The 71479-nt window shown below is 42.7% G+C and overlaps 2 protein-coding genes and 6 non-coding genes across 8 annotated transcripts; 6 read left to right on the top strand and 2 right to left on the bottom strand.

Annotated features, from left to right (window-relative positions):
- Positions 1-17822: 17822 nt before the first annotated feature.
- Positions 17823-51459, bottom strand: LOC133883728 (BEACH domain-containing protein B-like). Its single transcript, XM_062323145.1, has 40 exons — positions 51049-51459; positions 50064-50127; positions 49038-49242; positions 47604-47780; positions 45848-46168; positions 45266-45485; positions 44423-44476; positions 43820-44224; positions 42810-43128; positions 42240-42686; positions 41994-42152; positions 41728-41877; positions 41494-41649; positions 41325-41366; positions 40890-41234; positions 40263-40436; positions 38920-39080; positions 35029-35317; positions 34359-34776; positions 33901-34237; positions 33186-33374; positions 26227-26491; positions 25928-26131; positions 25638-25859; positions 25359-25535; positions 25162-25274; positions 23851-24309; positions 23544-23754; positions 23145-23366; positions 22596-23054; positions 22225-22515; positions 21703-22155; positions 21575-21621; positions 21373-21466; positions 21009-21215; positions 20355-20480; positions 19907-20278; positions 19583-19814; positions 18289-19037; positions 17823-18198 (listed from the first exon to the last, which is right to left on the bottom strand). Exons 1-39 carry the CDS (start codon positions 51201-51203, stop codon positions 18343-18345), a joined length of 9636 nt encoding a protein of 3211 aa, XP_062179129.1. The 5' UTR covers positions 51204-51459; the 3' UTR covers positions 17823-18198; positions 18289-18342.
- Positions 51460-51759: 300 nt separating this feature from the next.
- On the bottom strand, positions 51760-59844 carry LOC133883604 (L-ascorbate oxidase homolog). The gene is made up of 8 exons (XM_062322980.1): positions 59354-59844; positions 59110-59219; positions 54141-54411; positions 53952-54054; positions 53513-53861; positions 52704-53069; positions 52546-52624; positions 51760-52365 (listed from the first exon to the last, which is right to left on the bottom strand). The coding sequence occupies exons 1-8, from the start codon at positions 59519-59521 to the stop codon at positions 52153-52155; spliced, it is 1659 nt and encodes a 552-aa protein (XP_062178964.1). The 5' UTR covers positions 59522-59844; the 3' UTR covers positions 51760-52152.
- A 9853-nt stretch (positions 59845-69697) lies between these two features.
- On the top strand, positions 69698-69824 carry LOC133883806 (small nucleolar RNA snoR111). Its single transcript, XR_009903010.1, has one exon. It is a non-coding gene; the product is annotated as a small nucleolar RNA snoR111 (small nucleolar RNA).
- A 52-nt stretch (positions 69825-69876) lies between these two features.
- LOC133883810 (small nucleolar RNA snoR134) lies at positions 69877-70021 on the top strand. The gene has a single exon (XR_009903014.1). It is a non-coding gene; the product is annotated as a small nucleolar RNA snoR134 (small nucleolar RNA).
- Positions 70022-70072: 51 nt separating this feature from the next.
- Positions 70073-70158, top strand: LOC133883807 (small nucleolar RNA U36a). The gene has a single exon (XR_009903011.1). It is a non-coding gene; the product is annotated as a small nucleolar RNA U36a (small nucleolar RNA).
- Positions 70159-70239: 81 nt separating this feature from the next.
- Positions 70240-70333, top strand: LOC133883772 (small nucleolar RNA Z223). The gene has a single exon (XR_009902981.1). It is a non-coding gene; the product is annotated as a small nucleolar RNA Z223 (small nucleolar RNA).
- An 86-nt stretch (positions 70334-70419) lies between these two features.
- Positions 70420-70534, top strand: LOC133883773 (small nucleolar RNA Z278). The gene has a single exon (XR_009902982.1). It is a non-coding gene; the product is annotated as a small nucleolar RNA Z278 (small nucleolar RNA).
- Positions 70535-70688: 154 nt separating this feature from the next.
- On the top strand, positions 70689-70793 carry LOC133883804 (small nucleolar RNA snoR97). The gene has a single exon (XR_009903008.1). It is a non-coding gene; the product is annotated as a small nucleolar RNA snoR97 (small nucleolar RNA).
- The last annotated feature ends 686 nt before the right edge of the window (positions 70794-71479 follow it).

The following is a 71479-nucleotide window of genomic DNA, read 5'->3' as shown; positions in this document are numbered from 1 at the left end:
GTCAGTCACCGGGTCGGTTCGGGCACGATTGTGGCCCGACAACACGATCTGTTTGGCGGCACGGTGAGATCTGGCGGGCATGGTGGAGGCATGAATGGGCACAGCCGGTCTGGCAACACTCTAAAATTTGAAAAAAAAAAATAGCTACAGAGTTCTAAAAAATAAAAAATATAGAAAATAAATAATAATAAGCTTTATTGATTGGTTGCGTCGGTAAAAACATTCATATTAGAAGGAAAAAAAGAGTACAATCTATAGCTATGTTTAAAAAATTACATGATTTTATTAGAAACCCCCGAATTTTTTTTGAAATATTTAATATGCCTCCTCAAGTGCTCTAACCTGTCACCTAATTTATGGTTGCATATATTACACTTAACAAATCTTACTTGCTACCCATTAATTTCTCTAAATACTTTTTTAAAATGTTGCCACACCCATGACCATACACGTGAGTTCTCGACATCCTGATCCATGAATGAAAATATAGAATTGATTTATTGAAGTGGGTAAATGGCTTTGACTAGCAAGTAGAAAAAGAGAGATAGGTGGCCGATGAGAATGGGATATTGGAATCACTAGGAATTTGGCATGGACGAATGGTGGCTATTTATAGGCTAATATGAGAGGTGGGTGACGGATCCGGGTTGCTTTTGAAAAAAATAAAAAAATCATAAAAATAGAAATAATAGGGAGACATAATTAATTCTAAAAAATGAGCTTTATTGATATGTTGCATCATTAAAAACCTTTCTAAAAAAAGAGTACAAGCTAGCTTAGAAAATTGAAAATTACATGTTCTCTTCAACATCTAGATACAAATTTTCGAATGAAACTTGAAGCTCAGTGTTCTCTGCAGTGTGTTGCATTCACGCTTCAGCTTGATCCCAGTCTTTTATTATAGTGAGTAATTTCACCATCTCACTTGTGAGATTTATTCTTCTTTTTTTGATTATCCTTTCAGTAAGACTAAAGACAGTCTTAGAAGAAAATATAGATACAAGAAGTATTAACAAATCTCATGCTAACAATGAATTCCATCTTGTTGAGAAGCTCTTGTATACTCTCTGGCCTCTTTCTTGTAAGCTTTCCTACCAGAAGTCCCCCGCTGATGCTCTGTATGGCGGCATCGATGATTGTGTCTTTGGTCAGCCCTTTCGCCTGACAGCGGATGTGTACGAAGCAACGCATATAGCTCTCTAATGTCTCTGTTGGCTGCTACTTCAGTGCGAAGAGGTTGCTTGCAGTAATCTTATCTGCTCGATTTCCTTGGAAATTGCTGTATAGGACGTTGCGCAGTTGCTCCCACGAATAAATGGATCCCGGAGGCAACACGGAGTACCACGACCTTGCTATCCCTTTTACAGCCAATACAAAGGCCTTCGCTAGTGTTGCATCGTCTCCTCCAGCGGATTTGACTGTCGCCTCGAAACTCATTACAAATTCTCTTGGATCTGACTCTCTGTCAAACATTACTACTCTAGGCATCTTGAAGCCCGAAGGCCACGGCTAGTTCTGCATGCCAATGGAGAGCGGGGACTCTGGGTCGCCTGCGGATGACCGTCGCCGAAGGTCCTGCGCCGGTCGTGCTGTGATTTCTGACGGCGTCATGTGGCGAGCTATTTCCTCCGCGCGATGCAGCATATCAATCTCTTCTTGCATTTTCTCCAGTGTTTTCCTGGCTTCCTCCGCTCGCTTGTGATATTTCACGGCTTTTTGACTTGCCGCCAGGCTATCCAACATGCGCTTTTTCTGCGCAATCTGCCTCTCCAGTTCTTCGGCTTCCAACTTGGCTGTTCATTCCTCCTGTGTCTCGTCTTCATCTTCGTATTCTGCGAAGTCATCTAGGTCTTCCCACTCTTCATCTTGCGCTTTGCCTCGCTCTTCTGCCGAAGCCTCCAAGCGGGCGCAATCGCTAGTTTCTATGACCCGCACTGCTGCTGCGTTTTCCTGGACGGTCGCTCCGTGCCTGTCTCCATTGTCTCCTGGTGGCGTGACATCAACACCGTAGTGCTGTTCGTGCCCACCGGAAGCTCCTCCGGCCAAAGCATTGCTTGAGCCTGGTAGCACCAAAGGGGGCCTTTCGGTCGAAGCTCCGGCTGCAGCCGAAGGCTCCAGCAATGTCTCCGATGTATCAAGTGGCTTTGTCTTCTTTTTGGGTGGCATAGCTTCGGTCCGTTCGATCCCCACGGTCGGCGCCAACTGTTGGAACCGCTAACCCCAACCAAAGACGACCTTCGTTCTATGGGAAGACCGAAAGCTCCTGAGTGTGACACGTGTTATGAGTAAATGATCTTGATTTCTCTCATCACTTCATGTACAGTATGACCCTATTTATAGTCCATACCCAACTACCCAACACTTGGATTTACAATTTAACCCCCTCAACTGCCACATTCCCGGCATATTTGGGGGTATTATGGTACAATCAAGTACATTTGCATAATTACAATTATGCCCTGGGCAGTTAAGTGGGCCTCAGCGTCCATTTGTGGTCTTCAGGCAGTTTCATGGCTGAGCTGAGGGCCCCTCTCTAGCTTCCAACCGAAGGTTTCGTCACGACCTTCGCTCCTACTGAAAGTGCATCTAGGCCCCCTAAGTGGGTTTTGGCTTATTGATGACAAAACGATTAAAGAACTAACATGCTTTGTGAGTATTGAACAGGTATGAGCATTAGTTGTGAAGGTAAATGACGTTTGACGCCCGTCGAAACAATTGAAGAATCAACGAAGGATACAAGATAGGGCTTAAATTCTTTTTACTTTTGAAATTGAGTCTAGGATAGATTTTTTCTTAGATGGATGAATTCATTTGCTTGTTTAGTGTCTCAATGCTCAAGAGATCCTTTAGAATCACCCAATTGAGAGACACATTCACTCACGGACACGAAACTCTTTCTGAAAAATCTTCAGAGTCCGGAGTCTCCGGTGTTCACCGGATACTCCGGTACTTAGCGTTCAGCCGGAGTCTCCGAGCTAGCCTCCGGTAGAGAGTCTCGGTTACGGTTTAATCTTTTCAAGAAAAAGACCGGAGTCTCCGGTGTTCACCGGATACTCCGGTAAAATGTTTTGTGTGCAGTCGGAGTCTCCGAGGTAGACTCCGGCAGAGGCTCTCGGTTAGCTTTTAATCTTTTTGATAAAAAGTAGTAAAGACCGGAGTCTCCGGTGTTCACCGGATACTCCGGTACCTGGAGATGCCGGAGGATCCGGCTAGTCTCCGGACTTAGTCTGTTTTGGAAAATCTGTCAGGACCGGAGACTCCGGTGTTCACCGAAGACTCCGGTAATTAAACAGAACTGTAACGGCTAGTTCTGACACGTTCGTGACCGTTCTGACGCCGTTTTTGGAAATAGGACCGGAGACTCCGGTGTACACCGGATACTCCGGTAAGCTCTGACAAAAACAGTAACGGCTAGTCTGTGAGAGAGGGCTATAAATGCCCCCTCTCTCCATAGCATTTAGAGCTTGCTGTGGCTGGTTTCCTTGAGACCTCTTGAGCACTTTAAGAGCATTCAAAGCCTCTCCAATCATCCCTAGAGCCAAATTTGCACAAATTTGAGAGTGTGTGTTTGGAGAGGGTTCAAGCCACTTGAGCATTGATTTCTTCATCGAGCATTCACTGCGATCATCTCCTTTGAAGCTTTGGGTTTCTAGAAGGAAAGGAGTCGCCCGAAGAGCAACCAAAACTTGTGGTGTGCCTCAGGAAGTTTGTAAGCATCTTCATATTGAGTAAGAATTTCTAGCTTGATCTTTGTGGTCGCTAGAAGAGGATAGGGTTGGAGAAGATCCGGCTCTTTGTGAGCTCCTCAACGGAGACGTAGGCACTTCTTTGTGAGGTGGCCGAACTCCGGGATATATTCTCGTGTTCTTACTTGTGAAACTTACTTGATCGTGTGCATTTGGTAATTTGTCATTTAAATTGCTATAGTATCAATCTTGCTAGTTTTAATTGTTATTCTAGCTTAGTAATATCTACTTGACCTAGTGCAACTCTTAGAATCTAGCTGTGGCCTTTAGTTCAAATTTATTCTGAAATTTCCTGTCAGGCCGGAGACTCCGGACTAGACCGGATACTCCGGACCATACCGGAGTATCCGGACTTCACCGGAGTATCCGAGAGTTTAATCCGCTGTTTTTAGTTTTAATTTTCAGAAAAGCCTATTCACCCCCTCTCTAGGCACTTTCAATTGGTATCAGAGCCTAACCTCCTACAAGGCTTCACCGCTTGGAGGGAATCATTATGTCGACATCCGGAAGTCCGAGGGGTCCCAAAGATGATCCATCAAGAAGTGATGATGGTAATGGTAAAGGAAAGGGAAGTGAGATTACTTTCAATTATGATCGTTTGAATTCTTCTAGCAATTACATTTCCGTGCCTTCCGGACGTGCACCATTCTTCGATGGTATACATTATGCCGCTTGGAGGCACAAAATGAAAATGCACTTAATTTCTCTTCATCCAAGTATTTGGAAGATTGTTTGCACAGGTTTTGAGTTGCTGGAGGAAGACCAAGAGCTCACCTCAAGTGAAGAACAAAATATGCATCGCAATGCTCAAGCTACAAGTGTGTTGCTTAGTGCCTTGAGTCCGGAGGAATTCAACAAAGTGGATGGACTTGAGGAAGCTAAGTAAATTTGGGACACACTTCAAGTTGCTCATGAAGGGACTACAAGTGTGAGAGAATCCAAAATAGAATTGCTTGAGGGAAAGCTAGGAAGATTTGTGATGGAGGATCATGAAACTCCTCAAGCAATGTATGATCGGATGATGGTGCTTGTGAACAAGCTAAGAGGACTTGGAAGCGAGGACATTGATGATCACAAAGTGGTCAAGAGACTACTTCGAGCATTTGCTCCCAGAAATCCCACTTTGGTGACGCTCCTCCGTGAGAGAAGAGATTACAAGAGGCTCACACCAAGTGATGTGCTTGGAAGGATTCTTGCTCATGAGCTTATGGAAGAAGAAGCTAATGAAGTGAAGATTCATGCTAAACAAAGCTCAACCTCAAGGCATAAAGAAATTGCACTCAAGGCAAGCAAAAGCAAGCAAGTCCAAGAATCAAGCACAAGTGATGATGAAAGCTCCGAAGATGAAGAAATGGCGTTCTTTGTGAAAAGGTTCAAGAAATTCATGAGAAAAGGAGGCTATTCAAAGTACAAGAGAGACATGCCCAAGAAGAGAACATCAAGAAGGGCATGCTATGAATGTGGCGAAATTGGTCACTTTATAGCCAATTGTCCAAACAAGAAGAAGGGAAAGGACAAAGAAGACAATAAAGTCAAGTCATACAAGAAAGACAAGAACAAGATGTACAAGAAGAAATATTCGGGTCAAGCACATATTGGAGAAGAGTGGGATTCCAACTCCGACTCGGACTCCGATAATGAAGGAGTCGCCACCATTGCTATTCATGAGCTTACACCAAAAAAATCACTCTTAATGAGTGATGATGATGATGATGATGATGATGGAGACTCCCCAAAATGCTTCATGGCCAAGAACCGCAAGGTAAAATCTCAATCCAAGCTCCTAGATAGTGATAGTGAGTATGATAGTGATTGTGATAATTTGTTCAAAGGTTTGAATAAAAATGTCATGGCTAAAATAAAGGAGCTAATGGATACAATAGATAGTCATGAAGAGACCCTTGAGAGACAAGAAGACTTGCTCATCCTTGAAAAGGAAAGAAACCTTGAACTCGAGGAGCTCTTTGCTAAAGAGAAAGAAAAAGTTGAGAAATTGTCTAAAGATTGTGATTTAGCCAATTCCTCAATTGCCGATCTTAAGAGTAACAATTTCTTGCTTCAAGAGAAATTATCTTGTTTAGATGAAAATTATAGAACTCTTGAAACATAAATTGATATTCTTAAGAAAGGCTCTTCTAACTCTAGTGAAGCAAATTTACTATCTAATGCATCTACTAGCAATGGATGTTCTCGTTGTTCTAACCTTGAAATGAATGCTTGTACAACTAATATTGAATCCTTGCAAGCATTACAAAAGGAAAATGAGAGGCTAAATGCTTTGGTCAAATATGGGTGCATCAAAACTTATAAGTCAAAGGACGCACTTTACAAGACTATTCAAGCCAAAGACAATAAGCAAAAGAGAGGTCTTGGTTTTGACCAATATACAAGCAAGTCAAATGATCGTGTGGTATTGAATGGAGTGGAATGCCTCAAGTTTGTCAAAGGAGGCAAACAAGTTGATCACCCTACTCAAACAAGGCAACCGAAGGCTCATGCCCCCCAATGTTCCTTTTATGCTTCATACATGCTAAAGAGAGACCACCGTGGTAAAGTGGTTGCTCTCTATGTTGGTCCCCGCACAAGAGATAGAATTGTAAAAGGGAATGTGTGGGTGCCAAAAGTGCTTGTGACTAACGCTAAAGGACCCAAACAAATTTAGGTACCAAAAATAAAGGCATAACTTTGTTTTGTAGGCATACTCCTCCGGTGGATCAAGTTGGGTCATTGATAGCGGATGTACCAATCATATGATCGGAGAAAAGAGTATGTTCTCCTCCTTTGAAGAAAATGGAGGACCTCATGAAAACATCATCTTTGGCGATAATGGAAAAGGAGAGGTAATGGGACTAGGTAAAATTGCCATCTCAAATGATATTTCCATTTCAAATGTCTTGTTAGTAAAGTCACTCAATTACAACTTATTATCCGTATCTCAATTATGTGAAATTGGTTATAATTGTCTTTTTACAAATGAGAGTGTGGTCGTCTCTAGAAGGGAGGACGCCTCTATAGTCTTCACCGGCAAGTTGAAGGGTAAACTCTATCTTGTTGATTTTTCAACGGATGGAGTGATGCCTAAAACTTGCTTGATGGCTAAGTCTAGCATGAGTTGGCTTTGGCATCGCCGACTTGCTCATGTTGGCATGAGGAATTTGTCCAAACTTCAAAAGGGTGAACATATTCTAGGACTAACGAATGTGACTTTTGAGAAAAATAGAGTTTGTAGTGCATGCCAAGCGGGAAAGCAAGTTGGATCATCTCATCCCTTGAAGAATGTGATGACCACTTCAAGACCATTGTAACTTCTTCACATGGATTTATTTGGGCCAATCACTTATATAAGTATCGGAGGTAACAAATATGGTTTAGTTATTGTTGATGATTTTTCACGTTTCACTTGGGTATTCTTCTTGCATGATAAAAGCGAAACTCAAGCCATTCTCAAGAAGTTTGTGAGAAGAGCACAAAATGAATTCGAAGTAAAGATCAAGAGAGTTAGAAGCGACAATGGAAGCGAATTCAAGAACATACAAGTTAAAGAGTTTCTTGATGAAGAAGGAATCAAGCATGAGTTCTCGGCTCCATACTCCCCTCAACAAAATGGAGTGGTCGAAAGAAAGAATAGGACTCTAATTGAATCCGCAAGAACAATGCTTGATGAATACAAAGTATCAGATCAATTTTGGGCGGAAGCAATCAACACCGCATGCCATGCCATCAACCGGTTATATTTACACAAGTTGTTGAACAAAACTTCATATGAGCTTCTAACCGGTAACAAGCCAAATGTTTCCTATTTTAAAGTCTTTGGTAGCAAATGCTTTATTTTAAACAAGAAATCTAGAAGTTCTAAATTTGCTCCAAAGGTAGATGAAGGTTTTATGCTTGGTTATGGTTCAAATGCCTACGCCTACCGCATTTTCAACAAAACCACCGGATGTGTTGAAATTGCGAGAGATGTAACATTTGATGAATCTAATGGCTCCCAAGTGGAGCAAGTGGATACAAATGTTTTAGGTGATGAAGAAATACCAAGCGAAGCAATCAAGAAGATGGCAATTGGCGAAATCAAACCCTTAGAACAAGAAAAGACTCAAGAAGCTCAAATCGATAGGGATCAACCATCTTCATCAATGCAAGTTGAACCATCAACGTCAACCCAAGATCAAGACGACAAGAGATCACAAGATCAACATCAAGACCATGAAGATCCGAACAATTTCTTGAATAATGAAGTGGAAGACATCCAACATCAATCACAAGTGCCACATCCACGTGTTCATCAAAGTATCCAAAGAGATCACCCCGTGGACAACATCATTGGTGATATACAAAAGGGGGTAACTACTCATTCAAGAATTGTAAATTTTTGTGAATTTTACTCTTTTGTTTCCTCTTTGGAACCTTTGAAGGTAGAAGAAGCGCTTGATGATCCGGATTGGATAATGGCTATGCAAGAAGAATTGAACAACTTTAAAAGAAATGAAGTTTGGTCTTTGGTGGAAAGGCCAAAACAAAATGTGATTGGGACAAAATGGGTCTTCCGCAACAAACAAGATGAAAATGGGATAGTAACAAGGAACAAAGCTCGTTTGGTTGCTCAAGGATTCACTCAAATCGAAGGTTTGGATTTTGGTGAGACATACGCTCCCGTAGCTAGGCTAGAGTCAATTCGTATTTTATTAGCCTATGCTACTCACCATGATTTCAAGTTATATCAAATGGACGTGAAGAGCGCATTTCTAAATGGACCAATCTCCGAATTGGTGTATGTGGAGCAACCGCTCGGCTTTGAAGATCCCAAACATCCCGAGCATGTTTTTAAACTCCATAAGACGCTCTATGGGCTAAAATAAGCTCCTAGAGCATGGTATGAATGCCTTAGGGATTTTCTTGTCAAAAAGGGCTTTGAAATAGGCAAAGCCGACTCTACTCTCTTTACTAAGAATGTTGATAATGATTTATTTGTTTGCCAAATATATGTCGATGACATTATATTTGGTTCTACTAATCAACAATTTTGTGAAGATTTTAGTAGGATCATGACAAGGAGGTTTGAGATGTCCATGATGGGAGAATTGAAGTTTTTTCTCGGATTTCAAATCAAGCAACTCAAGGAAGGAACCTTCATTTGTCAAACCAAGTACATCAAAGATATGCTCAAGAAATTTGATATGGAGAATGCCAAACCAATCAAAACGCCTATGCAAGCTAATGGACATCTTGATCTCAATGGAGAAGGCAAAAGTGTGGATCAAAAGGTATATCGTTCCATGATTGGATCTTTGCTTTACTTATGTGCATTTAGGCCCGATATCATGCTTAGTGTGTGCATGTGTGCAAGATTTCAAGCCGCTCCCAAAGAGTGCCATTTAATGGCCGTTAAGAAGATTCTTCGATATTTAGTTCATACTCCATACCTTGGGCTTTGGTATCCAAAAGGGTCATCCTTCGACCTTATCGGCTATTCGGACTCCGATTATGCCGGTTGTAAGGTGGATAGAAAAAGCACTTCGGGAACTTGCCAATTCTTGGGTAGGTCCTTAGTGTCATGGTCATCCAAGAAACAAAACTCCGTAGCTCTATCCACTGCCGAAGCTGAATATGTTGCCGCGGGAGCATGTTGTGCTCAACTCCTATGGATGAAGCAAACTCTAAGAGACTATGGCGACAAAACTCCCAAAATTCCACTTTTATGTGATAATGAGAGTGCCATCAAAATAGCCAACAATCTCGTACAACACTCAAGAACCAAGCACATAGATATTAGACACCATTTCTTGAGAGATCATGCAACAAAATGGGATATTGACATTCGCCATGTGAGAATCGAAAAACAATTAGCCGATATCCTCACTAAACCACTAGATGAGCAAAGGTTTTGCGAGTTGAGAAGTGAATTAAATATCCTAAATTCTCGGAACGTGGCTTGAACTGTTGCATACACTTGATTGTTGTAGATTTATAGCTTTTCTAGTTAAGAGTTTGCGAAAACTGCATTTTGAGTGTTTTTCTCAAAAAAATTTGGATTTTTTTTTTATCTCTCGATCATAATTTGTAACTTATGATCATAGTTATGTAATGATGCTTGATTGGCTGATCACATTTGACAAATTAATCCTCTTGTCCAACATCTTCCTTCCAGAAAATCTTTTTCCCAATTCTTCAGCTCTAAATCTTGCTGTGACAGTTCCAGGTCCCGGAATGTCCGGTGTTCACCGGAGTATCCAGACCTGACACTGTTCACAGCCTCAGCTGTATTCCGTTCTGTTTCCAGTTACCGGATAGTCCGGTATTCACCGGAGTCTCCGGTACAAGTGTCAGGACCGGAGTCTCCGGTCTCCATCGGAGTATCCGGTAAAAGTGTCAGGACCGGACTCTCCGGTCTACACCGGAGTTTCCGGTGTCTCCAGAATTCTATATATTCCCCCAGCCCGAACAGTTATCTTTTCCCATCTATTCTCTTGTCCTCTCTCCAAACAACCTTCTCTCCGGCGATTTTGAGAGGAACCCAAGAATCTTCAAGTCTTGCTACGTTTCTCTCTTGGATTAAAGGTCGGAATCTCCGGAGATCCCTATTCTCAAAAATCCCCGGAGGATTTGAGCTCAAAGGTACCGTTTTCAACAATCTTCCCGATCTCTCAATGCTCTCGTCTAGAGTTGTTTTCCTTTGGTAGAATAGTTCCTAGTACCCTCTAGAACCCATTCCCAAACTTGTTTCATCTCTAGTTGGCCATATCTTCCAAACCCTAGATGGTTAGGTTTTCTGTCGGGGCCGACCGGAGTATCCGGTGTACACCGGATACTCCGGTATCAGCCTGAAATTTCAGCTTTTCCTGTCCAATCCTTTTTTTCTCAAAATTCTTTGTTCATTCCATTTCTTCTAGGTGTTCTTGCAATGGCTGGAGACCGTTTTGAGAAGGGTCGCACTTTCGAGAGGAAGAAGAAACAAAGAAGTGACCCCCGTGCTCAAGAATCAAGTGCTCTTGCCCAATCAGAAGATAGTGGAAGTGGCCATGCTAGCGGTGAAAGAGTCCGCAAAATAGCCGCAAGTGGTGGTATTCACATTGAGGAAGGCGGAGTTGCTGGAAGTTGTGACAGGGACCTTGTGACCATCTGCCGAACCAAATCTCAAGCTATGTGAGGCCGAGAGTCTGCAAGGGGAAAGGGGCCAGCCAAAGTAACTGCAGGAAGAGGTCGAGGAAGAATGCCCTCTACTGAAGAAAGAGGCAAAGGTGTTGCACAAGATAACTCATCTGAATCCGAGGATAATGAAGAAGAACAAGCTGATGAAGTCATTGGACCCTTAAAGCTTCACAGACCCCGGAGAACTGCTTCTGTTGTTGATGCTCCAAAAAGGACAGTAAACTACATGAAGAATGTATCAAGGGTTGTTAGTGAAAGGTTGAATAACCCATATGATTTTGAGAAGAATGTTGCCGATTATCGTTTCTGGAATGACTTTCAGGCAGACTTCTATGAGACAGTAATTTTGGCCAAGAAGAAGCCTATTACTCCCATGCAATGGATTGATTGGGATTATATGGCTAGGAAGAACGACCCAGTGTTCACTGAAGTGATTGCAGCTTGTGAGAGCAAAATGGTAAAAAATATTATGGCTTTCAGGTATGATTGGTGCGAGGAGGTTATCGCACAATTCTATGCCATAGTGTGGTTTGAGGGATGTGAAAATCCCATTATGCACTGGATGACAGAGGGAGTCAAATACAGGATCAGTTTCAGAGGCTTCGCTCACTACTTCCATCTAGATGCCAGTGATACTTCCAAGGATCAAATTCACAATGAGAATCAACTGACATTGGAAGAAATTGGGTTCATGTATCTAAATCATGGACGAGTTGAGTTCGGAAAACTCACAGGGATGAGGCCTTTCTATCGATGTTTGAACTCCCTATTCCGGCTCACCTTGGCGCCCAAGAGTGGAGATGCAACAACAGTTCAAAGTATCTCCAGAAATCTCCTTGCAGCCATGTCAAATGATCATGCTCCTTTCAGCGTGGCTCACTTTCTTTGGGAGGAAATTGTTTTTACATCCAAGTCGCCCATAAAAAGTTGTGGATATGCCCCTTATCTCATGTTTATCATTGAAAGGATATTCAAGAAAACTTTTGTAAAGGAGATTAAGCATGAACCATACAGAATGAGGCCTTTGAACATTCGAGCTCCCTCCGCATCTCCATCACCTCCTCATGCTCCTCCTAGCTCAAGACCGTTTGCCTCGAGACGCGCTCCTCCTCGAGGGTCTTCTTTCATCAAGAGTGCTCTCAAAGCAATTTTCAAGATTTGCACCCACAATGCCACTCAAATCAAGGATCAAGGTGCTCGCTTAAAGAAAATGGAGAATCGTCAGAAACAAATGTACACATCCATGAATCTCCAACCTCCTTGCTCTCCTATTGAGTCAGATGAAGCGGAGAGTGCACCTTTTGAGGTTGAGAACCCTTGGGCATGGTATGATGAAGCTCAAGCAGCAGCCGAGAGTTCTCAACAACAAGCTCAAGACGATTCCTCTGACGGCAACGAAGGAAGTGAAGACGAGGAAGAAGATGATGAGGAAGATGGTAGCAGCGAGTAGGCTCTCTTTTTTTTGTGCTTGATGCCAAAGGGGGAGAGATAGTTATCCTTTCTCTTAGTTTCCTTAGTTTTAGTCTCCTTTAATCTCTTTCGCCGTTGGACAATTGGATTCTTGTTTGTGATGAACCTTGTGTTATTTAAATTCATAAGACCTTTTATGTTAGTATGATGATTGTTGTACTTTCATTAGTTTTGTGTGCTCTATGTCTTATCATAAACTTTTGCATCCCACGGATTCTAGGATATAGGGGGAGCTCTTGTGGATTCAAATTCCTAAATAAATGCATTGTTGTTTAACTTCGCTTAAAACAATGCACACATTTAGGGGGAGCTTACCATATCTTCTAGAATTCAAAACCTTTTTCATATATCCTTGTGTATCCTTTAATCGGGTTGTCATCAATCACCAAAAAGGGGGAGATTCAAAGTGCATCTAGGCCCCCTAAGTGGGTTTTGGCTTATTGATGACAAAACGATTAAAGAACTAACATGCTTTGTGAGTATTGAACAGGTATGAGCATTAGTTGTGAAGGTAAATGACGTTTGACGCCCGTCGAAACAATTGAAGAATCAACGAAGGATACAAGATAGGGCTTAAATTCTTTTTACTTTTGAAATTGAGTCTAGGATAGATTTTTTCTTAGATGGATGAATTCATTTGCTTGTTTAGTGTCTCAATGCTCAAGAGATCCTTTAGAATCACCCAATTGAGAGACACATTCACTCACGGACACGAAACTCTTTCTGAAAAATCTTCAGAGTCCGGAGTCTCCGGTGTTCACCGGATACTCTGGTACTTAGCGTTCAGCCGGAGTCTCCGAGCTAGCCTCCGGTAGAGAGTCTCGGTTACGGTTTAATCTTTTCAAGAAAAAGACCGGAGTCTCCGGTGTTCACCGGATACTCCGGTAAAATGTTTTGTGTGCAGTCGGAGTCTCCGAGGTAGACTCCGGCAGAGGCTCTCGGTTAGCTTTTAATCTTTTTGATAAAAAGTAGTAAAGACCGGAGTCTCCGGTGTTCACCGGATACTCCGGTACCTGGAGATGCCGGAGGATCCGGCTAGTCTCCGGACTTAGTCTGTTTTGGAAAATCTGTCAGGACCGGAGACTCCGGTGTTCACCGAAGACTCCGGTAATTAAACAGAACTGTAACGGCTAGTTCTGACACGTTCGTGACCGTTCTAACGCCGTTTTTGGAAATAGGACCGGAGACTCCGGTGTACACCGGATACTCTGGTAAGCTCTGACAAAAACAGTAACAGCTAGTCTGTGAGAGAGGGCTATAAATGCCCCTCTCTCCATAGCATTTAGAGCTTGCTGTGGCTGGTTTCCTTGAGACCTCTTGAGCACTTTAAGAGCATTCAAAGCCTCTCCAATCATCCCTAGAGCCAAATTTGCACAAATTTGAGAGTGTGTGTTTGGAGAGGGTTCAAGCCACTTGAGCATTGATTTCTTCATCGAGCATTCACTGCGATCATCTCCTTTGAAGCTTTGGGTTTCTAGAAGGAAAGGAGTCACCCGAAGAGCAACCAAAACTTGTGGTGTGCCTCGGAAAGTTTGTAAGCATCTTCATATTGAGTAAGAATTTCTAGCTTGATCTTTGTGGTCGCTAGAAGAGGATAGGGTTGGAGAAGATTCGGCTCTTTGTGAGCTCCTCAACGGAGACGTAGGCACTTCTTTGTGAGGTGGCCAAACTCCGGGATATATTATCGTGTTCTTACTTGTGAAACTTACTTGATCGTGTGCATTTGGTAATTTGTCATTTAAATTGCTATAGTATCAATCTTGCTAGTTTTAATTGTTATTCTAGCTTAGTAATATCTACTTGACCTAGTGCAACTCTTAGAATCTAGCTGTGGCCTTTAGTTCAAATTTATTCTGAAATTTCCTATCAGGCCGGAGACTCCGGACTAGACCGGATACTCCGGACCATACCGGAGTATCCGGACTTCACCGGAGTATCCGAGAGTTTAATCCGCTGTTTTTAGTTTTAATTTTCAGAAAAGCCTATTCACCCCCCCCCCCTCTAGGCACTTTCACCTACCCTCTGACGTCGTGAGGCTGAAGGTACGCCAGTACCTTCACACCCTTCGTTAAGCGGAATCACCAGTCAACCTTCGGCTTCCGACCGAAGGTCTGCCACATCCTTCGCCTACGCGGGCGGCAGGAGTCGCAGACGTGCCTTCGGGCTTCGACCGAAGGTCCGTTGTGGCCTTCACCCGCACAAATGAGGGTTGTGGGCCAATCTTCAGGCTTCGACCGAAGGTCCTCTATGGTCTTCGCTTGCATTTCCTGAAACACCACTGCAACACCTATCAGTGTTTAGTCACCGGTAGACTTCGACTTACCATACGAAAGGGGGTGAGAAATCATCCCCAACACTACCTACGGTGTTTCTGTACCCGGTAATAATCCCCGTAATCCCTCTATCCATACCAAGACTGGCTGGTAAAATTGTGTGCCTATGACCCTATGTTCAATGGATGTACAAGTGTGACCCAATCGCACCCTATCATGACCCCGCACTCTCTTTTCTACATGAACAATAGTGGAGCCATGAGTGAGTAGAAGGTAGCTAGGGTGAACGTCTAGTGCCCATGTATCTAGATTTTGAGCATGGACAACAATGGTAAATAGCTGTATGTGACAACCGGCATAAACTTCTCCCATACATTGCTCGGGCTGCCAAACCTTGCCAATGACGAGCTCTAAACGATCGGTAACGGAGACGTGTTGAAGTGAAAGCATCGTACATTATTTTGAACATAAATATGAGTCACGAACCCATGCAAACAGAAATGCTACGCGATACCTTATTTTACTTCTTGTTCATGGCCATGCAATGACACGTACCGGAACTTCTGTTCCCACGTGCATGCGCTTGTTGTGCCGCTCGCACCACTCGTTACGTCCTTCCCACCTCTCTCTCTCACACACACATCGGCCCCACACTAGTCGTTGTCTTATGTTCTTCCCTGTCACCCCTCTCCCTATCTCACTCTCTCTCCCCCATCAATGGAAGATGAAGGCGCAAAGTCACCGAGCGCGGTTGCCGGCGGTGAGGGATTCACCGCCAGTCATGCCTTTCTTGTCCCCTTCCCCTTTCTCTCACTCTCTCTCTCCCTTTCTGATGGGAGAAGTGAGAAGCGCTATTAGGGGTGGGTGAGTACGCCAGAGCATGGCCTCAGTGTTTGGCGGTGGCCGTCGGTGAGGGATCCACCGCCAGTCATGCCTCTCGATTTGTTTCTCTATCTTTAATTTTTTTACTTATTTAAGAAAACTTTTTGTGCTAATTTCTAAAAAAAATATGAAAATTGTCTATGTCCTCTCTTATGTTTTTTTTATCTTTTTAGGTGAAAGTTTTTGCAAAAACATTTTTAGAAAGATTTTTGTGAATATATTTCACAATTTTGTTTTGAATCTTTTCAATGTTGCCGAAGAGATGTTAGATTTGGGATGCATAGGGAATGCGATTCGTTGCCAAGAGACCGGAGGATTTGTGTTGCCATTCTGCTTTGCTCCAGAAAAGAAAACAAGTGAGGTGTTGCACTTTACCTAAAAAGGAAGGTTGGATCGTGCATTTGCGCGCATGCTAGTTAGCACGCCCCCAATTAGAGCTGGGACTTAGGCTAAGTTTTTTGGGCCAATCCAAGCCCAACACTGTATGACCCAATCCAAGCATAGCACGGCACGAGCACAGATAGGCCGAGCCGGCCTGGCATGATTCTTGGGCCGAGCCGGGCCTTGATATGAGGCACGATGGGCAGCCTGGCTTGACATAAAAAATAGGTCATGGCTGGGTCGACCTAGCATGAAAAAGGCTCGAGGCTAGCCTACACTTCCTTTCTTTCTTTTCTCTCGGAGCCCATCATGGCCTGGACCGGCTCAGGCCACTTCCTCTCTTTCTCTCCTTCATTGGGCCAAGTTCAATCGGCCATCCGACCCTTCTTTCTCCCTTTTCGCTCCTCACCAGAGCCATCCTGGTGTGCTTGTTCCTCTTCTCCCTTGGGCGAGCACCACCATACCTGGAGACCAAGCCCTCTCCATCTCTATTCCCAATCGCGTTATCTCCCCCTCCTCCGTCGTCATGCTGGCGATATTTCATCAAGCACCGTAGTCCCCCGCCATGGCTAAGCTCGCCTTGGGCGTCCTCCTACTCCTCGCTGTGGCGGCATCTACCTCCACCACAACGTTCCTTAGTGTCGGTGTCGGGGACCACTTGGACCTGGGCTTCCTCTCTGGCACAGCGGCAGGAGGGAGTGCAGGGGCACCATGGCCGAGTGCCTGACTGAGGAGGAGGAAGAGCTTGGATCTGCAACAGATCCGGTACAAGGGAAAGTGGGTAGCAGAGATCCAGCTTTCGTGGAACCGCACGCGACTGTGGCTCGGCACCTTCGACACCGTCGGGGCTAGCTGGAGGGATTGGAGCTTGAAGGGGTCAGGTGGGTGGCCGAGCTTGACCTAGCAGGGGGCGATGAGGAGGCAGTTGCGGAGAGCAACCTCGGCATGGTTGTGGTACTGACCTTGCGTGCAGCGATGAAAGTGAGCGCAGAGGAGGTCGAGGTGCTTGGCTACGTCCCTCGAGAGTCGTGCCAACCTAGCACGGTACGCACAGCTCCTCATACCGTTCTGGCATGACCCGAAGCCCGAAGGGTGTCGGGCCAGGCCAGCCCGGCCCAAGTCCCAGCTTTACCCCATAACGCCTCGAGGTTGCCGTTTTCGACCGTACTTTTGGGCTAACCTCACCTTGTCCGAAAAAGGCAAGTTCCAATCATTACTTTTCCCAGCTTGGTCCCTGCAAAAAGGACAAGACGTGGCAGCAGGGGCGGAGCGTCGTGTAGACCATACTGGGGGCTCAGGATCCGCCCTCGGAGCATAGCGTCAGGAGCTCATTAGCCAAAAGCGTCAAGGGCTCATTAAACCCGAGCATTGCGTATTTGCGTCCATGGAGGATCGGTCAATCGACGCTAGCTCCGAGAGATCATTAGCCCAGAGCGTCAGTACCGTCACGCGGAGCAGAGCGGCGGCAGGAGTCTGGGTCGTCAGGAGCTCGCCCTGCTCGCGTCCTCCGCCCTGGGCGCCCCGTGCCCAGCCTCCTCCCCTCTTGCGGCGCATGCCGGCCACCTTGTTAACCACGGAGCTCGCCGGTGAGCTGGCGCCCTCCGCTCGACAGCCCAGCGCTAGATCCGTCGCGTCTCCGAGTGCGATACTTGCTGGATGACTCGTCATCTGTGGCGGTCGCCGGCGAGCGGGCTCCCTCCGCCCGGGGCCGTAGCGCCCAGCCTCGTCGCCTCTTCGTGGCCATGGACAAGTTGGTCCGTTCCCTATTTGCCCCCTGAGATTGGGTCACGCACCGCCACTGCAGGGCAGGTGGGGCGCTGGACAGAATCAACAGATTCACGACCAGCTGGCTTGTTTTCCATGTGCACGATGATAAAGTAAACCTCGACACGCAAATCTACTTTCTTAATCTTTGTACACAAGTCTAAAACAACCTACATTTGTAATACATAGAAATGCATACTGTTGGAGGGAATAGTATTACTCCACAAAACAACAGCAGAAATGGTATGCTACACCTCAGTAAAATTGTGATATATGTCAGTTCCTACCGAGCGGAGACTGAAGATGCTTGCGCCTACCTTGAAGTCAACCATGGATCTAGTGCTAATCAATGTTCAGCATATTAGTTCACTACTATCAGATTGACTGCTCATGGGATCATCATCAGCTGTTGAGGATCCTCATTCCTGAATCTCAGCTTTTATGTAATGTTCTCGAACGACAAAACTGGGCTTTATGTACAGACTAAATGAGCATGGAAACATTTCTGTGCGTTTTTTTTTTCTGTTAATGACCTGCATAGAGTTTCAAGGAAATTCATGAGAAAAGCAACTCAATGGTTTAGAAAAACATGAGAAAAGCAACTCAATCCAAACTTGACGTACCTCATGCTTATAGCTTGAAGGGAGGATTTTTTGGAGCCAGAAGTTCATCACGACTTAACCAGTTGTGGACGGCTTGATTCTATTCCGTGGCAAGCTCCCCCTTCGAAGGAGAGGAGTTTCTATTGAAAATACAAGCAAGCAACCGTCCTTGGTTCCTGCTAGGAAGCACTCCTCAGGGGTCACAGTTAGAGAAGTAATTGCCTTCCCAGCTCCATCATACCTCCAAACAATATCAAGAGAATGCATAGAACGTAGAACTATTTGCCCATGCTCACCGGCGCAAACCATGAACTCTCCACAACGACTAAGTTCCATGCAATTGAGACGTCCACTTGATGCTGAAGAAGCAATATGTTTCCCATTGATGGAGTACATGTGCAAGGAGAGGTCACTCACAGAATATAATACCACCCTCCCATGCTGTGATGCCACCAATTTCGACAAACCCATGTCTGAAGGATTGCGAATGGACCGAACGTATCTCCCTTCACGCAGTGTATGAAAAATACAGGTTCCATCTTTTGAACCACTAATAACAATGTCCAGTTCCGTGCTAACAAATAAACATGTTATAATGTCATCATGACCACATAAGATATGAACAGGCCTTTCCATTATAACATGGTCCTCCGAAAGTTCAAAATTTGCGTTCCTTAATTTTTTATCACTCGGTCTTCCTCGAAACACATGCCAGATCATAACAGTTGTGTCATAACTACCAGTTGCAACCACGTTTCCGTCAGATGAAACTGCAGCGCAAAAAAAAAATGCTTTATGTTATCGACAAAAAGGAAAAAAGAATAAGGGCAGGGACTTTTATAGGATGAAGCAATATGGGATAGGGAGTAACATTGACATTTTCAAAATGCAGGAATACAGAAGAAAGGAGCAACCTTACCCAGGAAATATCTAATTAGATAGGTTCCAATTAGATATGATCGCAGAATAAAAAGTGTAAGCGGTCTTGCTGCGCTTATTATTATCCAAATTACTGAGCCCAAAACAAGGATATGTAGTGGTCAACAGAGAATAATGTAAGTTCCTATTATATTATTGCATACATACATGCAAGAAACATAATAAGAAGAGATGCGTCAACTGACTATTGTCCGTTTTGAGGGGCTTGAGCCTAAAAGACAATACACAGGTTCTGTATCTTATTGATTGCAAGCCCTTTACAGAGTATTTTGCACATTAGCTGTTATTTCTGCTAACTACCAAGATCTAATAGCTTAATTCTGGAAACATTGAAAGAAAATGGAAAAGCATAAACTCACGAAAATGACTCTGGTACCTGCAACACAGCCAACAACATCCTTATGTTGCCTGATGCTCTGCACAATTCTTCCATCACTAAGAGAAATTATCTGGAAGCTGTTCTCCCAATTTCCACATAAAATCAAATAATTATCGCCATTATTTTGCATTGTTGCTAAACACTGTCTTCCAAACTCAACATTTTCAGCTAAGAAAGTGCCAATTTTACGGGGAGAGATAACATCTGAACCGACTCCAAAGAAATGTTCCTACAAAAATAAAGAATAAATGCAATAAGCAAAAGTAGATACCAGTATGCCAATACTTCTAACGGTTATTGGTGCCTTTAGTCAGGAAGAACCTGTGGTCCAGAAAATGTGAAATTTCCACCTGACTGCAGCTGTGTTGTCAACCACAGCTTTACTGACAATACAAGTCCCTCATTCATCAATATAATTGTGTTCTCCAACAAACCGACAAATAATACAGCAGACATGTGGCTGATTGTACTAGAAACACTTGAAGTCAGTGTTATTGATTTTGGGGCAAAATACAGTGGATGAGCAACTGGGATAGGAGGCCCTCTTCTTGGATGTTTCATCCGGAAGATCTGGATTGGTGTCTGTCCAAAATTCGCTATCTGATCCTCAATAGCAGACTTCTGCAACATGTCATCCATATTTTCCAGATCAACTGCACCTTCATATGTCACATAGTAAAATATGTTTGCTGCCTATCCAAAACAATACATACAAGTTAAATAATCCACTGCTAAAGTTTCATGATGCAGGCAAAGTTAACAATTGCACCTCAAAGGCAGGCTGTCCACGCTGCTTGTAACCAAACATGAGGTCAATCCAGTGATGGAGGTTTGAGCTCACATATTCACTTTCAAGGGCTTGTCGGTTGATGTGGATGAATTCTTCAGGAGAACCCTACAATTTTGTATTAATTCCTCATATCAGTAAAGTACCATATTAGGATGGAACAATAGATAAAACCATGTATGTGAAAGCTAGCACAGTCTCAGTTTCAAAATTAACAATGTATGTCACATGAACCTGAGCTGACATAATTACACAAAAGTTGCTGTATGCAACATTGCAACTTGATAGGGTTGAATTTGCTAACTGAAGATGGTCAAATTCTGAATGAAAAAGACATTATCTAGAGAGATAATTAGTCTGGGAGTTCTTGCACGAGTAAATCTATTTTATATTGAGAAAACTAGATATATCAGGCTGCATAACTCTAAAGTTCTGTGAAACTGAAAATGGTAATGTAGATAATATGTGAATATTACAAATACGGTGGACCAACATAAAGTCACCGATGATTCGTAGAAATAACAAACTGTCATTAGAATAATAAAAGAACTATCATGGTGGACAAATAATTCATCCTCAAGAAAACAAGTGTGACAACCACATATGTAATTAACATAAAAAAGAACTATCAATTACCTTTGCCCATGGAGGGAGAGCAACATCACCTAAAGCCTCACCATCCTGCTTGACACCAAGATGATATGAATTTGAATTTTCAAGAAATTCGGGCATGTAAAAGAATTCAGGAATAAGCTCTTTCACATCACTTGTATTTGATAAGCTATTTCTGTAAGCACTGTCAATGCTATGGAACAGGCGATCTGCATGGTCAAACTTACCACCCTGCACAAGAAGTGTCAAGCACGGATAATGGTAAAAGATATGACAAGATACTGTATTTTGAACTATGGTGAAATATGGCATGAAAAAAGGTGTATTAACAAATCATGTTTTGATTATAAGAGGACCATATGTTCAGTTTTTAAGAAAATGTGAGAACCTGAAGGCTAAGATGCAGGGCTGTAAAAGGCTCGAGCCTAAGCATGTAATGAAGAACGATCCCCATGCTAGAGTAGTGAGATCCGTAATAAAAACTGCAGGAAGAAAATAAATCATGGTAGTTTAGTGCATATAGTGTGAACTCAAACAGCAAGGAGAGGAAAAAATAAAGAAATGGATGATATTTTGAGTTAAGGTCCAACCTAGGTATATCAGGATCGCAGAAATTAAGATACCTATCTTCAAAAACCTGCCCAAGAACATATTACGTATATGAAGCCATCGTAAGGGATGCCAGCGTACTAATACAAGTACTCAGTAGTAACCACACCTTGAAGCGTTTTTCATCCAAAGCACCAACTGGTTTCGAAAGATCCCTAAAAGTAGATGACTTATTGAAATCAAGTTTTTCTGAGGTGTAATCAGCCAATACCCATGGAAATATAGGATACTGAGTTAAGTCATTGTAAGATCGTCCAGCAAGGGTGTTAATAATCATAAGATACTCAAAGTTACTGATTTCCCTCCTTTTCCATTGTTCCCTGGCATTCTCAGCCATTTCAAGTGTGACTCGCCTGTCAATGAATGAAATGATACTATTTTTGTCTTTGGTACTTCCTTTAGGGAACAAAGCTTCATTCCTAAGAGAAACTAAGAGAGACCCAGCATTTTTAGCATCCTTTTGGGAGGAAAAGTTTAAAAATATAGGAGCACTTGAATCATCACAGAAGATCTCCAATGCCGTATATTGTAGTAGGTAGCGTGTCCAGTGAACTGCTTTTATCTGTAAACACATAAAGGGGATCAAGCGAGCGAGCAAAGTGAGGGGGAGGGAGGAGGGAGAGAGAGATACCTTGGTTATGTTCCACCTTCTGTGACGTTTGATCTTGTTAGATTGGTTTTGCATCAAAACACCGTTGGTTTCAATCAGAATGTCTCGGCATCCATCAAGTCTTTCCACACCTCCCAGCTCTTTCTTGCAGTCTGGATCTTTTTTGTCTTTAAACTTGCTGAAAACAGATGATCCTCCAGTTCCTTCAACCAAAAATTCAAAATAAAAATGCATAACAGTTCGTGTGATATCTAATTGCCCTGCTAGTTTTCTCTTTGGGGTTACAAGAACACAGCAAACTGAACATAACACCTGCAAAATGGTCAATGAACAGAAATCAACAATTGTCCGGTACCTTCAGCTGAAATTTATACTAAATGTTATATTTTTACCTTCGTGTAATCGTTATCTCCATTAGTAGATGATGGTTCTTTCTTATTATGAGTAGCAATGCGATATTCAGAGGAATCTGCAGCGTTATTCAGGTTTTGGTCCTCTGAAGGAGTATTTTGGGAAGATTCATTTGTATCATTTGTGTCTTCGAATGGTTCGTAACCACTGTCCTCTGTGATTCCCCGCACTCCTTTCAGAAGGAACCGCTTTAGTTTATCAGGAATTTTGGTACTAAGAGAAGGTTGGTCAACAGAAAGCACTGAGCTTTCATTCCTTGAGTTTGAAGGATGACAAAGCCGCTCATCGAATTTGTAATTACGCTTGAGCTTGAACCGCCGCCTCCATTTATCCTCTGTCTTGTCAAGTTTCCAGTGAGTCACAACATTATTTGGAAAAGGGTTAGCAGACCATGGTCCCCTCTCATCCATCAGAGCACGGGAAATATGTATCCACTTATTCTGATACAGAAGGCAAATAGTTACTATATGACTACGTGCTCCTAAACAAGCATTTGCCATATTTGGTAGAACTAAGACAGAATCATTTACCGCGACAATTTGCTGATCCTCATCAAAAGCTAGTTGAGAAATTGCTTTTCTACTGTCATCTGCGGAAAGCGCAGCAGTGATAGTAAAATGTATCTCATCTTCAATGGTCTGCAGTAGCTGTGTCTCCTTGGTGGAATACTCATTAAGCTTAGAGTGGAGTTCTTGCAGCTGCTTTAAGCGATCAGCCTCAACAGCCTTCATGTGCTTAACCTCATCAGCAGCCTGAAGAGTAATAAAGCTGATAATCTGTTAGGTGGGGGGGGGGGGGGAGGCAGAATCAACACAATTGATCAAAGGTGCAAAACTTAAAACGCGTCCACTCAATGAAGTGATACATCTTTCTAACACAACAACAAAGCCATTGTTGACAAAGCTAAACACATGGACAAAGGAACAGACCGCGGCAAGAACACGATCCTTCTGTATAAAGCTAAGAATGAACCCAGTCTCTTTATTGTTGTTGATTTCCACGGAATCATCTCTGCCCAAGATATTATTAACAAATATGGACTTTCCAGATATGACAGTTTCAAGAATCAAGTGAGATAAAACATGGAAGCGTGCGCCGTCATCAAGCTGCCCATATTGTGATCTTACAATTAGTAAAGACCTGTACAAAGAAAAGAATTAGGAGGATGTTTTATGCACACTCAGGGACAGCTCAGAGTATTGAACATACCATATCTTTTTTTTAGTAAAAACATACCAAATCAAAAAATGCAGCTTATTTTTGCTTTCGTCATCTTCAGAAACTAGAAGAATGGGAAGCAATGACATGAACTGCATGATACACTTGGATGCATTTTCTAATCCAGCTTTGCAGAGGTACAGAATCACAAGGTGGAAGAAAACTCTTGGAACTATCTCTTTCCTCGAAGTTGTAGCTTTGTCAGCAAATCTATTCATTTTTGCACCTAATGCAGTACCAATACCTCCAGATACAACAACAGCAGCCCTTTCTGCAGCAGGGACATTCAAAGACTCCACCAATCCACGTGCCCTTTGCCCCAAAGACACAACCTCAACATTTGGACCCTTTGGCAGAAATTTGCTTGGTCCTTGGCCATTCAAATTACATATAATATTCCATACCTTGTCAAAGAAGCTCCACCAATCATCACTAACTTTATCTCCATCATAAAATTTGAAAGCTCTCCAAAGCAAGCTGGGAATTGACAAATCAATTAAGGGTGATGCCAATGCTTCAGAGTTCAGCTACTCCGAGTTTACAGACATCACAAAATCCAAAACAAATGAAAGGATATGAAACAGCATTTGTTCATATGACAAAAATAGGTTATCAAGGGATTCTGGAAAACAAAATGACACTGGATGAACCTTAAGAAGCATAGTAATTGAACATATTAGTTAGCACACTTTGTGTATGCACCAAGTGTAAATATTAAATGTTCAACTAACAGTACAGTATGTATTTAAGCTAATACTGCATATACTAGTTGTTCGAGAAAAAAAATACTGCATATACTAGTGATGCCTATTGATTAAAATGTACATCATACGTGGGAACCAACGAATAAATGATATAATAATGAGGCCAGTGTCTGCAAGCACAGGATTATCAACTGTCTGCCAACATCGTAGTATTCCATGTTGTAAGTTGTGGCTAATGATCACGACTGTTGTTGAAAGGCCTTATCTGAATTGAGTTTGCACCACATTTCATGGACTGTTGATCAGAATGACAAATTGAAAGGTCACCCATGTATCATTTATATAAACAGCTATTAAAATGAACATGGCGGGTGGTCTTCATCTTTGTAGCATAAAAACTAGCACAGGCCGTAACTATTGTCTGGCTTAAGTTTCGTACAGACTAATGGACAAAATAGTTGGTCTTCAGATGTGCATTGACTAGAGAAGCTGCAGGCAACAGCACCAGCAGTATCAACTGTAGGTTGGAATTCATTTCACAGGCATCTATTACAAAATATTTGAACACACAACATATGTTTAAAAAATGCATAATACATAGGAAACATAGAGAACGAACTAGTACCTTGTGCATTGACCATTGGTCTCAGCATTTAAATTTTCATTAATTGTCGACTTAATATCTTCTTTCCATATTTTATCCTGTGAAGATTCCTTTGGAAGACTAGGAGATGGAAACTGCAGAAGAAAACAACAGATATATTGCACATGTATGTATAACAAGACCTTTTCTGTTCAATACAGCTATGTTTAGAAGCATACCAAGAGCTTAATTCCAATTTGATTGACAATCAACTCTTGTATAAGCTTCAAAAAATATAATGCATTATCGCAGCATGGCTGCAAAAGGAAAATATTTTCTTCCACAGATGTCAGAAGCAGGCTCCCCGCGATATCATCAAGTATGTCCCGCAGCAAATACAAACTTGATAACTGTCCCTGCAGAGTCACGGATCTCAATAATGTCATTAGTGCCAAATAACATACACTACCAAGTTTGTCATACAAATGTAATAAAGAAAGAATGAGATAACACCCAACCTGGTCAATTTTCAAAAGAAAAAAGTTAACTGTATCGTCAAGCTGATGCCAGCCACCTCTTACAGAGCGCAGGTAGTATGAAAGGACCAAAGAATACAAGTTCCTCACGAGAATTAGTTCATCGGTCTCCACATTGTCAAGCTCACCTTTAGAAACTGATTTGTAGTCCTTAAATACATCAAGCTTTGTAGATGTTTCAAGCCAAGAGATCCAACTGTGCTCCTAATAAAATCGTTTCACGATCAACACACAATAAGAAATGAATATAGAACTAAGGAAATAATAAATACCACTAAGGCCTCGATGTTTGAAGGGTTTAAATCCAATAAACCAAGAATATCATGTAAGATTCTTGTACGTGCAGAAGAATCTTGACAAGAGTGCATATATCTAAAGATGCAGACCAAAATCTGAGGAACGGGAAAAGGTCCCAAGCTTGAAAGGTTGCAAGTTTTATCTTTTGATGGATCAAACTGAGAATTTTCCTGGAGGACCTGTACAGAGAAAACAGCGCATACACGGTTTTCAATTAAAAAATACTCAAAATGTTGGTAAAAAATAATAAAATTAATGAAGTTGGTAAAATAACCTGTTGTGGACTGGTTCCACCAAGAAGAACACTGAAAAGTGCGGCACATAAATTATCTGAGAGCGGAAATTTGAAGAGCCTTTCAGACACTGTATCTAAGAACAATTGAGGTGCAACTGTTATTTCCTTTCTTAAGTTTTCAGCGATGGGTCTACACTGCCCTATGGGTAACGGAAATAGTTCTGTTCCTTTCTTCTCAGATGGAATCCCAGCCAAAAGCTTTCCAAGGAGCTGAAGCCCCAACAGTCGGACTGGTTCATATTCCCTGAAGAAAGAACTAAGGTCAGATATACCAAAAACTTGTTAGATGTACATGTTCCTTTTGTATTTTCCCCTTTGTACAGGGGTTTATTTGCATATCACCATTCTTGTATATCTACCCTTTTAGGGCTTTGGAATATAGTGAGCTGCACATTTGTTACATGGTATCACAGCCGTCGTCGTCGCCCTCTCAATCCACGGCCGCCATCGCCGTGCCACCGGCTAGACGCCGGTGAGCCTCCACCGGCCGGCAGCTATGCAGCTCCATCTACCTTCCCCTCCCTCCCCTGCTTCTGCTCTAGCTCCCGCCGCTGCCACCCCAAGCTCCGTCTCCCGCCGTTGCAGCCGCCTCCCCTACTGGAGTGCCCAAGGCTGCCTTCGCCTCCACCCCCAGCTGAGTGCCCCCCCCCCCCACAGAGCTCTGGCTCCGGCCGCTACCACCCTGAGCTCCGGCTCCTGCCGCTACCACCCTGAGCTCCGGCTCCCACCGTTGCAGCCCCGTGCTTTCCCAGGTGTGAGTGCGTGCGTGAGTAGAAAAGAAAAGAGAAGGAGGAGGAGGTTGTTGTCTTCATGGCGTCCTCCGGGAGGACGAGTGTCATTCCTGTTTCGCGGTGCCCGGTGCTTTTCAATGGTCTCAACTGGGGGGAGTTTGTGTTTCACATGGAGATCCACATGGGTGGTCAGTAGCTGTGGGGCTACCTCACCGGCAAGCGGGTATGTCCGCCTTGTCCCGCTCTTCCGACTTCACCCACTTATCCGCCAGATGCTGATGATGATGCTGCCAAGGCTCCTCTGATTAATGCTTTCGAGGCCGAGATGGAGACTTACCAGTCAAATCTCGCTGTCTATGTGACCTGGTTACGTGAGGAGGCATGTGCCAAGGCCATCCTGTTTGTGAGCATGGAGGTTGATCTCTCGATGTCCTTCAAGGGATTCAACACTACACAGCTGATGTGGGCTCACCTCCGCTGCAGCTACGAGATTCGCAACGAGGTGTTGTGCATTGCTACCGTGACGGAGGCTCAGTCGCTTTCACAGTAGACTCCATTGTGGAGGAGTTCCACCGTCATATGTTAGCAATTTGGCAACATCTGGACAACTTGGGTGCAGAGTTCTGTACTGCTGGCACCTGCAGGTGCTATGACCACCACCGGAGTCAGAGGTCGACTCTTCGTCTTCACAAGTTCCTCTCCCGGCTTCGCCCTGAGTTTGAGTCTATCAGATCGCAGCTGCTGACACGCCATCTGCGCCCATCGCTTGACGAGGCAATGCTTGAGCTACGGGCTAAGGAGAATGCGTCTTCGAGCGGGGGATGTGAGCATGGCTCAGCATTCCACCTCTATCCTGGCTGCACGAGTCCCTTCTTTAGCTTGCACACCTCCCCAGGTGCCTCCGCCTCCTTTGACGACACAACCCTCCCCGGTGGTAGTGGGGACCCCTTCTGGTGTCGTCTGTGACTACTGTGACAAGTCAGGGCACACTGCTCGGGTATGTTTTACAAAGCAGCGTGAAAAAGCACCGAAGAAGAAGGCACGACGCAACAGTCGGTTCTCTCAGAACCCAGGAGGTGATTGTAGTCAGTCGGGCTCTCGTTCTGTGTCTGCCGCAGAGCAGGAGCTCCTTGCTTTGTTCCATTGTCTCACCACTGCAGCTTCTACCTCACACTCAGGACTACTGCTCAACCTTCTGGTTCCACTCCTTCCCACCCAGGTATATCATCCTTATGGTTTCTTGATTCCGGTGCCTCCTTCCATATGACTCTGGATTCGACTCATCTATCTTCTATGTCGCCTCCTAGTTCACCACTTATAGTTCAGACAGCAGATGTCACCTCCATTCTGGTTGCAAGACGGGGCACTCTTTCTACTTCCTCTTTTTATGTCCTTACTATCTCTCATGTTTCTAAACTCACAATGCACCTTTTGTTCACTGGTCAGATAACTGATCATGGATGTCATATCATTCTTGAGATTGACTCTTGTTGTGTTCAGGATCTTCATACTGGGCTTCTGGTGGGGACTGGTCCTAGGCGTCATGACTCAACGCCTCTGGGAGCTTGATTGGCTATATCTTCCTTCAGCCACTTCGCACAGTCAGTCATCCAGTTCTCCTGCCTCCATGTCAGCTGCTTCCTCTACCACCATTTTTGCATAGTGGCATCGTTGTCTAGGCCATCTCTCTGGTTTTAGGCTTTCCACTTTGGTGGGTAGTGGTATCTTAGGTCCTGTCTCTAGTGACGCTGCTCTTCATTGTACGGATTGCAAGCTTGGTAAACAGTTGCAGCTCCCTTATCCTTTTAGTGATTTTGTCTCAGCGTCCCTTTAACCTTGTCCACTCTGATGTATAGGGGTGTGCTCCCTTCATTTCGAAAGGGGGCTCACTCCTATTATGTAATCTTTATCGATGATTATTCGAGATTTACTTGGATTTGCCTTATGTCTTCTCGTGGTTAGTTCCTTTCCAATTACCAACAGTTTGTCACTATGATTCGCGCTCAATTTGACTCTTCCATACGAGTTTTTCGTGTTGATTCTGTCGGTGAGTACTTTCAGATGCACATCGTCGCTATCTAGTTGACTAGGGAACTCTTGCTCAGTTTTCTTGCCCTAGTGTCTATGCTCAGAATGTGTTGCTGAGCGCAAGCATCGTCACATTCTTGAGACTGTTCGTGCTCTTCTAATCTCCTCTAATCTTTCACCTCACTTCTGGGTTGAGGTTGTCTCTACAGCTATCTTCCTCATTAACAGGCAACCATCCTCTGTTCTTCATAGTTGTACTCCCTATGAGCGCCTCTTTAGCAAGCCTCCTGGGTACAGTCACATTCGGTGTTTTGGGTGTGTATGCTATGTCCTTCTTACTCCTCGTGAGCGCACCAAGGTGACTGTTTAGTCTGTTGAGTGTGTTTTCTTGGATACAGTTTGGAGCACAAGGGTTATCGCTGTTATGACCATATTGCTCATCGGATGAGGATTTCTTGAGATATCACCTTTGATGAATCCCATTCCTACTATCCCCATTCTTCCACCAGTACTCCATCCACCACAGCTGAGTCACTCTATTTTCTTATTCTTTCTTATTTGTATTTTCCGCTGCCATCCTCTCCTCTTCCACAACCACCATCATCACCATCTCCATACTCACCATCGCCTTCCGCTCCACCTCCGGTTGCTTCCCCACCTCCTCCGAAGCATCCTCCTCGTGCGATCACTCACTATTACACTCATCGATCGCGCCATATTCCTTCATCTTATTCCTCTTCGTCTCTTCTCGGACCTACTCCGGAGTCTCCACCTTGGTATGATCTTTGTGATCGTCGTACTATTCAAACACCTGAGCGCATTGGCTTCATAGCTGAGGAGATGATCTCTGTGATCGCCGTACTCTTGTCGAGCCCATGACCTACCGAGAAGCTACTGTCCACCAGGAGTACCTGCATGCTATGGCTGAGGAGATTGCTGCTTTGGAGTGTACTAGCACTTAGGATCTTGTTCCTCTGCCAGTCCATGCCACTCCTATCACTTGCAAGTGTGTCTACAAGATCAAAACTCACTCTAATGGCTCTCTTGAGCGTTATAAGGCTCGTCTTGTGGTCCGTGGTTTTCAGCAGGAGCACGGTTGTGACTATGATGAGACTTTTGCTCCAGTTGCTCACATGACCACTGCTTGGATTCTTCTGGTTGTTGCCTCTGTTCGCTAGTGGTCCATCTCTCAGCTAGACGTCAAGAATGTCTTCCTTAATGGCGAGCTACGTGAGGTCTACATGCAGCCACATCCAGGGTACTCTGTCCCTGATGGCATGTTGTGTCGTCTGCGTCACTCTCTTTACGACCTCAAGCAGGCTCCTCAGATCTGGTTTAAGCGTTTTTCTTCGGTTGTTACTAATGCTGGCTTTCAGCCTAGTAACTATGACCCTACTCTCTTTGTTCACACTTTCTCTCGTGGTCGCACGCTTCTTTCTCTCTATGTTGATGACATGATTATCACTGGTGATGATTCTCAGTTCATTGATTTTGTGAAGAAGCACCTTAGTGATAAGTTCTTGATGTCTCACTTGGGTCCTCTTTGGTACTTCCTTGGGATTGAGTTTTTTGCCACGCCTGACGGCATCTATCTCTCCCAAGAGAAGTATATTTAGGATCTTCTTGCTCGAGCCACTCTCACCGATCATCGCACGATTGATACACCCATGGAGCTTGGTGTTCATCTCCGTTCCACTGATGGTGAGCCTCTCGTCGACCCCACTCATTATCGTCATCTTGTTGTGAGTCTTGTCTACCTTGGGATCACTCGTCTGGACATCTCTCACTCTGTTCACATCCTCAGCCAGTTTGTGTCTGCTCCCTCTCAACTCCACTACACACACCTCCTTCGTGTTTTGCGATATCTTCGTGGCACCATTTCTCGTGTCTTTTCTTCCATCGCTCTAGTTCCCTCCAGCTCTAGGCGTATTTTGAAGCGACCTGGGCTAGTGATCACTCTGATCGTCTCTCTCTCTCTCTCTCTCTCTCTCTCTCTCTCTCTCTCTCTCTCTCTCTCTCTCTCTCTCTCTCTACCTATTGTGTTTTCCTTGGATCCTCCCTAATTGCCTGGAAGACTAAGAAGCAGACAGCAGATTCCCAGGGTGTTGAGGCTGAGTTACAGGCTATGGCGACGTTGACATCTGAGGTCATCTGGCTCCAGTGGCTCCTTGCGGATTTTGGTGTGTCGATTACAGCACCCACTCCTCTTTCGTCTGATAGCACTGGTGCGATCAGTATTGCTCGAGACCCAGTGAAGTATGAGCTCACCAAACATATCGGTGTTGATGCTTCCTACATGAGACCGCAGGTGCAGGATCAGGTTGTGGCTCTTCAATATGTGCCTTCTGAGCTCCAATTAGCTAACTTCTTTGCGAATGCACAAACAAGGGCTCAACATAGTTATTTCCTCTCCAAACTCAGTGTAGTTGACCCACCATGAGTTTGAAGGGAGGTGTTAGATGTACATGTTCCTTTTGTATTTTCCCCTTTGTACAGGGGTTTATATGCATATCACCATGCTTGTATATCTACCTTTTTAGGGATTTGGAATACAGTGAGCTGCACATTTTTACAAAACTCACCATCTACTTTAAATAAGTATGATATATGAAGAACTTATGAATTATCAAATCATGTTTTATTCTAATAATAATATGCAAAATCTAGAGATTCAATACATAGAAAATGAAGGCAAACACAGTGATGAAAAAATCGGCCGATTCTCCGATTAATCGGTCGAGTAATCGTTGATCGCTAGGGCAACAAGTAGATTAGGGTGTAATCGGCTCTAAAATCGGCCAGCCAATTAATTGGTCTGACAACCCAATTAATCTGGTTGATCGCCGATTAATCCCCTTGACCACCAATTAATCCCCTCCCTCAAAACGACTCGTCGCAACCTCCAGTAGCGCCAACCCCTCGTGTCGCCGCCCCTCCTTAAGCCGAGCAACAGTCCCGATAGAGGGTCGGGATCGATGTCGGGACGCCGCCGGGACACCCCTGGGATGTCGCCTAGAGAGGAGGGGAAGGGAGGATCGAACTAACCTAAGGGAGTCATGGCCGCCCGCTGCAAGCCGCCCACCACCCACAGACGGGAGATGAGGGAGTCGAGGCCGCAGCCACTATGGAGGATGGGAAGGGCTCCTCCGCCATCGCTGCAAGTCATCGCAAGTCATGGAGTCACCGTCGCCATCTTGGTCGCCATCGCTGCTCCCTTCAGGTCGTGGAGCCGGCGACGGCGGTGGTTGTAAAGGAGTGGCTGCTCGTAGAGGGGCAGAGGGCAAAGAAGAGGAGGTAGGGTAAGTAGTGGGCTGGTTTAGTGGGCTTGGAGGTTTTGTTTGCAAATGGGCTGACTAGTTCTATAATAATGGCCCATCAATATTTTTTTCTTTTTTTGTTTGATATACATGTTCTGATTAGGATTACTCTTGTATAATTATATAAGTCTGACTGTAATATATATTATTTTTGTTCGATATCAAGAATTCATCATCAAAACTACAATATTAAGCCATCAGGGTAACACCTTGCTCTCCTAGTTAGTTCTTAGCATCGTATACATGTTTGCATAAGTACTTTATACTAACCAATTAATGGTCGACCGATTAATTCAATTAATCCCCAATTAACCGATCCCTATCCCCCGGCCGACAAAGCAGCTACCGATCACCGATTTTTTGAACAATGGGCAAACATATTTCACAAGAAGCAGAAAGCCCTTGCAAAACAGTTTACCTGAAAAGAGCATACAGATGAATCTCTGTTTTACAATAGGAAGCACATGAAAAATATGAGACCAATACTCTGGTTTGATTAAACAAATAAAAAATTAACTCTTCTCCCTAAAAGTTTGTTCCTCTCTCTTTCTAGACATCTATCTCCTATATCGCCAACTCTTATGCAACCAATGATCTAAGGTCATTACAGCTTCAAGATTTACCTTTGCCTTAGCTTGATTCACACACACACAATGACACTCATTATCACAACAAAATAATTGAGTCAAAGAGAATCACAACTTAAGGAAATTAATGTACTCTCGTGCAGATTGTCAAGCAGCTCATAAGTCACATTAGCAAGCAACTTAGCTTCAAACCATGGTAATGTATCAGATCTGATTTGCAAGATAACAGCATAGAAGAAATGATCTCTAGGTTGAAACAATTAAGAATATATTACCTCTTAAGAAGATTGATGAAAATGCAACAACCGCCAAGGCAATTTACGTTCTCCAAGAAAGATGACAAAACTGAACTCTGTGAAAGAACACGGATTATTGTGTTCAATATATCCTCGATGCATGCTATGTCTTGACTTCTCTCGAAAAGGGATACAAGTGCTCTTATATCATCTGGAGAAATTTTTAGCCTGTAAACCAATAGTTGCTGTATTATGAATGAAAGTCTACAGGAATGCTTAAAGATTGCTATGAAATTCTGCGAAAATGCATAATGATCGCTACCATGTGATTTGTGGAAAAATATATACAATTTTGTGATATGGGCACAATAGAGCATGAGATCAAGTTAGGAGATAGGTTACCTTATTAATTAGGAGATAAGTTTGATAATTTAGGATTTGATTTGTTTAGAGATAGAATCAGCTAGGAGATAGAGTTGGATTCGGTTTAATAGTTAGTTAGATTAGGATTGAGACTCTTTAGTTGGCCAGCTATATATAGTTGGCAATAGCTATGTATTAGGGCAAGCAAAGAAATAGATAAAGTAAAGATCATATCAGAGCCTGCTAGGCAAGGCGATCTAGTTATCCTAGTTACCGTCCTCAATATTTTGAGATATCTATCATCTATGGAAGCAATCAAAGACAAAACAGAAAAAAGGAAGAACAGTGAAAATAATCTCTAAAAGGCTGAACAGGATGTGGAAATACTTACTTTAAGCTCATTTCTGCTAAACTCAGAAGGAGAAGCCGAAGCTTGCATATTTCTTCTGTCTTAGGTCTCTCTCCAATAACTTGTTTGGTAACTGGATGCAGCAAAGGCTTGGAAGCAACAACATACCTAGAATCTACCTTTTCCCAGTAATATTGGCGCACAATGTCAATAATCTTAGGAAGTCCACATAGTACTGGTAAAAGCCTTCCATCCGTTTCAAAATATTTTACCAGAAACATATAAAGATCACTCTGTACTTCATAGCTTGCATATACCCATATTTGTGGATTTAAATAAATTTGTGAAATAGCATCTTTCAGCAGAACTTTTGACATTCCTGAATGTGCAGAAAAGGTATTAGTAATGTATATCACATCACACACACACACACACACACACACACACACACACACACACACAGAGAGAGAGAGAGAGAGAGAGAGAGAGAGAGAGATTACCGCAGTTCCTTAGAATGTTGAACATATACTTCAGTGAGGAAAGTGTTTTGATGTTTAACAGCTGAGGTGTAGCAGATTGAAGCAAGAAGCCTAGAATAGATAACCCAGAAAGAAGATACATCTGTTGCTGATTTGATACATTTCCATCCAGAACAGTTGCAACTAGCTCAATGACCTCAGCAGCCAATTTATCGTTACTGACATATGTATGGCAAGATTGCACAACATCAGTTGCAGAATCACAAAATTGAGTGAAGAGTGGGAAAAACACGGAGACACCACCAACACAGTAAATAATATCCTGTGGCAAGTGTCGCGAACATAGCTTTGTCCCCCTCATGATTGTAGCTTCGAATGTACTTTTGTCAGCACTATCGAGTGCAGACGACACACTGAACAAACTCCTACCATCAGTAGCCTGGGGAGAAGGGGAAAATGCAAAATATTTTCTTAGTCAATCTGAGGCCCTTAGCTCGTGATGTAAGTATGTAACAACCGTTGCTATGTTATGTCCCTGGGGTTTATACTATGTCCGAACTCACTTAAACTCTCAATGTGAGGCTAATCCCACCACTACGACTACAGAGATGGGCCACCTCTATTTGGCCAGAGTGTTACAAATTTATGAAATAAATTTAATATAATGTACATCACTGAAGAGAATTAGAACCTGTGCATTGAGACCAAAGATTATCTTTGATGAAATGCCGTCTCTTGAATCAAGAATTCCTCTGTAAAGTGAATCATCTCCATGGAAAGAGTACATATAACTTGGTCCTAGAAAATATATGCCTTTTATTTGCTCTGAAGAGAGGGCATCAGAAAACACATAGACTGGGCCCATTTGACCATTAAAGGCAAAGGTTTTTTCGAAACCAATAGAGATAGATTCTTCACCAACAGGCATCAATTCTGTACCAATGGTGCAGTGTGTCATTGCCTCATTGACTTTTGCATACCTTAAAATAGCAATGACAAGTTTCAGTGTACAAGATAAAAATTGTGTTAAATAAAAGTTCACAAAATCATAAAGTATACATAAAACAAGAACTTTTTAATGCAAGAAAATCTAATAAGATAGGAAGAAGCTGGAACTTGAATGGTTAGTTTTCAGCAGGTACCATTGTTGATCAGTGCCCTTTCTCCTTTTTAACAATGGTTATAAAAGTATTCTATTGTTAAATAAGTGTTGATATTGTCACCAATATGCATAATGACATTACTCCATTAACTTAACCAACAACACATTAGTGAAATTACTAAAAATATATTATATAAACAGTTTTGATGATAAACCTAACAATATTATTTTCATGTGGCCCATCTAAATAGCCCTCAAAGCTCCAAAAGTTTGATAGCATTCGTTATAAAACAAGTTAACACTCATTTGGTAACAGAGATAGCAACAAATAGTAGTTCCACGATTACAGCATTACTTTATGAAATTAATGAATTGAATTTCAACTGTCGCACAAATGATTCTCTTGGGATTTTTCTGATGTGATTATGAGAAAGATGAAAAATAGTAGGATTATGGATCTGCAATGTTGGTGCGGCTGTGTTGTGCTAAATAGCGCTAAATAAAATTATGATAACTTAATTTGCGAAACAACCATTTTATGAAAGCGGTTTGCACAACCTAATTCACGCAATTTGTAGTCTATAAACCTAAAATGGAGCACACGTGATTTTCAGACAAAGCTAATGCTATTTGGAATTGTGAATGCTGAAGGTTTATCAAACCCGATATTATGGCAGTATTGCATGAGGTTTATCGAGGTAATGTCAGGAACCTGCGGTTGCTGAACATCGCCTTCTTAATCTTGCTTCCAAAAAAGAGCGATGCCGCACAGATCAAGAACTACAGACCTATTAGTCTTGTTCATAGTTTTGCTAAGTTGATTACAAAGTGTTGGCGAATCGTCTTGCCGGTCAACTGCAACATTTGGTTTCTTGCAATCAAAGCGCCTTTGTGAAGGGGAGATGTATATAAGATAACTTCCTATTAGTCCAGCAGACGGCGAGGCTGCTGTATCAACAAAAGGTGCCTCACATCCTCCTCAAGCTTGATATCTCAAAGGTTTTTGATTCGGTCTCTTGGTCCTTTTTGTTAGAGGTGCTCAATGAACTTGGTTTTGGTATGATATGGCGCAATTTGATGTGCAGCCTGCTGGCAACATCAACAAGGGTAATGCTCAATGGTTTTCCCAGTGAAGAGATTCATCATCGGCGGGGGCTCCAACAAGGAGACCCGTGATCTCCCATGTTGTTTATTCTTGTTACGGATGTGTTGGATGGGATCATCACCAAGGCAAGTATGGAAGGTCTGCTGCAACCTCTTTCTAATCAGAGTATCCAGCACCGGTTGTCTCTTTATGCAAATGACGTGGTCTCATTTTTGAGGCTGGCGGTGGGTGACATTGGTGTGATAAGAGATATCCTGAATGTGTTTGGGGCTGCATCGGGTCTTAGAACAAACATCCAAAAGAGCAGCGTCATGCCGATACAATGCACTGGGAATGAGCTCATGGTGGTGCTTGCTCATCTCCCTGTCAAATCAAGGAGTTCCCATGTTCTTATATCGGTTTGCCTTTATCCATCAAGAAGCTTACAAAGGCACAACTTCAGCCCCTCATTGATAGAATTGCATATCAGCTTCCAGGTTGGAAAGCTGGACTTTTGACCCGGGCTGGGAGGTTGACTTTGGTGCAGGTTGTGCTAACTTCAATCCTGATCTACCACGCCATTGCTTTGGACCTTCCAAAGTGGACTGTTAAAGCCATGGATAAGATTCACAGGGCTTTTATTTGGAGAGGCAGAAAAGATGCTAATGGAGGTCACTATTTGATTGCATGGCCAAAAGTTTGTCGTCCAAGGGAGCTTGGCAGTTTGGGAATTCATGATCTGACAACACTCAGCTGGGCCTTACGCATGAGATGGTTATGGCTGCAAAAGACGCAGCCGGATAAACCTTGGGTCACTCTCCCTATCCAGGTTCACACAAACGTGAAGGCCATGTTCTCTATTGCAGTGGTGTCTATTGTTGGTAATGGGGCATCAACTTTGTTTTGGATTGATAGATGGTTACATGGAAAGTTTGTTGCTGATTTAGCTCCCAACTTGGCTACTCTCGTCTCCAAGAGATTGACCAAGAGGCGTATGGTGCTGGAAGCCTTGACAGACCTCAAATGGGTAAGTAGGGATGGCAATAGGCACATTTACCCGCGTGCCCGTGGGTAAAAACCCTAACAGGTGTGGGTTTGGGTTTCAATTTTTACCCGTGAGTATAGGTGCGGTTTGAAGTTAAACCCAAAGGGTATAGAGAGACGGGTATGAAATAAGTCTACCCATGCCCGCTTCGTCCGTGTACCCGCTCCATACATCTAACATGTGGGCCCATTTTATTTTTAATATATAAAGTCCACACTTGTTTAGGGTTTCTATTTGTTTCTTCTCCTCTCCTTCACTTGTTACCGAGAATAGCTACATTGTGTGTGGTTTCATAAATGTGCATATTATTTGTTTGCATGCTTGATTTTACAATGCTTGTTTATTATATTAACGGGTATATAGTATGCCCGCGGGTATGTGATGCCCGCGGATGGCGGGCACGGGTTTCAATTTTTACCCATGGCGGGTAATGGGTGCGGGTACAGGTTTAGGAATTAGCTCGCAGGTACGGGTTCGTATAGCTTCTACCCGCGGGTATTGTACCCGTTGCCATCCCTATGGGTGAGCGATATATAGGGGGGCCCTCGATCGCTGCCTTTGTGAGATATCTTGAGCTATGGGACCTGTTGACTGAGGTTACGTTGCAACCGAATACTCAAGATGAACATCGTTGGAGATTTCCAGACTCGGGGCTTTACTCGACCAAATCGGCATATAAGGTCTTCTTTCATGGGGCTGTCCATTTTGAGTTTTTTCTTTGGTTGGCAGTCCATAATCGGTGCTGGACAGCTGGCCGCTTGGCCCAGAGAGGTTTGCCACATCCTGCTGCCTGTCCACTTTGCGATCAAGATCAGGAACCGATGCACCACATTCTCGTTTCTTGCGTGTTTGCACAGCAGGTTTGGTTCTCCTTGTTTCGACACCTTGGTCTCCCTGATCTTTCACCACAGCAAGACGAACTCTTCAGTGATTGGTGGGTGAAAACAAGCATAGGGGGAAGGGGTTCAACTCGCTCATTCTCTTGGGAGCGTGGCTTATATGGAAACACCGACATGAGTGTGTGTTCGATGGTGCAAACCCCGATGTACAATAGGTTTCAAGAAGATCTTGGGACGAGGCTCGACTATGGTGTGAGGCAGGGGCCTCCGGTCTAGTGCAACTGGTCAGAGGAGGAATGTAATGCCTCTGGGTCCTGGTAGCTAGTCGTTTACTTAGTTCAGTGTCAAGCCATGTAATCAGTTCAGAAAAGAGTTCGCGTGTGTGGGTGTGAGTTAAGTTTAGTATGTGTGGGTTTTGTTGTTTGTTTGAACTTTTTCTTCTATCTTAATACAATGATACGCAGCTCTCCTGCGTGTTCAAGAAAAAAAAAATACATAAGGCTTTTGCTCACCCACACTTCTCGGATGATACTAGCTCCCCATCTATGTAACACCTCAGTTGACTTCCTCCCGAGAAAGCCCTCCCAATTGTATGAGTAACAGAAAGGAATCTCCATTCCTTCGGTGGGATCTTGAGTGGTAATAGAACACACTGATGTTTTTGGTTGATAGACTGCAAAACAGGGAAAGACCAGAGTTTAAAATGGGACCATAATTCCTGCGAAAGTTCAAATTTTCATTGTGCAGAGTAAGATATTTACAGCTACTATGGCAAAAAAAAAACATAAAGTACTTCGTACTTTGGAGGGTCAACTGTCCAGACTTCAGAGCAAAAAACATAATGGTATCTAAGCCCAGCTGTATTGCACATCCACACATTAGTATATAGCTAGAGAATTGTTTGAAAAACTATCTAAATAATCAGTCATAACCCATAAACATCAAATGGAGTTATAAAAAATAGCTGAAATTTCTTCAAACAGAAATCAGTATAACTACATCATAAGTCGAATGCTTATAGCACTCACATCAAAATCGTGTAAACAATAGACATGGATCCATATGGCCAACATTAGCAGTGTGTTTAAAAGATGGTTCAATTGAATTTGATTCATTTCTTCAAATTGCTTATGAAAGTAGTATGTTTCCACTGAGCATTTCTTCAACTTCCACATATTTGTGACGCAAGCTGGAGATTTGATAAATGCTAGAACATAGTCAACTGATCTAAGCAAGATCAATGTTATATGACCTGGCAAAGGTCTTGGATCATTGAATCACTGGTCGACCGATGGGACACAAGTTGAACTGTGGGTTTTATTTAAATATAACAAATAGATATGGAACGAAAATAGGTAACCAAATAATTGTATACACATGTCTGCAGGTCTTATAGACTGCTATTCCCTACGGAACATGTGAGCTTCCCTGTTCAGTTGGCATTGTCCCTGCCACTCCATGGTAAATGTGCCATCTCATGTTTTTTTGCGGATTATACAAGCAGCTATGGGTTGGGTTGGCATGTCATCAATTTCTGTCAAAACCCACCTGCTTCAAACGCTTCAACTACAGAAACAATCCAATAGTGGGAACGGTCCATCCCAGGCTCTGGGTCCAGATTTTTCCGGTCAAACCGCAGGGCGGCCAGATCTGATAACACTAGTCAAGATGTTGGTCGCCGATAAGTTATCGGTCAAAGGGAGTTATAATTTCTATCTATAGACTAGTTAATAAACGGCATGAATCTTCGTTGCAAAAATTAAAAAGCACAAATCCAATGAATTATTTCACAACAATAACCAAACCTTTTGAAGTACTTGATTTGATTCAAAATGGGGAAGAAAATTGCAATTACCTCATATACTAGAGCACTTTTGTTAAGCACAGCTGAGCACCCCTTTCCATCTTCTGTGAAAAAGGAGAAAAGGCCCATCATACCATTGTCTTGGAAGTTTTCAACCCTTAACCAGCAAGAAAAAGATAGCCCTCTATTGTAAGGCCATAGGAAGGGTGATTTTATATCTATGCCCTGTTGAGGGAAAAGAAAGAATGCAAATTAGTCACCAAATCAAATATTCTACGACAAAGTGATGGCGGTTGACGCCATGAAATGAAAACGAAAAAATGATTTTATTGGCGGAACATTGGCATAAAAAACCTTCAAAGGTTAATTCACAAACAGAGAAAAATGAAAGGGTTCTAACAAAAGGAATGTAGATCTAGAAACTTACAAAGAGTAACAAAATATGAGACAAAAAGGTGAACTTTTGAAAAACAAAATATAGGGATAGTCCTACAGATTAGGGACATACTCCAACAGCACCCTCACAACTTTTTCTTTTAAAAAAATAGAGTTCAAAAACTACCCAATTTTGACCTATGCGGACACCACAATGTTCGAAATGTACCTATCTATTGGTATCTAAACAATGAACCAAGCAGATGAAATTTTAAATTGCTCAATAAATGTGACAAGACGCACAGAATCATTGCCACTGAACTCAAAGAAAGCTTCTGGTCCCTTTTCCTTGAGCATGTGACTGAGACTTGTCAAAAGCAAAGAAGTGTGCTTCTGCTTGGCACCAATCTTCTCACAACGCAAGAGGGCAAAGATTTTCCGAATGTCTTTGCCACATATACTGTGTGCACCAATTATCTGTATTAACTCCGCAATTTCGATAACTGTGTCATTCTTTTCCTCTATTGAAAACCAATCAAGAAGATAACTTAGCAATCCTGCTCTGAAACAAGAGGTTCTATTTGCAATGGATTGCTTGAGCAACTGCTGCAAGACAACAAGCCCATAATGCTGAAGTGATGTGCTGCTCTGCCAATCAGAAATTGTTTATGTCACAAAAAAAGCATATGAATGGAAATTATCAGAGGAGATTGTATTGTCATCTGAGAGAGAGAGGACCTTCTGTAAAATATTGAAAAATAACGCAATGGCATCTTCATTCTGAAGAAATAAATTGAAGAAACACTACATTAGCTACAATAATAAAAGAACAAAGCACACCATAATTAAACGAATCCAGCAATGGTAATATTGTGTTAATTTTTTCAAAGTTATGAAATTAACTAGCCTTTATTGTTGTTTTCTCATTTAACTCAAACTTCCCATCAACCAGCATGCTAAGCAATGCATCCAAGAGGCTCTCACTCGGTGACCATTTGTAGAAATCCAGTAGCAAGCTCTGTAACATTTGATAACCCCCACCAACTAGCAATCTAAAGGCACCCTAGACAAGACAAACAAAGACTTTTATCAGCACATCATATGAAGTTATCGCATGAACCACATGCGCCAGTAAGATTACCTTAGATGCATCGTTTCCTTCAAGTAATAAGGTTAACGTCTCAAGGACATTAAGGACCAACCGCTCATCAGTTACCTCATTGAATGTTCCATTCAACAAAGAGACAATATGCAGAAAACACCCTCCATCGCGGAACAGATTTTGATAGTACTGAGCAAAATGGAGTATAGAAGTACATTTGTCAACACATTACGTTATTACTAGTAGGAGGAAAAAATTATTGTCACTTCCAACTACTATATACAAAGCCATATGTGGAAACCTACCATGTGATCTATCATTATGATCTCTCTCATGTTGAACAGCAGATCAATTAACAATTCTGACTCAACCTTTTCTTTTTCATTTGCTCGTGCAAAGTTCTCTAAATATTTGGAGCATAGCTGCAACTTTGCTGCATGATCTTGTGGTGACGAAGAAGGCAACTGGTACAGGAAATCATAACCATATTTTAGCTCCCAAGATTAAAACAAGACTAACAGAGGGATAATCTAAGATAAACATAATCTTACCCTAAATAAGGCAAGAACTTGCTCCAGCACATTCTTTCGAAGGTTTTCTTCTTGGAACAAGTCGAATAAACACTCAATACAGTCAGCATTGTGCAAAACGAGAATTCTTCCAGCCTTCAATATAGTGACATATTCCTTAAAAAGGCTAAAAGCTAACTCTACACATATAAGAGCGTTCTCAGTTCTGCCTTCAATATTTTTAAACTGGGAGCCATCTCCACTGACGATAACATCAAAACAAACCAAGTTGCTGAAGTTTTGTAGTTCTTGTGCCTGACGGCATGCCGCCTTAAGGACTCTTGTAATTATATCCAATGATTTGAATGAAGCTAAAGTTTGTTCTGGGGCAAGTTGTAGAATAACACGGAAACTTTTAAGAACAACACTGACCACCAAAGGATCAGAAATGCAATGTTCAAGTGCATCTAGCAGCGCCGAACATTCTGGCTACAAAGGAAAAAAAGAATAGAAAGTAGAAGACTTTCATAAAGAGTTCAGAACAAAACATAATAACATGTACTATTGATTAGACAATGAACTTACAATGTAACATAAGAGAAAATATTTTACCATGTTATATGTGTTTTCGTTGAGTGTTGCAGCAAACTCCAATAAGGAAATAGCTTCCACTTGAAGAATGTTAACATCAGTAAGATACGAGCTTTCAGAATCAGTTGATATTCTATTATTATTAACATCACCATTTTGAATCTCTGAAACAATATGAAAATGGCCATCTTCTACAGGTGACCCAAAATAGAAAAAAATCTCTGAGAATATCAGGTCCCATACACCTTCCACTCGAAAAGCTGTGAGTAAAGCTGGTGTTGAAATAAGAACCCTTCTGAACATCCGAACCATGTAATATTGAAGGGTTTTTGCTAAAACCCTGGAGAATGAGTCAGCATACACGGAAAAAGTTGTCAGCACAGTGATTACAAAATAAATTATAACAGCTCAAATTTCGAATGTTATCTTCAGTGACTTGAACACGGGAAATAATTATATTTTGTAGATGGCATCCTACTAATCTACTCCCTCTGGTTGCAAATGTAAGTTGTTTTAGCCTCCTCAACTATTCTCTAAATATAAGTCATTCTCGAACTTCTATGTATTTTTTTCTCTTTTGTTCCCGTCTTACCCTTATTTAATAAATACTACCACTCTCATAATTGAATGTGTTATCTTTTTCAATGCAGAATAAATAAAAGGTAACAATATCATTTGATCTACTTTCTTAATCATTGTGCACAAGTCTAAAACGACCTACATTTGCAATCGGAGGGAGTATTGCACAGATAGGAGTTGCAATGCACTTTAGAAGATTAATAGTCACCTGATGATTATTAACTAAATAATATGTCGGAGTTGCCATTGATTGAACGACCGACTATTGTGTATTCGATATTTCAATAAACAGTGATGATGGGCAAATATGTATTGAGCTTCAAAAAGCAAATTTCTGTGAGGCGAAATAAACCATCTTAATAGCACTGAACAAAGTAATAAAGCACTACAGTTAACTATTCTAGTTGAGAAGGATATTTACGGTTATACATAAAATAAATAAGAAAACTTACTTTATATGGTTTGGCAGTTCAGTTTCACTAGTACAAGCTTTGATGCATAGAAAGACGGTCAGAAGAACCCTAATGATCCATCTCACAGATTGCTCCCGGTATGCTGATGGGACGGATACTGAAATTTGGCTGCTGGCAGTTTCATCGGAACAGTATTTCATATCCTTCGAAGGAAGAATAAAAGAACATAGAGCATTGCTCAACTTTACAGAGTAGTCATTCCATTCGGTTATATCAAGAAAATAAATTGGACCAGAGATAGAATCTAGAGCGAGTGAAGCCCCAGTGTTATCGTTTTGCCGATGGAACTCCTGGATCATAAATGCAGGCCAACAGATGCAGTTTGCAAATTTGTGTACACGTCCACTTTCACACAAAAATTGCATACTGTTGACATTGCCAAATCTAAATAGCAGTTAAGGATCCAATAAGGGAAAATACACTATCAATATATGATATATAAGTTCAAATGCATTATTGAATTCTTCAAATTCATTGTAAACCAGTATTAGTAGCTAGTGCATCAGTATGCCTCCATGATATTCTGGAAGTTGCAAAACATAAGCTAAGTACCACTTAAAAATAGTTTAGAGAAAAGGATACACTGCCTCACTCAGAGTTTGCAAGTATTGTATCTGGAGCATGAGTATTTCACCCCTATAAGAGCATGGCAATGTCAGAACATAAAGTGGCAACAGAAAGAAGGTGAAACCTAACATTGTAAAGTTGAATAATTACCCTAGCAGCTTATGATTGTAATACATCATTGCAGAATTTTTTTTATTGAAAAAAGGCAAAATGTCCATTATAAACTAACACGTTATCTTACGGCGCAGCTTGTAAAATGCACAAAGTCAGAAAAACAAATAGGAGGGATAGATTTCTCTGTGACTAATTAAACATCAACCTAAACATAATGACCAGTATATGGTATAGAAGAGAGTAACTGTATGTTGAGTACCAAAATAGTAACATTCCAACTTTCAGCCATTCTGCAACATAAGTTTGTTGAAGAAAATGCAGAATTCAATTTTGCAAATTAAATCGAGATCAATATAATGTTTTGAAAATGAAATCCCAAAATGGAAACGTCAAGCTAAATATTTTAAATGAAGCTATGATGTGCATCTTGAATTTGGATATATAAATTTTAGATTCAAATGATTGTTGGGTATCAAATCTGAATTTAATACTACTTTCAGACTTTCAACTTCAAAGAAAAGATCAAAAACAATTTTTGCTCAAGTGTTGTTGCATTTTGCACTACAATTTTAGCTTTGATATAGAAAATTCTTGGGTCAATAATTACTTTTCAGCTTTCCCTTAAAAATAATAATTATTTTTCAGCTTATCCGGCACATTTGCACTTCTATGCACAATAAGAAGAAGAGGGAACAGAAAGCCTGAAATGATAAATAAAATAATCAATGACCCTGAAATTTGCACCTTTCATCTGTTGAGATAGATGAATGCTTCGAAACCGAAAATTTACTAGAAGGCAGTCCTAGCCCATCCAGTAGAATTTCCAACCCACCAATGCTTCTGAAATGATTCTGCGCACGGGTACCAGAAACAGTTGATCGCAGAGTGCCCAGAGTGATAAAATGAAGTGAGAGATCAGTCCAATGCTCTTTCACATTCAGTCTTTGAATGACCCGTAAGAGTTCTGCAGTATTATTTATAGATTTATAAAGTAACAAAAATGGTAAAAATACAAGAATACTCTACATGATTTTATGTCAAAAAGAATAGCCAATATGGCATCGTTAATTACAGCAACTCTTAATTAGTACTTTCATGACATGTACCCCAGGAACTTTTTGAAAATACACACACACACATGAAATATACTTGGTTTTACTACACACCACAGTGAATCTTTTTCAGTATACAGGACTTATTTGACAATCCAGTAAATACTATGGTATCAACATAACATTGTCAAGAAATGAGTGTCTTAATGATGACTTAAAAACAAATATGCAGAATTGTAGTATCTATTTCTAAAAAACTAAAAGGTAACTTTACCTACTAACCAATTGACACCACCGGCTTCCATCACAAGAACAATAGCCTTCTGCTGCCAATGGCGAAGTGTATCAGAAATGGTGCTTTCTAGAGTACTTGAAGTAACTGTGGCCAAATGGCTGTTTGATGGGGTATACTTAGTGGTCTTGACAAAACAGGGAATCCTTGAAATGATTAGCTCCAACTTCATGAAGTTTGAAATTATTGTGATTATCCAAACAAGTACATTTAGCATCATCCTAGTATTTTCTACTGCTTCATCTGAAGATTGGTCATCTGAAGCAAGCAAACTGTTCAAGCTTTTGAGCTGAGCAACTGCAGCTGAATATTCCAAAAGACGAAGTTAATAAGATTTATTTCATAAAAAAATTCAAAGATGTTAGTTAGAGGGATACGAAACTATGTACAATGATGTAAACTTTATTGATTAGCAAGCAAGTATATATAAAATGAGGTCGTGGGCCTTACGGCCCAATCCAAGATGAATGAGACGAATGGCCAAGTCATTCTATATTACGCATGATAATACACTTAGCAATACCAATCCCAGCCCCCACCCCCATCAAAAGAAAAAGAAAAAAAAATGTGGTGGATCTAAAACATGAAGTTTGAGGAGATGGGAACAAGGTTGCTCTCAAATTTGTGCCTTGGTGAAGATATCAGCAACTTGAAGCTCTAAAAGCACAAACTTGAGAGCAATGGCCGACTCCTGAGGAAGTGAGAGTGAATATAAGATGCACCTATGGGCGTGTTTGGTAGAGCTCCAGACCAACTTTGAAATGGTTGTAGCAAAGTGCTTGTAGCTCTGTCTCAGCACTGTAGCATGACACAAGACTCTATTTCTTAAACTTAATGCAATGAGTATTCCATATACTCACACTTGCTATACCTAAACAATGTTTCTCAGTTGAGGAAGATTTTGAGGACTTCGCAGAGGGTGGTGCATTCTAGGGTGTGTTCTCTGTCGATTGCCTATGGAGTCGCCAAGAAGATTGAAGATTGCGCTTAGTTCCGCTGCATCGTTGGTCCGTTTTTGTTAGAACAAAGAAGTTAAGGATATTGTTTCTGTTATTCACTTATGACGTCACTATATGTATGTAACTTGATCCTGACATGCATATAGTTAACATTCGGTTTGGTCATAAAACCGGGTGTGACAGAGCCGCACAAGATTGTCAAGGAACAACTTCGCTTTGTTTTTACAAAACGCACATCGCACAAATGTTGAAGGAACCAATGGGTTGTGTTGTGCTAGATATCGCTATAGGGACATAGAGGTGCAATAAGGCAGAAAGAGTTTAATCCAAAACTCTCAAAGACAAGAACAAACCCAAGACTAAAACATTTTCCCTCAAAAAAATCCAAGACTAAAACAAGAGCAACAAGTTACATTGGTAGGTAGAGTATATGAGATGTCTCCCAAAGCTAAGGGTTCTCACCTCTACTTGTTGGCTACATGAAACCCTTCATAACTCAACTACATCTGGTAAACATGAAACTATATTAAATACTAAGCTAAATGGGCTATTTTATCACTTAAATATTAAAGAAAACATGACATCATCAAAATTAAGGCCTAAGTCTTCTAGAAGTGTAAAGTTAGGATTAGAAAAAACAGGATTTGCTTCTAATTCTTTTTTGAGGGGACTTTGCTTCTAATTCTTTTTTGTCCTCGTAGAAAAGACAAGAACAAAATCCAATACCCACAGAGAATATGTCTTAGAATGAGCGATCAGCAGCTGAGGAAAGCTCCTACCTTTTAGTAGAGAAGTAACCCTCTGCACACCACCGTAGTAGCTAAATACTCTACAGTTATGCAAGGAGCGAGTCAGAATTGTCAAGCACTCCAAAACTTGTAATCTTTCAGTGCTTAATCCCAGGTTTTTTAGTTGCTCTGAATGATGGCTTGAAGGAGATTCAGGACTGCTGCCACCTAATAATGCAACAACAAGAATATATGTGATCTCAATTATAACAACAGCTGCCAATAGCAAAATCAATGTAACGACAAAACCAACAACAGTTAATTCCTCATTCATAAGTGAGCATTCTGGGCCAGAGATTGTTCATCCAGCAAATAAATTTTGATGCCCTTTTGTGCCGAATTACATTGCTCAACTGGCTTCTCAAAACATAATATTAAGCACTTAGAAAGCATCTTTTGAAAGCTATAATAGCGAAATCTTATTGGAACTGGTAAAGGCTACCATAATCAACTATGTTCCACTACGCAACTCGCCACAGCACAACAACTGCAAAATGGCCTCGAGTGCATTGACTCAACAAAATAAAGCACAGATGCTCAACAAATGGAGGAAACTTTGAGCAAGTGCTAGTTCACTCTAGCTTATCCTTGGACTACATCCTCCTAATCCGACTAGTTTAAACTATAAAGGCATGCGATTAAAACTAAGTAATTTTTTCCCTTCCACTAAGCAAAGCTCTACTCTTTGTTTTGCCATCAAAAGTTGTATAGTATTTTGTCAGACATCAAATTCTGTCTATTAAGGCCTGAAAGGCATAAAAAAAGGCGTAGCTTCTAGACAGCCAAGTTTTGTGGCATTTGCTGTTGGACACCACGAAAACGTGGTTTTGCTCTTAGACACTACAATATTGTGTCAATTTGCAGGTGGATTGGCATTAAAGTAATGCATCCAACTCAGTTAAGAGAGAAAAGGCTTGTGAAATGACTCCATTGCCCCTTGGATCCAAACCGTACTGTAACCAAGCCTCAGGTAGGAGATGCCCTGTTAGCATTTCAGAGGTGAATTATGATATATCAATTGGCAAGCGTAGGTTCAGGAAGGTGTTTCTAGCCTGGAGCTGATGGCAACAGTTCAGGAACAGGAGGTAATTTAGTCACACTAGTCTTCTCTCTACTCCATGAGCTGTATAAATTATTTTAATGCCTGCAGTGTCCACCAGCGAACTGGCACACAACTTTGCAGTATCCAGAAGCAAAACCACATTTTCTGGGTGTCCCGCAGCAAATTTCACAAAACTTTGATGTCCGGAAGCCAAATTTGCCCAGATAGAACATTCGACCCATGTTCAAGAAAATATCTGAAGCTGTTTCCATGGACATAGAATGTAAGGTGGGAACTTACCACAAGCAAAGCACAAACATCAAAATTATGGATTATAAATCACATGAAAGATAATAGCTTGTAATCATAGAGAAGCCACTTACTTTCAGTGATAGTTGACGTAATTAGAGAAATCTCCTGAATCAGAATAAGAATGACCTCAGAAGGATGCCCGCAAGAGCATCCCACAACTGTTCCATCAGATCCAAATTCTTGATCAACCAATTCCTCAGTAGGCTGTGGTCCCCAATCTCTAAATGTCTGTACAAATTGTAACACAAAAAATTGCAAGGATTTCTCCTTTTCGACCTGTAAAGTTATTACAATGAAATACAAGAAGTAATACAACATAACTATATAAAGCTATTGAACAAAGTTCAGGCCGAATTCCTAGAGGAGTAGTAAAATAAACAACTGGTTAGGTTATCATAAAGAACAAAGTGATACTACAACAACAACAACAACAACAAAGCCTTTCAGTCCCAAACAAGTTGGGGTAGGCTAGAGATGAAACCCATAAGATCTTGCAAGTGTAGTCATGGTTCTGGCACGTGGATAGCTAACAAAGTGATACTGTTATGGCTAAATATTAGCATAGATACAATGCTATTTACTATTTAGCAAACATCCTGGTTATCACACTAAAGGCTTTGACTTCTATATTTTTAAAAGACAAGAACTGTATAATGCATCAAAGTAGGTGTATACAGTAGTCACTATGTTAGGACTAGTTTCGGTCAGCTGAACCAGACTTGAAATTTGAGAGAAACATATCTTGCTTTTTTTAAAGATTAAACTTTGTTGTACACAAGCAAACTCTAATCAGTGTACAAAACGCTTACCAAGCATTAGCACAGCCGATTCTAATTATTAAACTTGCTTATTACTTCGAAACGTAGGTTTGTCTGTTCATACAATTTAAGATTTTACACGCTTGGAATCTCCTAAATTATGCTAGGATGGCACATACCTTAGTCATGTAAATTGTATGGCTAGTCCTCTATTCCTCTTAAATTACATCCAAGTATGGAAACATCTAGCAGATTTTTGAGACTGGAAATATGTGTCTAGATCCTAATCGTAAGCAGAATTGTTAAAAGGAAGCTAGAAAGCTTTCAAAGAAGTAGTACCTTATCCAGTGCATTCTCGTACTTCTTCCAAAGTGTATTTAGAACCCCCTCCTCCATGACATCACTAAAACCAGATAGAACGTAATGAGGAGAAACGTTCACGCACTCGCGCTAATGTAGCACAAAGGAAGTCAAGAGATTCGATGAATGATTTATTTATAGACCATTAAACTATCGTAGTACAGAAAATACCATTTACTCATTTAACAATAATATGAAATCCCAAATGTAACACTAGTGATTGGCTAACCAGCATAATTGGCAAATTGACAAGGATTTAGTGTGCTGTTCCATGTGATGTCATTCCATCTACCTATCCGACTCATCAGATAAGAAAGGAGTTGAAACCAAGCAGTGGACCACATTCATATCGTTTTTATGTTAGTTGGTAGGAAATACCCATTGGCCTGCTTACCTTGAAGATATCAAGACACAATTTAATTTAACAGTTTCGAATCATGAACTAACATACAGACTTGCTCCATGACGACCATGGTTGCACTCGTCAGCATAAATTGTTTGTATAACCATTCTGAACTAATGGGACAGGAGTTTGATTACCATGCAAAAAACATTTTAAACCCAGAATGCTACTTGACAGATAGGAGCTCGTAAGTAAAATAGATAGCTGGCCACTTGAAACAAAAAGGTCCGCTGTCCCACTACGCTATGAACCCAGGCTGGTAATAAGTTGCCTAACATACGACGCATCATTCTCCAACTGTGAATACACATTTCTCACTACGCAGTTGCAGTGACGAGAGAGAGAGAGAGAGAGAGAGAGAGAGAGAGAGAGAGAGAGAGAGAGAGAGAGAGAGAGATCGTCTCCACAAGCACGGCATGACATGCATTGGGGATTAGGGCACGGGCGTACGCGCTAACAGACCACACAATTCTCGCGCTACACAAACAAATCGCATTCAAACAAATTGCATTTCGAAATGCGAAGGCGAATAAATCGATGTGATCACTGATGCATGTATACCTGAAGACGACCCGGGGGGTGGGAGCGTCGTCGAGGTCGGCGGCGAGGAAGGACCGGCCGCCGCCGCTGGAGGAGGCGGGTGCGGACGCGGGATCGGAGGCCGCGGGGGGCGGCGACTTGCGGAGGAGATCGGCGACGCCCCGCACGATGTTCATCGCCTCCGATCCGAGCCTAGGATTGGAATCGAATGGAATCCAATCCAATCCAATCCACTCCAATCATCCGAAATGCGGCCTCGATTTTTGGGGACGAGAAACGCGATCGCGCGGGGGGATTCGACAGCAATGGGGAATTCTGTGTGCGCGATCGTACGCGTCGGAGCTCGCCTATGTTTAGCGCGCGAAACGTGGTGAGGGATCCGGAGTGGGAAGCGAGGGCCGAGGGGGTGCGATTTGGAGGAGAGGGGAGAAGTTTAGGGGGCGCTGTGCAAATATTTCCAAGTAATCCGGCCGTTAACAATTTTGAAACCGTCTGCTTCTCCTGCAAGCTGGTGCCGCCACGTGCTTACGCTATACGAGCTTGGAGGCGTATTTCTGCGCTACGTATTGTTCATTCTCAGCGCGCCTTCAGATTTTGGTACGCATTCCAGTGAGCATGCTAGCCTTTTCCTATTAAGAAGCTGTTTAGCATACTCCAGTTCCCCTTTATGTATAGCCATAGCCCATACTTATCAATATATATCATCAACCAATAATGTGAGGAAGCAAAAAGGCTACCCACACAAAGAATTCACGGAAAACATTTCAACTACAATTGCTAAATAACAAGCAGGTGACCCACACAAATAGCACAGCTAAACTCACTATAATATTTTTTTCATGGTTGAACTCACATGATTTTCCGTGGACTTATGTGGTACTATTTGCTGATCTTTCTTTTTTTCACTGATTAACGTGGTAGTTTCATGACTCAAATATTAAAATAATAGATACGAGTGGCACAACGCCACAAATGGAATGCTACAAGCATCTAAAAGTTTGTCAAAAGAATTGGAACTCTGGTCAGCAATATGAGCACCCAATGTATCCTCTTCCCTCATCTGATCCCAAGAAGTTCCAGTCACCCCTTCGTGACTGGAAACAGGATCAGTTCAGAATTTCAGATTCAGAGAGGCCTAGTGCGGCGCCCAGAAGCCCGGCCGCAGAGAAGAGCGTTCTTCGGGATCGGGTTCTCGTCCCGCCACGAGTTCGCCGGCGAGTAGACCCGGAGGTAGAACTGCTGGCCGAGGTACTGCCTGCCCCAGCTCTCCGACCTGACGTTCCACATCCCCACGTTGTCCAGTGGCATGTAGATGGCTGTCCATGACTGAGGGTACACCTGAAAAAATAGGCCATGCAAGAGAAATGAACCGATGATTCCGTTCAGCTATCAGAACAACTGCACACACACAAGAGTTACTCTTGTAGTGACATGGGGACAACGTTGTGATGGTACTTGAATATTCATGAATATTGGTAGATCAAGGTGATCTACAGCGCGTGACTGTGTTAACAATACCTGCAAGGTGTACCGAGCAATGGCATCTCTAAGGTTGTAACCCTGACGACTAGCCGGTGTCCATTGTCCTCCATCCATCCTGTTCATCCAGAATTTTTACTCAGTAGTGAGTATCAGTAATCAATCTGAATCAAGGTGGCCTAGAAAAGATTACACACCCGACGACCCAGAATGCGTAACCATCAATGTGCCATGACTGCACAAAGTTCTCCGCATTCTCAAATATGATCTCCACATATTCCCGCATGTTGGCTGCCATGACGGCTGTCTGGAGATAGGCACCGCCGCCAGTTGGGTTGTCGGGTATGCTCCCCAGTGTGAACACTCCTTGGATGTTGTAGAAATCTGCAACCTTGAGAGGAGTATCAGCTGGGATGAAGGAGATACTGTTGACTGCGTATCTCAGCTTGCCGTTGATGGTAGCCCGTGAGTTGGCGAGTCTGATGGTTCTTGTGGTGTTGACAAGACCGTAGTGGTAAGACCCTTGAGGATTTGGCCTCGGTCCACTCGCAGTTAGATTCCACCTGTTCAGAGAAACCAAATCAAAGAGTCAGGGAAAAGGAAACGTTTGTCTTTCAAAGTGATCTAGGTGGCTTCAGTTTTTCAGTGTTGTTGTTCGAGCATGCAAAGATCATAGGACTGTTGAAGAAATGAACAGAGAAAACCCCACGGCATTGTAGTTACTAGAATGTTCCAACAATATTTTAAGATGAAATGCCCATGCCATCCTTCAGTAGGGCTAGTCCCAGTCTTCTTGTCAAGTTACAATTGTGTAGGTCTCCTAAACCTTTTAGAATGCCAATTTTCTTGTCCATGATAACTAGGATCTAGTGTAGGAAGGTATATTTTTCATGACTTCTCAAAAATTCCAAAAACTTTCCCTTGAGTGTGCAATAACAAAAATTAAGAATGACCCATGCTACTCTAGTGAAACCATGATATACAAATATATCATGGACAATCTTACCGAATTGATCTAGCCTGGTTGAGGGAAAAGTTGATATCGGTTGTAGGCCCCGGGGGAGGTGATGCTGTCACGGCAACCCCATTCGAGTTGCTGTAGTGGAGGATGGCACTGGTGGTGAGCACAGGGTTGGTGAAACGTGTCGAGACAATTATGGAGTAGTCAGCGGGTGGCTGATCAGCTGTAACAAGGAACGAGTAGGACTGGCCTAGATGGATATCTATCGATGTGTATGTGTTCTGCATGCTGTGTGATCCCTCCACCTCAACCAGGAGCATGGAATGGCCTTGAATCCTTATGTTCACTGACGTTGCGATGCCCACATTCGACACCCGAAAACGGTATATTTTCCCTGGCGAGATCACATCAAGCAATTTAGTGCCACTATGTCCATACAAAGATGAACTACTTGTGAGAGTTCTGATTTACACAATGAGATTACCTTGGTCTACAGTGAATCTGTTGCCATTCCAGCCTTGACCATTAATAAGAAGACCATCTGGGAATGGCAGGTCATTGCCACTGTCCAAAATGCCTTTCAAGTCCTGTGCAAAATGACATTTTCAGTTTCAGTACTGCACCGAAGTGACCATTCAAATGCAATGCTAGATACATCAGAATATAAACATACAGTGTGATTGAGTTTGAACCAGTCACCGGCCAATATGGTAAAATCACCGGCAGGGGGGTCAAATGGAACCGGGATCCTCGGACGGCTAAGGACCCTGATGCCACCATACCCCCCGGCTGCCTTGTGGAATGCAAGGGAAGGGAAGTAGTAGTAGCTCCCAATTTGGTCCTTGAATTGCATGTTATACGTGAAATTGCCCCCCGGAGGGATTGGGCAGTTTGTGCCATACACACCGTCTTGCCATGAGCTCCTCCTCTGCTGAATTCCTTGCCTGTAATGTACGAACCATTAAAAAATTAGTATTTGTTTACATGGGCCAAATCTCCTTGTAATAGCATAACCATTAACTCAATCTTATAGTTAACTCAATCTTATAGTGAATTACTAAACCCTCATTCATGATTAACTCTTTAATCACATTAACATGGCTATGTATTTTCTAATCCAACCACATTGAAGGGCTTAGAGATATTTCTCCTGTTATCTAGGAGATGCAAATTTCATCTTGATTGTTTATACTCCACGACATGTTTCATGGCAAATTCAAAAACTACTTTTATGTCTCCTTTGTAAACAAGCACCAGGTGGATCTCCTCATAATAATAAAGAAACAATCTCAGGTCGGTGATGATGAGATGCACCAGCAGACAGCGGCACGCGTGATTGTGCGCGTGGATGGCAGAGCAGATCGAAACTCCACACACGCTGGTTTTCTTTCCCGCGCGAAACCCAGCGACGGATCACGGGTGGATGACCTAGCGGGACTTTTGAGGCTGAGCAGATCAATCCGAGGCGGATCCAGACCGTGCGCAACGTCGGATTGTGCGAAGGAAAAACGGACGGCAACAACTACTGCTGGATCTAGTGGAGAGCGTCGCGAATTCGACGAATCCCAGAGCGACAGCGACGAACCGGACGTCGGAAGAAACCGATCTATTTTTTCTCGTACTCTCATGTATCAATCCAGCTCTGATACTACTTTTAGGGATTTTGGATCTAAAAGACACAAGATTTAACGTGAAAAAACCCTCCAATGCGGAAGTAAAAAATCACGAGACAAATCTGTATTATGATAGTTCATGTTAAAAGTACAAAGGTTAGCTTATATTTATAGGCTTTGTTCGGAGCGTATCCAACTAGAAGTCTATCTATGATTTTGAGGCATAATATCTAATAAACAGATTTAAGGTCAGCCCCCCCTGCTCCCATCCGCCTCCTTCCCCTATCCCCCTCATCTCTTTTTCTTCAGGATTCTTCCCCACTCAGGTCACTCCATTGACCGATTTAAGGTAAGGCTCCCCCTATGCTCCCACCCACCTTCTTCCCTCATCCGCCCTCCCTCAGTTGCTCACTTCCCCAGAATCTCAGATCCAACCCCACCCCTCCCCCCTCGTGAGAGCAGCACCAAAAGGCCACCTCCATTCCCTGATGTTGTTTATTGCTTATTTATTTATCTTTCATTCTTCAATTTATTATATTTTTTGCTAACACTAACAACAAGTGGTCTTCTCATTTCAATATCTAATGTGATAGTTTTTACACATGTATCTCTACTCTTTGAGAAAAGTACTTATTTTTTCTTCCGTGGAAACACACCACTCTTTACTCCAGTAAAACAGCTGACATTTTTTGCGTAATACTTTGTCAGCCTACATCTAACATAGTCTCCTCTGTTTATTCTACCAGAATATACTTTAAGCTTACGCACATCAGCTACATCAACGACTCTACCAGAAACTGATCTGCACATTCAAATGACCAGAGACCTATTTTGTTTGTACATAATGATGACTACTATGATCGATGTTCAGACTTTTACCTCTACTTTAAACTCTATAATGTAATTTCAAAACACTAAATTCTTGCCATTATGTTCTATGCAGTGGCATCGGTTAGCTCTGTAATATAAACACACTATTTTTGCACATGGAAAATTAGATTGACTACTTCTTAACTCATCTACTTAATTTCAGATAATATTACCGTATATGTATTGCCTAGACATTATCTCCTTGCTCTGACCACACGCTAAAGCGTTTGCCCTTTTCATCATGGATCTGGAAGGAAAGCGAAAGCACAAGTAAAGGAACAGAGGGAAAATTTAAAAGAATAAAGATGTGGATGGATATTATAATAGTATCAGATTCCTCTACCTTCTAGGGTAAAAGAAGTGATAAAATTAAATTTATCCTGAAACAACTCACCCTGTGTGACATCGAATAGTAACAGCAAAACAAGCTCTGCAAGACACCTACGATACCAAGATGAAAGAGTACAAGGATTAGTTAATGTGGTCGATATATTGCATTGAGCCTCGAGGACGGAATATATAGAGTACAGATGGCTTGGATGTCAAGCAACCCTAGAAATAGGATGGAATCTAATCCTAACCTACCATAACAAACAAATCCTTTTGTATCATATACCATAAACTCTAACATCCTCCTGCAGTCGTAGCGGGAGCGTCGCAGACGATGAGACTAGAGAGGAAGACGAATGTCATTCCTCCGCATTCGAAACAGCGCGATGTAGATATTGTGATTGGAGAAACCGACGAGTTGCTCATGCAGATGGTAGCCCTTTGTGCTTGATGTCGAGGTAGCCGAGAGTGAGGCGAGTAGCCGTGGTCGAGGATGTCATGCGTGATATAGCCGTAGTCGAGGTTACCGTGGTCAAGGGAGCCGCACATGAAACCACAGGCCCAAGAGGTGCCATGGTGATGAGCGCAAGGAGGCCCAAGGGAAGAAGACGGTGACATGGATGAGGTAGCCGTTAAGGAAGAAGTTGATGCCGAAGTCGACGCAGTCGAGGTCGTCGAGGACGAGTCGTGCACCAGATTTGCCAAAGTCAGGAACGCGACAGGGATGAAGGCACACACCAGTGTTACAAGTACCAGGCGCGCGAAAATAGAGAGCCCAACCATACGCCAATGTCTAAGGGACCAGCAGAGAAGGCATCGACGGTCGCAGTGCACAGAGCGGCGAAGGTGCCTTGCTGCCCGCAGATGCCGATGAAGAGGTCGAGGAGGAGACTGTGACGTTGGCGATGAGGCTGTGCTGCACGAAGACGGTAGAGGTGGAACCAAGGGCCTGGAGCAGCGAAGTTGGTGTCCGAGAGAGCGTGGCGGCAGTGCTCAAAGAAGCCAACGAAGAACACCCGAACAGCATGACAAAGACCAAGGGCATCGACGACTGGGTGATGACGCGCTGACAGAGGCAATGTCGGTCGGCTGAAGCGTCATGGCGCGCAGGACGATGATGTAGGGCGACGGCGGGACCTCCATTCTGTCGGACCGTGCCAGGGAGGGCACTTCGACGGTGCGGAGGCACGGACCACGGGCGGCAGCACTGCGGCCGGAAGGTGGCACAGTTGTAGCCTCTGTTCTCGGGAGGGAGGTAGGCGCATACTCGAGAAGGACGGGAGCCACTACCGATCGACCGGGTGGAATCATACGCAATCGGCTGATCAGAACTAGGGTGCGCAAAGGTAGGCCGAGGCATAGGCATCCCGAGTGAAGGTGATGGCAACGAACCGGCGGCGACGATGTACTAGTCGATGGTGTGGTTGGTGGCGAGTAAACATGGTCAAGCGACGTGTAGCGCTGTGCGACAACGTGGTCGAGGGCGCGCAGTATGGTCGACGGTGATGGGGGTCGACGAGGCCGCGTGGTCGAAGCAGCGGGCACGTGGTCGATGACGTGCGAGAGACAAGGAGCGGTGTGGGTCGGACGGGTGGTCGAGGCGACGTGGGTCGAGCGACTGTGTGCAGACGTGTTGGATGAGGATGAACAGCCAAGCGACACGGTCAATGGACGGAAACGAGTGACGGGTTGTGGAGCCGGGGCAGACCGTGTGGGACGCGTGGAGGAGGCGGTGATGATCCAGCGCAGGCGATGCGAACCGAACGGGATCTGGTCAAGGATAGAGACAGGCGACGCGTCAGGGTTAGGAGACGTCGGTGCAAATCCAGGCGCGTGGTACCGAGACAAGTGGTTGTCATTTGCACTGGGGGGAGCCGTTGCCGTGGACGTACCGCACGCCGCACGGGAGGATCCGTACGGGAGGGGGGACGTGCGAGGGGACGACGCCAATCAAGTGGTTGTCGAGGATGGCGAGCACCGACCGGATGGATATGGGTGCCGGGACTGGCGTGGAGTTGACGAAGAGCAACCAACAGGTGGAGTCGTCGGAGTAGAGGCGCGCGAAGACGACGGGCTACGGGCGATGCAAACCGATCTTGGATCGGTAAAACCAAAGAGGAACACCGATCAACAATCGATGAGAGAGAAAACCCCGATCAACAGATCGGAAAAAGACTCTCTAGGACGACCGATCAACACGATCGGCAGCGCAAACCCTAGGTAAGGCCAGCGCTGCCCCTAGCGGAGATCATAGAAATCGATCTCCCCGGGAGCGCACGGGCGGAAGCTTGTGATAGCTATAGTTTGTAATCTAGGATTAGAACCTAAACTCGTGATACCATGAAAGAGTATGAGGATAGGTTAATGTGATCTATATATTGCATGGAACCTCAAGAGTGAAATACATAGAGTACATATGGCTTATATGCCAAGTAACCTTAGAGGTAGGATGAAATCTAATTCTAACCTACCATACAAACAGATCCTTATGTATCCTATATCATATACTCTAACACAAAATTCATAACTGAGCCCTCTCTATCGAAGGAAATTTTAGCTATCAATTACACTTCAAGGATCCAACATTCACATAGAGAAATAGGAAAGGAGAACAGCCGAGGTAGCCCACACGATTCCAAGATTGACACATGATCGTGCCAATGAATCCACAAATCTACAGCATCAACCAAGCCTAGAAAATGAGCCGACCGGCTCCATCCCGGGACTAATGAAAGCAACATTCAGAGTGAAACATGCCAAGCTTGAACAGGCAAGTTAGGGGAGACAGTAAAAAAACAGAGTGCTAGTAGAGAACTGCTCGTAAATTACCATGAGAGGAGGAAGGGGACAGGCAGGTTGTTGAAGACATTGACGATGATGTTGTCGTTGGTCACGGCGTCGATCTGCGGCCCCGGGAACTGCCCGTTGATCAGTATCCCCTGCATCACATTCAGACGGCCATCAACGAAATGCAGCTAAATCAGTCGCCTCTTCTTGCAGCAAAACCACACGCAGGCCGGAGCAAGAACAGAGCAAGGGTGGTAAAACAAGAACAAGGGCACAATGCGCATACCTCCTGCTTGACACCAAGAGGGTAGATGTCGCCGAAGGTGACGTTCCAGCTGTAGAACCTGTAGGGGTCGTCGCCTCGCACCAGGAGGAGGGAGGAGGGCAGTGAGGCGAGGAGGACGACGAGGAGGCAGAGGAGAGCGGACGGGGAGGGGGCCTCAATTCTCCCCATCTCACGCTACTAGATAGTACACTACAGTACCTCACTTCCACTGACCTCCACTGTTCTCACTCTCTTCAACTCACCTCATTAGCTAGACACGAGCGGCAGAGGTCAAACAAGTGGTAGGCAGGGAGGGAAAGAGGGGGAAAGAGGTTGATCTGGCCAGGGGAGGAGAGAATATTAATGAGGGCTGGGCGGATGCAGAGCGTAGGTGTGCGCGCGGGTGATGGATTCGAGAGTGTGCCATGGTGCAAGACTGCAAATGGTGCTCGTGATTTCGGGGGGCCGGGTGGTAGTGGTGGTGGTATGAGCTGTCATGGGACGTGGCCGCGTGGGGGGAGAGCCGGAGAGGGAAACAGCGGGCCGCTTCGGCCGCCCAGGGCTTTAAATGGTACGCGTACGCGGTCAAGTAGGGGAGAGCTGTCTCCACGTTTCAGCTTGCTACAACTACTATTACTACTCGATTTGCTACAACTACTATTACCCGTGCGTTAGAACGAAACATAAACATGGACCGTGGTAGCATCAATTATGCACTCAAAATATAAAAGTACGGTGGATCCTAACAGCGTTACTAAATAAATACATCAAAAACGATACTGTAAGTTAATTTTAAATGAGATAAAAAGAAGAAAAATATTATCTACTATTTTTTATTATTTATTTTTATTAGTAAGATAGATTTTATATCTATAACTGATAACGAGACAGAAAGCATAGATGATGAGGATAAATAGTAAAAATAAGTAAAATATTTAAATGTTAGTGGTTTTATTGGATAAAATGAGAGTACAAAAAGATGTGACACGAAAATCAACTTATATTTTATATAGTATTGATTTTTACCGTATCAATGGCCAAGTTCATAATGCAACAAAAAAATTAAGAAATCTACATGCACGGTAACCTAGCCAGAGCAAACACAATCCTACTCCACAACCTTTTTCCATTTATTTTGTTTGGCTTGAAGTTGAAACCAATGTAGCATTATATCATCACATGCTTAGTTCAACCTGAATTTTTTAAATAGTATATTTTAATAAAAAATTATAAAAATAGTATCAATTTTAGCGAAATTACAAGAATAAAAACATATCGACATTCTCTACGCCAACTTGAGGTTTCAGTAGAGTAGCGGGATCCTCTGTAGTTATAGCACGCCTACTAACACGTGTGACTGAGTCCGCATATTAGTCGGCATGCAGTACTATAGAAGATTTGTGTCCTTCAGCTTATGAAAAGAGGCTAGCATGCGTGCTAATTAATTTTGCGCATGCTAGATAGAGATGCGGGAAAGAAAAGAACATGCTAATTAATGCTCAGCATGCTAGAGAAATAAAACAGAGGTGAATGCGCATGTGGGAATAAAATGTTGGAGAGAAAATATGCATGCACATACAATATAAGTTATCAACATTAAAAGTAACTATAGTTCTTATCGGTTATGACCATCATATTAATATATCAGTATTCCATATATCGAATCTCTCGAATCGATATATGAAATGCCAACGGTTCTATTCTCATAATTTTATCAAATTCAGTGCTATTTTTACATTTTTTTTATTAAAATAATGCTGTTTAAAAAATCCTCATTCAGCCTAGAGCGTGGTGGCAATATCCACACGCGCGCCACATGCTCACGGAAGGCCCAAAAACGCGTCTCCGAGCAAAACGCTGCGCGCACCCCGCCGAAATGGGGTCCCAGGCTTGCCCGCGCAGCAGAGGCCATGAGGGTATACTCCAACGCAGCCAGCAGCAAAACCAAACGCCATAGCGAATCCAAAGACGCACAACCCCACGAGCAATGCTACAAGCTTCCAGCTCCTGTCCGGAGTCCGAACGTGCCTGCGTGCTTGTCCCAGCCCGGCCGGCGATTCGCGTCATGGTTGGTTGTCCGACGACGGACATTCGAGTCCCCCGTCCAACGACGGAGGTAGCGGCAGAGGCATCAGGCGCATATGCCCGCCCCTGCACCACTTGCCCCGGCGGGCCGGATGCCCCCACGTTCTCGTCTGTCTCCGCTCGTCATGTTACTGCTAGTTGCCGCCGAGTTTTTTTTTTATATATTTTTATTTTTTAACATTTACAAAAATATATTATAATTTTAAACTATTGCACATCTAAGCTATTTTCGCCCGTTGCAAGAGTGATAGTAAGGTGTCGTATATCGCACATTGTATGTACGACAACTTATGTAGTCCACGTGTAATAGGTTAGAAATTAAATGCTTTGATTGACATGGCGTCTACATCAATGTATCACCTAACCAATAGACCACATATTTATTGTCATCAGTGTACGAGTGACATCGCTAGCATTTATGAAAATGTGTCGTCCATTTAAAGGGTAATACTTTTCCTGTGGACCCAGCAGGACAGGTGACAGTAAATATGTCACCTGTTGGTTGAGCAATATGTTGGTATAGTCATCACATCGGACAGCGTATTTAATTTCTGACTGTTATGTTGTGGGTACCACAAGGTGTCGCATGTCCAATAGGTGACACTTTGTTGTCGCCCTTTTAACAAGCGACGGTAGCCTAGATGTGTAATATTTTAAAATATTATTTATTTTTTAGAATATTAAAAAATCAAAAATATATAAATATAAAATCACCAACTGTAACATCATAATTTTTAGCCAAAAATCGAATTTCAAAAAATATTTGCAAAAGAAATCAATTTCAAAACTAATTGCAAAATTGTTTCAAAAGAATTAGTCCAAACTTATTTTAAATATATTCCAAATCAAAAGTTAAGCATTTTTCCCTATCTGAGCTCAATTCAATCCAAAACCCTCGCGGTTCAGCCTATTCTTTTCTTCACTTCTTCCCGTTTTCCTTCTCCCCCGGTTTGCTCTCTCTTCCTTTCCTTTCTCCCCACGGCCCAATCCATCGATCGGCCTAGTCAGCATGTCCTATCTCATTCTTCCTCCTCTCGCCCGCGCTCGCACGCGCAGCATCCCGAGCTCGCCTGGTCACTGGACCTCGCCACCAAGCCACTACACTGCGCACCCGCCAGCTACCAACCATCCGCTTAACTCCGTCGCCCCGTACCTAAGCCAAAGTCACCGCTCACACCACCATTCGTCGCTCCCCTCTCACTGCCACTGCACACGGCCGGCTGAGCACGCGCGAATTAAGGCGTAGTGGCCTCAACTGTCGAGCCCAACCTTCCCGCGCCGCACGAAGTCCAAACCTCTACACTGCTGGCCCTCAGTCACCGTTGACAATGGTATATTGCTAAACTCAGCTTATGAGTAAAGTGTACCACTCTGTAAAGGTAAAACTATTCGAATAGCCGTATTCACGGTCATGGATGAGCTATGATTCGATCACAACAAGTAGCTTGGGTTGCATGTGTTTCCTTGGTGAGTGTGTGGGTATGGTGGGTCTGTTTTTGGAGAATATGTCTGGCTGTGTGCCGTGGGTTACCGTGGATGGAGTGTTCGATTATATTAAAACTTGGATCCTAGCTACTTTCCACCATGGTCGAACCCCCTTCATTTAAGAATATTGATATAACATTTTCATAAAACCGCTTTATGAAAAATACACTATTACATGTGTGAACTTGATATTTCTATAAAGATTAACCTTACAGCTTATTTCTTGCCGATATCATATGCATGTATTTATACATCTGTCGTAGGACAAAGGTTGGGGCTTATTGAGTACGTTTGTACTCACTCTTACTTGTGTTTTTAAAGGACGATCTGAACTTCACCGAAGCAGACGGTGAGACTGACAAGTAGGTCTCAGTCGTGTCCGCACCCGAGTTGCCTATGGAGTGGCGTATCTTTATGTTGTTCCTACTGTGTTCTCTAATAGCATGGATTCTGTTGTTTGCAGGAATCCTTAATATATTCTTAGGATGGTGGATCCTTCTCACCACTTTCCGTGTGTATGATTGTGATATCATCTATTGTAAAACTCTTATTTATTAACGATTGATCTAGTAACTAATATAATAATATTTTAAACAGCGGGGTAACTCGGACGCTTCACCAACCCTCATCAGGCATTGGCTCGATCAACTGCTTAGCCCACCTGGGCCGATGGTCGGCAGATTCCAGTCGCCGCGCATGTACACGCAGGGGTGAAGCCATATTGATCTACGGTTATACACATGCACTAAGGTAATGAAAACTTTATTAGTAACTTGTTCATATACACCATATTAATTTCACATTTTCTGAATTTTAGATCACTGAAATCTCAAACGCCCGGTGTGAACAAACTTCGGAGGAGACATGTCGGACTAACGGAAGAGGCAGAGGACGGGTGGTGGGCCAAGTTGGGGCGGGGGAGCGTGAAAATGAAAGGTTAGCGCAACAGAGGTGATAGACACAGATTTTGCGGTAGGAACGCGATCGGAGGCTGTCGGGGGTGGACGGGAGGCGAGGGCACGACGAAGCGGAGCGTGAGGTTAAAGACAGCTGTGAGCTGTTGGATGTTCACAGTCGTCATCTAATATTTTTTTCAATTTCAGACATCTAAAGAATAAGATTCACCTATTAATGGTTCCCATCACGAAGGGATTTTCAGGTCATTCCCTTCAGGATGAGATTATCTCTATTTTCCCTTCGTGATTTCCCTCGAAGTGAAACTGTTGTAGATGAGAGAAAATAAAAGAAATAGAAACGGGGAAGAGAATCGGGAAGAAAACAAGATGAAGAAAATATGGTTAGAGATGATGTTAAATATAGAGTGAAGTAGCGTTGCTGTCACTTCGCTCAAGCTTTGCCCCTATACACGTTTCGCTTCTCAGTTGTACGCGAGCAAGAAGGTTGCGAGGTGCATCAATCGTCGTCGTGTCGCCCACGTGCGGATGGTGAAAAGGCTCGACGCGATACGATACCTCGCTTGTGCGTGAGGACGCATGCGATGCTGCCTATGCATCGTCTCGGGTACGTCGACCGGCTCGACTAGGAACGGTTGCCTTTTCCGCTGGAGGATTCTTTTTTTGTTTGGCTGTTTCAGGAGCGGCAGCGACCGACCTACCGACGGGGAGCTAACCGGCCGGCAATCTGCACCGACAAAAAATGGTGGAGCATCATCCGCCGACAGGGTTTCAAATGGTTACGTAGGTGCGGAGCTTTAACTTCCCCGCTGTGAAATTTTCTGTCAAAAATGTGCAGCAGCGAGCGGGCCGACACTGGCATTGTACAAAGATATTAATTGCTCCTGTAAAAAATACGTTCAGTGCTACTATACTACTCCTTCCCGTTAAAAATATTGATATTTTAGATATAGTATGGTATTAGGAACGTAGTTTTGACCATTATTTTTTTGACAATAATGTATTTATATAATCTAATAAGCTTATGATATTATGGAAGTATATTTAAAGACAAATCCATATATATAATTTTTATGTTAGGGAACTAAAAATTTTAAAAGTTACTGATAGTCAAAAGTTTTCAAATTTTAATCAGGTCTTTCCGAAACATCATTCATTTGTAACTGGATGGAGCACTATGGTATCGCATCGGCAAGAATAGACCGACTGAAGCTAAAGCAAGCACTATACTATCTGTAGGCCTCGAAAAATAACACTGAAACCGAATAACCGAACCGAATTTGAACCACTAAATTGTCTGTTTTTTAAGTATTTGGTGATCGATTCTCGGTTTGGTTGTCATGTGCCGTAACCGAATAACCCGAATACCGACTAGGTGACCCCAGTCTGGGCATCTGGTTGTCTCTCAATCCCTCGAGCCCCCGACTCGACGACCAGCCCACCCTAGCGACTATGACTTAGCACCTCGAGTCCCCCTGACCCCCAAGCCTCGACTCCAGACTCCCCGAGACGGCGAGATATCTTCCCACCACACCATCCTAACCCTAGTCGCCAGCTCACCACAACGCTGATCCACCACTGCCCAGACACCCACCCACCTCCGCCTATCCCTAGCGCCTACTAGCAGCCCATCGCCAAAGTGTCGAACGCCACCCATCACTGTAGTGCCGAACACCGCCCGCCCGACCCCTGTGCCTAGCCACCGGACACCAACCGCCGACACATCGTCAAACCGCCAAACATCGCTCGCCCTGCAGAGAGCAGACATGCATGATCTGTCGAGCTAGCATGTGCCTGAGCCCCGAGCACGAGCAGATTAGGCGAGCTTTTCCAAGTGGGGGCTGCAATGGCAACGACAACCAAGCACTCCTCTAATGTATGTTCATTCGGTCTTTCATCTATTGATGTGTGTTGCTTCTTGCACTGTTTGTGTTTGGAAATATAGAACCTTAGGCTTCTTGCTCTGTAGCGTGCTAGTTGTTCTTTGTTTTATCTAACAAGAGGAATTTTTGGTCCACAAGAACTATTTAGGTATTCTATTGGAAGATTTAGAGACCCCGATTGTTGTGGTAATGCTCATTATATTGGCCTTAGACTGAATTCATTTATTACTATATATGTGTTTGACATTCTAAAATTTAGTTTGTGATTACTTGTGACTGCCCTCTTGATTCACTGCAAAGTACTTTCTGGACATCTTAGTCTATTTGGCACTCTGAATCTTAGTTTGTGGTTACCTGTGACCACCCTCTTGATTCAGTGCAAAGTACTTTCTGAACATCTTAGCCTATTTGGCACTCTGAATCTTAGTTTGTGGTTACTTGTGACCACTCTCTTGATTCACTGCAAAGTACTTTCTGAACATCTTAGCCTATTTGGCACTCTGAATCTTAGTTTGTAGTTACTTGTGACCACCCTTTTGAATCATTGTTACTTGTGACCGGCACTTTGAACATGTTGCCTTTTTGTCCTAGTTCATGATTATAAGTTTATGCACTATGTCTGCCATATATGAAATATTTATAGTTATTGAACAAATTTTTTAATTATGTCTGGTCTGTTGCTTCTTGCTATGTAGATGGGGGAGAACGATGAAACCCTTGTAAATCGAGATTGAGAGGTCAAGGTAGAGAAAAGGCAACTGGGAGCAACAACCACAATAGCAGCAAAATGAGAAAGAGGAGGTGAAGGCAGGCAAGAAAAGGAAAACTATGTCATTAAGATCAGAAGTATGGGATACCTTCATCAAGATCGGTGATGGAGATGATGTGAAGCAGGCTAGATGCAAGAATTGCTCCAGTGTGTTTCGTTGTAATGTGAAGAAAAATGGTATGTCCTCTATGCTACCTCACCTTAAGATATGAAAAAAAAAACAAAACAAATAGAAATCCAAGCAATCAGGGAACTCTGCAATTACAGCCATCTCAAGGGAATAGTAGTGTTGGTACTGTTTCCACATGGAAGTTTGATTTAGATGACCTGAGGAATAGTTTTGCTGAAATGATAATTGAAGATGAATTACCTTATGTCTTTTCTGAACGTCCTGACCTTAGAAAGTTTCCGGCTAAAGCTTGCCCACGGTTTATTGTGTCTTCTAGAAGAACAACCATTAGAGCTTGTGTGAAAGTTTATGATATTGAGAAAGAAAAGCTGAAGCAATTTTTTAGAGAATCCCGTGAAAGAGCTTGCCTCACAACTGACACATGGACTTCAAACACACAACAAAATTGCATGTGTGTCACAACTCATTTTATTGATAATGGTTATATCAAGAGTTAACCCCTAACAATACTTTCGGAGTATACCAGATGATAAGTGCGTGATCGATGTGTTTGGTGTGCGTATGTGTGTATGAACTAAGAACACCAGCGTTATCTAGATTCAGACCTCCCATGGGATAACAACCTTACGTCTTGTGTATTCTTTTATGGATTGTATCAAACGATTCACAGATGTGTTTCCTCTTCTCTTACAAGCCTGACCCTCTCCTATTTATGTAGTAGGAGTAGTGTACATACAAACAGACCGTGTCAATAATGTGACAGGTCTAGTCCTGATGAAATCAACTACTCCTAGCTAAGGTAGGTATGCAGACCCTACACTGGTTGACCGGCCTACCTTATCCCATCGCCCCAGCCGCATGCCCCCCTATGACACCGTCCCAACTATCGTGCAACGCCACGCCTGTTTGTAACATCATCCTATAGTATTTAATGCTACATGATGGGACACTACCCATCTACGCTGGCCAAGACTTCGTTCGCTGGAGGGATGACTAGGGAAGAAAAATACATGAGTAGATAACATTTAATGACTTGGTAGGTTAAGGGAAAATATCTACCCTGTGACTAGTAAAGTTGGTGTAGGGCTTACCTCTGGGAATAGGTGGCTGGTCACGAGGGTCCCATTTGGTCACGCAATAGGGCTACGATCTTTGAAAAAAATCTACCATCAGCTGGCACTCCCTTGCACGGACTCCCTAACAAGGGACCCCTTATTCTATAGACCGACAGTAGCCCCCAAACCCCCCACGGTTGCGGTCGGTTGTGCAGTTCGCAACGCAGCCATGGTCGGATCTGGCCACAGCACTTGTACCTCAGGTGAATAAGAGTTTATCCTGGGAGTGATCATTGATATAGTCTTTCCTCGTGGTAGGTCTAGAAAACCGTATCCCGAGGGAAGGTTAAAAGTAAAGAGAGAGAGATCGTGGGCGAGAGAAATATCAAGTGCAATACGATGAGTTTCCGAAAATGCAAGTTACTCAAGTTAATTTTCCCTGTGATCCTCGACAACCAAAAGAGCTACAAGAATCACTGATCTGAATATGTGCTTGTCAGTTTGACAGTTTGTGTCATTGTGGATCCGAATATCAGTTTGTGATATCAGTTTCTCAGTTTTGTAGCACTTAATCACTGATGATCTCATCTGAATATCTGAAGTATATATTGTTAGATTGTCAGTTTGTTTGTGACTTTGTGTCATTATGTGATACAGTCTGATATCATAATTCAGATTTTCAGTTTGTTCATTGTTCAAATGTTCATGTTGCATCAATTTATTATTTATCATTTTGTTTGTCTGGTATAAGTATGTTTATCTGTTACTCTTTGTCTCTGTTAGCACTTATTCATAGTTGATGCTGGATCATCACTTATTCACTTGTTCTGTTGTAATGTTATTCACGTTTGGATACTTTAATGTCTGAAACTGAATCAGTGAGACAGTGAAAACAGCCTGTGCAGGAATTTGGTGAAAATCGAACCTTAAAAACCGAAACCAAACTTGGCGGTTTCCCAATATTTTCCATCATCTGCCGTTTGCATATTTCAAAAACTAAATTGTTCATAAACCGAATAAACCAAACTGAAAAACCATAAAAACCGAATGCCCAGCCTAACCATCTGTAGCCGTTTTAGAGCTGACGGGTCCTGGAACTTTATGGCAAAATGGCACGAGGCAATATTTGTTTTTTTAGGCATTTTTTGCTTGGCACAGGATATCACATATTCACACGGCCCAGCACGTTTTGTGTTGTTCAGTGGCATGACCTGCAGGATCAAGCCCAAGTCTTTAACACATTTTCTCCAATCAGAAGAACGCTATTGCCACAAAGGCCAATATCTAGTTCTTGGGTGTCGAGCAGACACAATAGTCCGGCCTTAGGCCACTTGCTTTGTTTTTTTTACGTGATGTCTAAAACGAGAGAAAATAAGAAATTGATATTAAGAAATGAGTTTTTAATGTATTATATGTCTGGTTAGCTTTTATGTCTTCTAAAACAATTTATTACCTCATTATCATCTAGGATTACCCAAATGAAACAAGCTCATTCTTTTTTATCTTTAAATTACTTGTCATAAAATCTTTTTTCATAAATGAACACCTAATTAAAATCTAACAAAACTAGTATTGGGATTTGGGAGTGGTCTTATCTACGGACATGGTTTCTCTGATAATTGCATTGAGCGACGTTTTCGCACATGGATCAACTTTCAGCATCTCTCTGCCTTATCTACCTGCTCAAGCCCAATTTGTAGCTCAACTGAAAAATAAGTTTGTAGAGCCCATAAAGCCCACGGCTTCTAGGTTTTCTCCGATTCTACGCTCCGGATGCGACGCCCATTCCTGGCTTCTTCCCCTCGCCGCCATGGAGGCTATAAAGCGACACCCCACCCATCCTCCTCTTCACCGCCTAGGGTTCCAAAATCCCGCCACCGCCGCCGCCGCCGCCGCCACAGCATCGACGCATCTACTGCGTCTCATCCGCGCCGCGATCTGCTTCTCCCGTTTCCCTTTTCCTTTTCGTTTTAGTTGTTTGCATCGGCTTCGTTTTGCATCTTCCTGGTCCGGTTTGCGAATTTGTGTGTCCTCTCCTGTTCTGTTTCATGGTGGGAGCACGAATACAGCCGTGCTCGCCGCCTTCGCAAGGAGGGGGTAGATCGACGCGTCAAGAAATCGTTTCAGTTGCCATGGGTCCAGTAGGCAATGTGATTGTTGCTTGACCACAGTTTCCTACCCTTTTTTTCCTGTTCCTCGTATGATTTGAGTCTGGATTGGTCTCTGCACGGTGCTAACCCCGGGCTTGTCGGATTACTACTCCTTGAAGAAGGAAGCCCCAATGCCTGTGCTAGATCCAGCACGCCATTCAGTGTTGCAGTCCATGACTCATCTTTGATTGGACTGTGTCAAAGTAATGGATACAAATATTCATAGCTCATCTCTTGGATGTTCTTGTTCTCGCTTTGCGTTTGGTTGGTGGCAGTGATTTGACCTTACCCGCGCTTCTGATCTAACCCGTGAAGCAAAGGGAAGAACAATGGTTGAATTTCTTAATATGAGCTATCCAGTAGCAATCCTTTGCTTTTGTTTCGAAATTTCCCTCCAGTATTATCTTCGTTTTTGTGTTGGAGAAAGTTCCATGTGATTTGGCGGTGATGATACAACTTCTCAGCTTAACATGCCAGTTCTGCTTCTGAGAATTCATGACAGAGAAAGCTGATTTACATCTGAGCCTTGTTCTCATACATTCTTTATACAGCCATCATTGCATGACGCATCGAAATAATACGTTTTCGTTTACAACATTCGCATTGCATCTCATTGGTCGCTGATGAATCGCCCAATATTTGGAGGGTGCAGATGGACCCAAGTTCCTGTTCATCAGGAAGAACCTACTTGAGCCGCTGCACTCACATGACAACAACGGGCATCCTGAGGTCCTTGATTCATTTTGCATTGTTGTCTTCTATGCGTTTGTCAAATTAGCCTTTTTTCTTTTTACTCTAGTCTTGTTTTTAAAGTAATCTGTTAGTTTCATTCTGCTCTCCCTAAAATTCTGAAAAACGTTTCCGAGTTTAACTATCCTAGCGCAAGTTTTCTGATTCGCGCGGATGCTGAAAAACTCGAAGATTGTGTGTTGTCATCAGCTTCGTCTCTCTGTTTCCGTGAGATGGGAGTTAAATAACAGCACGAGATTTGATGTCTGAAGCATCGGCCTTCCTGCACGATGATTCGATTTGGCACACAAATCTGGAGAGTTCGTGGATTGAATTCTGCCTGTTACCCGTGGCTAATCTGAATTTCCTAGGCGCGGTGCAGGATTTGGAGGCGATTAAACTCGTTGACATGAATGGATTGATTAAACACTGCTGGGAAGATCTCATCTATTACGGATTTGTGTAAATTTGTCATTTCAGTGAAACGAAGTAACTAATGGGACTTCTAAAGCTAATATTTGATAAATGATCTTGTATTCTCGATTTTTGCAATGACAAATCCTGCAAAATACAGGTTAAATTTCACTGAATAAAAGTTTCAGCAAAATCTGTTTTTGCCTTAAACCAGACACTGCATAAGAGCAAGAATGGAAGCATCGTAGGTTTTCCTCGAATGAAAAAGTAAAACTTAACTATATGTTTTACTACAGATGCAAAATTCACTTTTGAACTTAAAATTTACTGCTTTCGTCTAAAATCTGAGAGTTCCTTCCTACTATTTTTTCGAGGAATTATTCGTCCGAAACTCCGAATATAAACTGATCCGGCTTAAATATTGACTTCCATGTAAACAAACTGTCAACTTAGTATATTCTAGCCTTTTTAAAATAAAGCAATGTTTGATTTTCAACAAGAGACTCAAGAAACTTCACCGTAGCCAGGACTTG

The sequence above is a fragment of the Phragmites australis genome, chromosome 10 (assembly GCF_958298935.1).
Source record: "Phragmites australis chromosome 10, lpPhrAust1.1, whole genome shotgun sequence".
Taxonomy (NCBI): Eukaryota; Viridiplantae; Streptophyta; class Magnoliopsida; order Poales; family Poaceae; genus Phragmites; species Phragmites australis.
Note: the sequence above shows the minus strand (reverse complement) of the source record. Positions and strands in the feature narration are given on the sequence as shown.

What these genes read in the sequence shown, in the direction of transcription:
- LOC133883604 (XM_062322980.1), bottom strand. Translation starts at nt 59,521, where the DNA reads ATGGGGAGAATTGAGGCCCCCTCCCCGTCCGCTCTCCTCTGCCTCCTC. An exon ending in CAGATTCACTGTAGACCAAG is followed by an intron (nt 53,862 to 53,951) that starts GTAATCTCATTG and finishes TGATCTCGCCAG; the next exon opens with GGAAAATATACCGTTTTCGG. An exon ending in AACCAGGCTAGATCAATTCG is followed by an intron (nt 53,070 to 53,512) that starts GTAAGATTGTCC and finishes TTCTCTGAACAG; the next exon opens with GTGGAATCTAACTGCGAGTG.
- LOC133883728 (XM_062323145.1), bottom strand. Translation starts at nt 51,203, where the DNA reads ATGAACATCGTGCGGGGCGTCGCCGATCTCCTCCGCAAGTCGCCGCCC. An exon ending in ATGAGAAAACAACAATAAAG is followed by an intron (nt 41,367 to 41,493) that starts GCTAGTTAATTT and finishes TTATTTCTTCAG; the next exon opens with AATGAAGATGCCATTGCGTT. An exon ending in CTCTCCCTCCATGGGCAAAG is followed by an intron (nt 20,481 to 21,008) that starts GTAATTGATAGT and finishes ACAAAATTGTAG; the next exon opens with GGTTCTCCTGAAGAATTCAT.